General features: G+C 44.2%; 3 protein-coding genes across 6 annotated transcripts; 1 reads left to right on the top strand and 2 right to left on the bottom strand.

Moving 5' to 3' along the window:
• Nucleotides 1-26034: 26034 nt before the first annotated feature.
• GUCA2A (guanylate cyclase activator 2A) lies at nucleotides 26035-33406 on the bottom strand. The gene is made up of 3 exons (XM_037379272.1): nucleotides 31529-33406; nucleotides 27856-28045; nucleotides 26035-26946 (listed from the first exon to the last, which is right to left on the bottom strand). The coding sequence occupies exons 1-3, from the start codon at nucleotides 31601-31603 to the stop codon at nucleotides 26879-26881; spliced, it is 333 nt and encodes a 110-aa protein (XP_037235169.1). The 5' UTR covers nucleotides 31604-33406; the 3' UTR covers nucleotides 26035-26878.
• Nucleotides 33407-34955: 1549 nt separating this feature from the next.
• Nucleotides 34956-51896, bottom strand: LOC119144232 (45 kDa calcium-binding protein). Of its 4 annotated transcripts, none has more exons than XM_037379269.1 (8): nucleotides 51610-51896; nucleotides 50831-50884; nucleotides 50081-50441; nucleotides 43484-43620; nucleotides 42877-42990; nucleotides 39126-39284; nucleotides 37807-37982; nucleotides 34956-36287 (listed from the first exon to the last, which is right to left on the bottom strand). In XM_037379269.1, exons 3-8 carry the CDS (start codon nucleotides 50386-50388, stop codon nucleotides 36111-36113), a joined length of 1071 nt encoding a protein of 356 aa, XP_037235166.1. In that variant the 5' UTR covers nucleotides 50389-50441; nucleotides 50831-50884; nucleotides 51610-51896; the 3' UTR covers nucleotides 34956-36110. The 4 variants fall into 4 exon arrangements, with proteins under 4 accessions (XP_037235166.1, XP_037235163.1, XP_037235167.1 ...); XM_037379266.1 differs by lacking the exon at nucleotides 51610-51896 and adding an exon at nucleotides 51216-51406; XM_037379270.1 differs by lacking the exon at nucleotides 50831-50884.
• Nucleotides 51897-52099: 203 nt separating this feature from the next.
• On the top strand, nucleotides 52100-58565 carry B3GALT6 (beta-1,3-galactosyltransferase 6). The gene has a single exon (XM_037379271.1). It carries the CDS (start codon nucleotides 52419-52421, stop codon nucleotides 53460-53462), a length of 1044 nt encoding a protein of 347 aa, XP_037235168.1. The 5' UTR covers nucleotides 52100-52418; the 3' UTR covers nucleotides 53463-58565.
• Nucleotides 58566-71171: the final 12606 nt, after the last annotated feature.

The raw sequence follows: 71171 nt of genomic DNA, 5'->3' as shown, positions 1-71171 counted from the left end.
GAAAAATGTGAGGAACCGGAGGACAGTGCCTGACCCTGAATTTCTCGCCTCCCCACCTACCACCACCAGCAGAAGCCAAGTGGATCTGGTCTATGCCACAGGCTGGGCCGGTGATCAGCTTTGGTATGGCTTGCTGGTACAAAAATTCCCAAAGGGGGATCTGCTGCTGCTGGAAGGGGGATCTCCTGCTGCAGCTCTGGGCTGTAGGAAAAGCCCCGGCTCTGTAGCCAGGGTCTCTGGTCAGCACTCCCTGCTTGGCAGCGGTGTGGAGTCCCAGCATCTTCCCTGCTTGGTGTCCTGCTCCGCACACGGCTGGCCGGGGCTCAGGTGGATGTTGGTGCTGTGAGGCGGGCAGGGGGGCATCAGCAGATGAGATCTGGCAGCTTTGCACCGGAGAGCCTGCGTGCTGCACACTGAGGTTGGGCATGTGGAGCGCAAGGTCTTCATTGATAGCACATGGCTAATGAAGAAGATGAGTGGGATGCATGGAAAGAGTACATTCCATTAGCTAGATCAGGGGAAGACTTAACAGCCGTTTGAGTTTGGTGGGTCATTATTTCATTGCTTTTGCAGGACACGCTTTGAAATGTTTTCTTTACATCCATTTCCTTGATGAGAAGTGACCACTAACTGCAAAAGGGTTTGTGTTCGTGTGTTTCACTTCCAGCAGGTGACAAAATGCTTTTGGCACAGGTCTACTGAAAAGCAAATGCATAATTTGTTAAGGGAGGGGGGGAAAAGGCATTGTTTATATTGTGCAAGAAGGTTTGTGGAGGTAACTTCACAACCCATTCACCCTCAGATGCAAGTAATGTCGAATTCCTAAATGCTTTAAGAAATTCCTGGACAGAGCTAATGTGTAACAACAAAAATCCTTCACTACAGCATTTCAGGGTCATAGACAGATTAATGTTGGTTTTAAGTATTAATTCCGTTTCAATGGTAATCTTGGAAACAGTTAAACAGTTTAGATTCTTGATCCAGTAAGTGACATTTCTTCATACATGATCTTCACTTGCAATAGTGCCATACTTCTCTATGGAAAATGAGGTTGAAGGTCTTTGTTAAAAAGAAAGAGCAGCTATTTATATACCTTGCAAGAAAAGAAAGAAGATTTTTGTATTATTCAGTATGTGCCTTTTGCCTCTGATGTTCTGGAAAACTCTTGAATTAATCAGATTTCTTCTACAAGCTGAGTGAGGTGCACAGCAGCAAATGCAAAGACCTTACAGAGAAAACAAAAATAACACCTTAAAAAAATACAGCATGACTAAGTAACCTAGTTAAACTTTAACTCTTTTGTACAAAGAAACCACAGCACAACTACTGCTATGGCTGCAGATTTTATAGTTTCAGATAAAGTGGTTTTGAAAACATACAGAAGGTTGGGTTTACTCATCCTTGCTATCATTAGGTGGCAGAATTAAGGCAATTGCTGCCTTATGAACTCTGCGCTTGCCTAAAACATGCCGTTAGTATTTAATTTCCTTATTTTTATGGGGTAGATCTGTAAGATCTGTAAAATCAGTCTTAGCGTCTTTTTGAAACTATAGATTTCAAAAGCTGATTGATAGCTAAGAGCAGAATACAATTAAGCAGTTCAGAATCGTTCTTTGCTCCCCTGTGTGAAAAACCTTGAACAGTAGATCTAAGATATCTTCCAATAAGGCTTTCCTCTCCTGCCTGGTAAAGATATCCAGCTTCCTATGAAGCAGTTAAATATTCATGGAACTAAAGAGAAACTGTTCGGTCTGGTAGATCAAGAGCATCTCACTGGAAACCAGCCTATAACCTGCTGATGAGGGCACGTTACCAGGAGGTGGGACATCCAGCTGGGATGGAGAGGGGATTGAACCAGGACACTTGTGCAGCAGAAAAGCCCTCCAGCTAGAAAACCCCTCGGGTGAGGTCCATGCCCTTTGTGTTGGCCATCTAAACACACCCTTTGGCTTGTTGGCTCTGTCACGGCTGTTCCCCTCGCACCTCCATGGGCTGGGTGCATCTGACACGCTGCACTGCCACTGTTGCTTGGGGGTTGACCAGGCAGCCCGATGCCTGCAAAATACTTCAGCATCACATCGTGGGTGGCATGTTCATCACATGTTCATCACATGTTCGTGGGTGGCAGTCCTGACCTGGAGCCGCTCTGACTTGCTCTCAGCCAGCCCCACACTCTTGGTGCTGGTGCTGCTGCCTGGAAGCCCTGTGCCTGATGTACGCTGGCCCACTTCACGTGCCATTAGGGGCAGGAGCTCGGGCTGAGCGGTGCAGCACTGGGGCTCCCTCAGTCCCACTTTCTTCCCCTTCCCACCCCCAGATTTGCAAAATGTGATTCTGGTGACCTCCTTTTGAGGAATTCAGCCCTGCAGACTGAGGTCTAACCTAAAACCTGGCACTGTCACCCCATCACTGCTGACCCAGGATCTCCCTGCCAGCCCTTTACAACCTCATTGGCTCCCAGCTAAAGCGTTGGAACTGACTTTTCACTTTGCCTTAGCTGGAGGGACTGTTGTGGTTTGACCCCAGCCTGCAACTTTGTACCACACAGCTGCTTCATCGTCACCCCCTCTGCCCCCCAGAGGGATGGAGAGGAGAACTGGGAAAAGGTAAAACCCATAAGAAAAGTTCAATAATTGAAATAAAGTAAAATATAATACTACTACTAATAATAGTAATGAGAAGGGAGATAACAAAAAGAGAGAGAGGAATAAACCCCAAGAAAAACAAGTGATGCACAATACAGTTGCTCACCACCCACTGACCGATGCCCAGACAGTCCCCCAGCAGCGATCGGTGCCTCCCAGCTGACTCCCCCCCAGTTTATATACTGGGCATGCTGGTGTATGGTATGGAATATCCCTTTGGCTAGTTCAGGTCAGCTGTCCTGGCTCTGCGTCCTCCTGGATTCTTGTGCCCCTGCTCACTGGCAGAAAAGAAACTGAAAAGTCCTTGATTTAGGGTAAGAACTATTCAGCTACAACTAAAACATCAGTGTGTTATCAGCGTTATTCTCATACTAAACCCAAACCACAGCACTGTACCAGCTCCTAGGAAGAGAATGAATCCTATCCCAGCCAAAACCAGGACAGGGATGTGTGACATGAAATCAGGCCATAAAACGTCACCATATATATAGCATGAGGACATAAATTTAGAGAGAGCACGAAAAGCCTTGCTTGTAATCTGTAAGCTTTTGATCGTTTGTGTCGTCCCTCGACAGCTCCCTGATTTTTCCCACTGCTTAGGCAGCAGTCACCCCGCAAAATGATGGTTTAGGATGACTATTCCCATCATCAGGATTCTTCTGCCATCTCCCGGGTGAGAGGTGCAAACACCCTCTGGATGGATTTTTACAAGAGGTATTAGCAAACCCACAGTTACAGAAGGGAATTTCCATGTTCATTTCTGCCCTTCTCTTAAAACAAAGCAAACAAAAAAACAGGCAAAGTGCTCCTCAGTCTTTATTCAAAGGGGCTCTGATGCTTAAAAAATTTATTTGTACTTCTTGGTCTCAGAAAAATAGGCTATTAATGGTTAAGCTACGGTTGTAGAAAGACTCTTCAACCACAAGTAAAACTCATCTATGCGGGAAGCCTGGTCCAAACGAGGCACCCATTCAACAAGGCAAGTACCTAAAATATGGTGGAAATATTGAAAGCGGTGTATTTTCCTCTTTAACTCCAACCCTGCGGTGGCAGCATGCTGTACACAGTGACTACAAGGATACTTTGAAGAAAGTGAGTGAATTTCTTCCAAACCGTTTCAATCAATCTGGACTGCAATTTTGCTAGTTATTTGGGTTCTTGCCTCTTAGTTCTCAGCTGGGCATCCCCTTAACCTGTTCTAATGCAGAAGTAAGGTTTGAAAGCTATTAAAAACACCCTAAGTGGGCTTGTTCCTAGCCAGTCCCTCTAGTTCTTGCTCTAGCAATACTGGCAAGCACTTTGATAGATTTGTGGCTGAGATGGACTCTGACACTTGTGATGTAACTCCTGATGTACCCCCCCATGTCTTTGCAACGGTAGGAAAACACAAATATTTCTCATACACCTCAGCCTTAGCCTATCTGGGAACAAAGGGTAAGGTTTGGAGAACCTTCAAAATTTTTTTCTATTACACCAGTTACAAAATAGAACATTCATAAGTAAATATATTAAATCTCTGTCCAGCTCAGAACCTGCTATAAAGGTAGCCCCCTTCCCTCTTTCCTGCCCCTGTGTGGGACCCTCTCCTGAAGTCTTTTCTTGCCTCTGCCTTTCTGGCCAAGCCATCAGTGTGCAAAGCACACATGCAAAAGATCATGAATTTACACCTCTTTTCCTGAACTTGCATTAGCTCTGTGGTACCCAAAAAGACTTTCTTGTGTGTGGGGGGATGTTCAATACAGATGCCTCCCTTCCCACCCTCTGCTTTGGGCAAGGAAAGGTGCAAAAAAGCTTCCTGATCCAGTGCAGGAGAGACAGATCCTAATTCTATCTACAGATCATCGGGTAAAAATTTGGTGACCATGGCAGGGTGGTACTGGCACCCTGGGAAACACACAGATTTTTTGGGATACGTGCTTCTGTGTTTGTGAAGTGCATACAAGGCTGACTGTGCATGGAAAACAGAAAGGCTGACAGAAGCTGAATTTGTTTAAGCTGAAGACCTATGACCAGAGATATCCCAGGTTGTGAGTTTGTGAGTTCAGGGGTTACCATGAAGGAAAACTCCATCCCACCCAGTCCACAAACTTTAGACAGTCTCATAAGCAAACAGAGGTGCAAATATTCCTGAGATAGCAGGGACACAGGCAGACGACCAAATGCAGGGGCCATCCCAAGCACAGGTCATCGCTGTTAATTTTTAACAGTTGTAAATTGTATTTGCTTTATTAATTTTAGTTGATACACTGTCCATCTGGACTTGCCTATCAGTCTGGAGTTACTGTGATCTGGGCGCACATGGCTTGCATCACCCAGCTATAAATGTTACTAGCCACTGAGTAAGGTTACACTGAGGTGGTTTCAGTCAGCTGCAGGTTACCAGCTGGAGTTCATTGCCCTCAGATTTTACAACCCTGGTAAATTCAGAACTTTCAAGCGGGGACTGGAGAGTTTCACAGTTAATAAGGCTACTCACAACCACCCCAGGCAGTACTTGTCAAAAGTTTTTTAAAGAGTTATGGAATTCAACATTTAACCACCTTCCCATTAGACGTGGGAAGAAGTCGTTAAAATGTCTAAATAGATCTTCCCATCTTTTTCCGTCTTTCCTTTGTATGACAAAATACCTGATGTGTGGAAAGCCACTTAGTGAATGGATTCGTGGGCAGTAAAGCATCTCCTAGCAAGGCCAGCACCCCTGTGAGCCCCAGAAAGGCTTCTGGAGTCCAGGATGGGTCCAGCACGGCTGCCAGGAGCACTGATGCTGCCAAGGTGCCACATCTTTGTATCCCAGCCCAGTGTTTGTGATTACACTGATTACTCCAGGGGCCACAGAAGGAATTCTCTCTCACCAGTGTCTCAAGGACTGCCCGGGATGCTCTGTCTTTCCTGCAGAATGAGACGTGGTTCAGTACCTGGAGCCATCTGGGAACCGCGCATACCTGGCCATGGCACCTGCACATGACACTGAATCATCTTTTCTCGTGTCATGTGTGACGACCTCCTGTTAAAATTGTATGGTTTAATGAGAGAGAAGTTCTTCAGGTCTTCTTATTCAGGGCTCCTTTTCTTAAAGCGAATTAGTCTTGGGCAATTAGCCACTTTTGAGTAGGGCAATAGGTCACAACTTTGGACAAAAGCCAGATGATTTTTTTTTTTTTTTGAAGGAGTTAGGAAAGTGTGTTTGACGACCGTGGATACACCTTTGTGCCATGCGCAGCCTTGATGTAGCAAAACACATCAGCAACCAGGAGCTAGAGGGGTGAGCAGGAGCACCAGGTGAGCCCGCACTGCGCAATACCAGCCGGCACATGCACAGGACCTTCTTTCCAGCAGGATCCACATCGGACTTCAGGAAAAGAAGTTCCCTGAAGAACAGAAGGTGCAGTTTACCCTGCCTCATGCAGCTGTGCGGAGCAGCTCCACGTTGGCAGCTCCTACCGGACCCATATGACCACAGAGTGACAAGCAGCGCATTTGTGTATGATGGGGAAGAGACCGTGGTACCATGGTTAGACCCCAACTTTGGTACCCGTGCTCTGTCCCTCCGGCAAGCTCAGGAAAAAAACTCACAAGCTGAAAGATCTCAGCCAGCTCTTTTAGGTTAGAAGTTAGCAATTCTTGCTCAGCTAGAAAATAAGTGAATCCCAGTAAAGCTGCTGCGGTCCATATGGCCCCTGACATACAGCTGGCATACAGTTCCTGCTAGAACATGTCACCTGTGTACAGAAAAGGCAGCCTGACACACCAGCGATGTCAGCCAGATCGGCTGTGAACTATCGCGAGCTTCAGTATACAGCTAAGCACCCCAGAGGACCCTTTGATAGCCTTACAGCTTTCTTCCAAAACAAACGAGACAAAGACGACGTGTTCAACAAATACCTGCCGGGATGGTCCAATTTAAAGCATGTTTCTTACCACAACCCCTGCTCCCACAAGGGAAAATCATGGTGGTGCTGCAACAGCCTCACAGCAGAAGATGACTCGTGCTCCCCAGCACCTGTGCCAGCTTCTGTTCCCATTCCCCCAGCTTTATGTGACATCCTTGGGCTTGTACTCCCCCAACCACCTCTTGAATTGAACCAGAAGCTCTTCCTAAGATATTTAGGCAAGGCCTCTAGAGGTATTTCTGGGACACCAAGCAATCTCTAACACGGACAGAGCCCTGGAGGCCCCATGCCCACCACATACCGTCGCTTCTGAGACTTCTTCACCACCTTGTTCAGGCTAACAAGAGTCGTTGGCCTGATTCAAACTGGTTTTAGTGCCATCTATCTTTGTTAGCAAAGGAGTAAGAAAAAACAAGGTACTCTAACGCCTTGGGCCACCTTGTCTCACAGAAACCTCTCCCAGGCACAACATTTTGTTCAGCTGGTGAACTGTGGTCTTGTACCAATAGACCTGACAACCTAGCCTGGAGGAAAAGAGCTTTTCTTCTCACAATTAACGCCACCTTGCTCCCTAATTCACTTAAGAATGTTAGTCACATTTAGGATTTAATGTAATTCTGTATTTCATAAACAAAAGCCTGTTAGGCAGAACCTGAGAAATGTAGATTCCTCCTGTGTCTTTGGGGATAAGCAGATATTTTGTTACTCGTGCCTTTACACATTAATCTTCCACTCGGTTTCCCTTTGTAATCCTGGAGAATTCATTGTTATTTTTTTGTTCTGGCTCCTTTCCTAATTGAAGCTAGGATGAAGGGACTTCTAGAGCCCCTGGTCCAGCCTCAGGCTTGGGGCAGGACAATCGCTGGCAGGAGATCAGGGAAGTCACAGCTTTGCCTGGGTCCATCAGGGACAAATCTGAAGTCCCCCGATTCACCACCACCCCGTCAATGTATCCCAGGGCTGCATCACCTTGCTGACACACTTGTGTTGTTATTTTTCATTTAAAAAGTCAGCAAGCGTGGATGCTCCCTAAGACTTATTGCTTGCTCTAAAGCTTATCTTCTATCTAGACCACAGTGTCATCTCTTGCAAAGATTAATTTTGATTAATTCTGATTAATTCTGAAGGCAATGCTAGAAATATCTCCTTGCATCATCAATTTCTTCACCAGTCACCCCTGTATCAGCTGTCATATCTCTAGAGCATGCAGGGGTTCCTCTCTATATAGCTCTCCAGCTGTTTTATCCCATTTATTAGGTATATTGATCGTGTTCACCTAGCAAAACAAAAAGAAAGGTGGATTATGGGGAAAGTGTTCTAAGAACTTGAAGTCTGAACACCTTACCTGAAGAATCTGTCTTTCATTTACTCGGGAGAATATTATGGTGTCAAGAGTTTTTATGGGGATGTGCTTCTGATAGGTGGGATTTCTTCAGAGCAGCAGGAAAAAAAAGGTAAACATTGGGTGAATGGCCAAAAATGAATCTAAGTTCATTTATTCTATAACCAATAGGAACAGAGGCAGGCAACTCACTGCACTTAGGACACCGAGAGACACTTTTGCATTCTTACAATATTTCGTATTGGAACCACTGATCAGGGATCAGGGAATGCTGCTGGCTTAAATCAGAGTGAAGCATCTGTTTTTAAGCAGCACCTCAATTCAGGCAGAAGTTTTTACTGGGGAGGGCATTGCCTGAGAAATGCTCCTTCTTTACCTTTGTCTAAGACAAGCCTTATGTAGAGCCCACGCCGTCCTAGGCACTGGGCAGACTGGGCATGGGAAAGCCCTGCATAAGAAGCTCCAGGGGAAGCATCAGCCAGAGCCCTACTTTCACGGTGTAGCACGCCTCATATTCTGGCTTTTAGACCCAAGATTGTGTTTTCTGTTTGTGTTTGGAGATGTACCCACAGGCAACATCTCCTGTTCCCACTTTTATTTCTATGCAGCCTGAAGGACAAAAGAAAAACACAGGGGTCCAGCAGGTTCCAAATAACTGCATGCAAAAATGTCATATATGTCTATTTCAACTTAGCAACTTTTAGTGGGCAATCTCCTCCCCCACAGAGAAGACCCTAGCTTATTAGCAGAGGTATTTCTATAATTCCCAGTCCGTTTTCTGTATTGCATTATTGCAACCATCAGCATCTAGTGGAATGGTTATTGGGTGAATCAACAGGTGATGGGCTGTTTAGTTTCTTTCTTCCCAGCCTGTTTATGTTACAAGATGTGCCCGAGATGCCCAGTTCACCAGCTCCCCAGCACCCCCCAAGCAGCTGCCACCTTCATTCTTTGAGGCACTGGGGAGTTTGCAAGTTCTTTGAATTTTACATCAACAGAACTACATGTTCCAGGCCTGGGTAGCTGCAAGTCTGCTACTCTCAGAGAAGCTGATGCTGTAAACCTGACCTTTCCCAAAGGATGTTGGATGAAATCTGTATTTTTAATTCATATAGAAGGAAGTAAGAAGGCAGTGAAAAGCAAAAACCTACAATGAGAGCATGAAGTCTTCCTCCTCCGGACATCCCTATGGTACAAAAATGGCAGTTGCTTCTTCCTCCTGGTATCTCTACATGCCAGTTTGCCCTCAGATGCCCACTTGCTGTGCCTGCCTCTACAACAGATGGGAGCTCGCTGTGCCCGTGCACAAAGCAGATTAAAAATCTCATTAACATGCTGAGCAAGACACAGAGCCTGAGCTAATTCACTTTTCTGGGAGGCAGAATAGATTAGTTCGATATTCTCTAGTCATGGTTTCCAGCTGTTTGTGGCAGAGTGAGTTTGTGTCTGCCCAAAGTACCACACAAAAATGTGATCTCAGCACCGGGGACTTCACTGGTATCAACGTTTGCATCTCCTGCCTGTTTTGTGATTGCTTCTTCCTCTTTGTTCTTCCTGAACCATTATTTAAAATGCATTAATAGCCACGCAGCTCAAGATTTAATCTCTAAATGCAAATTTTTATTCGTATCTGCCACTCCTGAAGACATGAAGGATACTTGGGAAGCAAGTCCCCTGGATCATCTGATGGCAGCCAGAGCATCACTGCAATGCAGAGGAGAGCAACTAAGGGAAGGATAAAGAAAACCAGGTCCTGCGGTGGGCATGGCTACCTCGTGCTCAGGAGCCCAGGGAGTAGAGGCAAAATTCAACTCTAACCACTGCCCAACTGAAGTTTTCTTCCTCCTCTAGAGGTGTTTCTCTTTCTTATCCTACCCAAACTAGGGTTCAGCATGTTTTCCACCCTTTTGAAGCGACTCTGGATCAGAGGCAGGATGGGTGGTTCCTCACTGAACTGAACCTCTCCCTGGGACCAGAGACCTGACAGAACATTTCTTTAACAGCTTTGAGACTGTCTCCAACAGCACAGATCCTTCTCTCTGCAGGCTCTCTCACACAAATCGTGTCCTGCAGAAAGCACCCTGAGCCTGCCACTCCCTCACGGAGGAGCTGAGCCTCCCTGCTGCTCTAGTGATGGAGTGGGGCAACGTTAGTCTTTGTAATAAAAATCATTAGAACAGTTAAGGATGTCAGGGTATCAAACCAGATGCTCCAGGGCTGCTCTAGATCCCCTGTGAACAGCGTTCAGGTCACCTGCTTTAAAACCAGTGGTCTGCCTGCCCGAGCTGCTTCCCCAGCTGGGAAATCATCAACCCCCCGTGCCCCCAGACCTTACTTTGTTCACACAGGTAGACATCACACTGTTTACTTTTGACTGAAGCTGAAGAAATCCTTTCCCAGGAGGTGAGTTCTGCTAGTTCTCTGCGTTTGCTGCTCACGGTGAGAAGCATATATTGCTCAGCTCGGTGCTTACACCTGAAAAGATTTGTTCAGTTGGACCTTTGTGAGGTTTATTATAAAAAAGTGCATTTGCTTGCTGGCGATGGGATGTTACGGGGTGCACTTGCTGTCACGGGGGCTGGGAGTTATCATGTGTTAAATCTCTGTGGCACAGCAGGTTTGCTTACCCCTTATACTCTGCCTTCTCTTGCGAAGAGGTTTGATCCCTGTGAAGGACTTGCTGAGGAATCAGGCAAGCAGAACAGTAAAATTTCTGGATACGTAACCAGCTCTGAAGTTGGGATGCTTTGTACTCAGGTCTCGGACGATCTGAACAAACCTGACACTTTCCTCTAGGTCAGAAATCATTGTGCTTCATCATTCGTTGGCTTCTGAAAAGAAAATGAGCCTGTGTATGATTTCTTTTATTGATTTCATAGTGTCAAGGACATGGAAAAGGTGGAGATACTCAATGTTTTCATGCCTCCCTCAGTTTTCCCTGCTGAAGTCCGCCCTGAAACGCTCCCGGCAGAGCCTGTGGGAGCACAGCATTTCCCACAGCAGTGGGAGATGCTGTCAGGGATCTCTTCTGCCTGTTGGACACACACAGGTCCACGGGATGGGAAGGGATGTGCCCAAAGGTGCACAGCAAGCTGCCTGACATTATTGCAGGACTGGTTTCTATCATCCCTGAAAGGTCATGGTGAAGAAGGAGGCTCCTGATTCCTGGGGAAAAAAAAAACAAACCCACAACCAGACATCTCACCCATCTTCCAGAAGAAAAAGAAGGAGCATGTGGGGAACTACACACCAGCCAGCTTCACCTCGTTCTCTGGGAAGGTCATGGGAAAAAATCCCCATAGAAGCTATTTCCAGCCAGGTGAAGGAAAAGAAGGTGACTGGGCACAGGCAGCACGGATTTATTGAAGGCACATCGTGCCTGGGTCACCCAGTTGCCTCCTGTGGTGAGGTGGCTGGTTCTGTGGACTGGGGGGGAGTGGTGGGCATCGTATACCTTACATTTAGCAAAGTCTTTGACATCGTGTCCCATTATTTATATATATATAAAAATTAGACATAATAGAGCAGTGGGCATTGTATACCTTAAATTTTGCAAAGTCTTTGACATGGTGTCCCATTATATATGTATATAGATATATATATAAAGTATACATAATCGAGCAGTGGGCATCATATACCTTACATTTAGCAAAGTCTTTGACATCGTGTCCCATTATTTATATATATATATAAAATATACATAATAGAGCAGTGGGCATCGTATACCTCAAATTTAGCAAAGTCTTTGACATGGTGTTCCATTAATTATATATATATATATAAAACATATACATAATAGAGCAGCGGGCATCGCATACCTTAAATTTAGCAAAGTCTTTGACATGGTATGCCATTATATATATATATGTATGTATAAAGTATACATAATAGAGCAGTGGGCATCGCATACCTTAAATTTAGCAAAGTCTTTGACATGGTGTCCCATTAAATATATATATATATATAAAGTATACATAATAGAGCTACATTAATGGTATCTGAACTGCATGGAAAGACTAAGGGAGGCAGAAAATTCTGGCCCATGGGACTCTCCATGTGTTGATGAGTGGTCCAAAATCCAGCTGATCAGCCAGTCCCCAGGGTGTCCCTTAGGGGAACTATCGAGGCCAACACCATCCAACGCCTGTTACAATAATCTGGATGATGGGATAGAACGCACTTGCAGTAAATTTGCAGATTATTCCAAAGCTGTCAGGGATTCAATAGGCTAGAGTTAAGAGTTTGGAGGGATGGGAACAGACTGGGAAAAGGGGCTGGCAGGAACCTCATGACGTTGAGCAAAGGCAAAAGCAAAGCGCTGCGTCTGATGGCACGGCGTGATACTGAGCGGCTGGCTGGCGAGGGGGGAAGCTCCGCAGAAAAGGAGCTTGGGCTCGGGGGCAACGGGCACAATCCAGGAGATGAAAATTCCAACTCTACTTCAGGAATATTTTGTGTGTGTGTGCAGTGAGCATGGTCAGTTACTGGAAGAGGGATGCAGAGAGGTGGCGGGAGAGGCGGCAGGATTTGTGCCCTTGCGGATAATCAGTGCCTGTCTAGGCACCCTGCTTTAGCTGGGTTTGCTGGGATTGGGAGACTGGAGCACACAGGGACCTTCTGTCATCTTCCCTACGTGATTTTGTGGTTCACACAGCAGTATCCAGAGAACTACTGCAAGGGTGGAGCACCAGCAAGCGCTAACCATGATGAGAGGAGGAATGGAGAAATAAATTTAAAAGGCAAGAAACTCCATTACCGATGGGAATTGATCATCACGATAACACCAGCAGAAACAAGTATACTGGTACTGCACTTCATCCGTTGGGGCTGAAATGTGCGTGAGAGAGGACAGTCAAATAAAAATAAATCAAATACAAATCAAATAAAAAAGGGGGAAATGGAAGCCTGTTGGCATACAGTGTATGACACATTAAGTAAAATATCTTGGAAGCATCGGTTACACCAAAGAGACCCAGTCTGGGGGCTCCATGCTGAAATATCAACATCTGAGGCACAGAAGGAAAAAAGTTAAACCAACTTTTAGGCCTGTGATTGTCAGCCCTCATGCTGTTATCAGCCCTCAAGACTTTTTTCCTGTTAGGTTTATTAGATGACCCTGGCTCGCCTTGGTCGTGGGCACCGACTGCAGCTCCTGGTTGCTTGCTGCTAATGACGGGGCAAGCCCGCGTGCTGTCAGTGTATTTCTGATGCAAGGAAAAGTATAATAAACAGCTTTTGTTCATATTTTCTTTCCAACTTTGAGTTAAGTTCTGTCTTTGAATACATTTCTAATCGAAGGGGAATGTTTCCCTCTGCGCTCTCTGCTAGGACATAGCTGCTGGGAGGTTCTGGAACCTTTGGCAGAGGATTTGAGCCCCTTTCCCACAAAGGATGGGATAAGGTTGCCCTCGTGTGGATACGGAAAGAGATAAAGGCGGGGCGTGGTGGGGGTGGGGAGCTGAAATAGATTGGCAAAGGAAGGTTCCTGCTGGCCTCCCCAGAGCCATTGCTCCTTCCTTCAGCTCTCCAGCCCTTCTCCGAAGGTGCAAAGCAAGCAGGTTCTCAAGGGTACGTCCACCTGCCTCACTGCGGCATGCTGTATCGCCACCCAAACACGTGGAGAGTCACCAGCTCCCCCTCGATGGCTCCTGTCCACAGCACGTGGCCACCAGGACCAGCAGGCATGGAGCAGGGCAGGAGCAGGAGGCATCAGCCAGGTCACTGCGTAGGGAAAACCAGGGATGCGAAGAACCAGGGCCTTAACCTTTTCCATTCCCTTAGGCACGACATCCTCACAGGCACTTCAGAGAAGATGCGGGACAGCCAATATGCCTCCAGAGGGGACCGCAAGCATCCCTGGGGGGACAGACCACTGAGGAGGACAGAAAAAATCAGCAGAAAATAGATAAGAGGGGGGTGAGGATGAAAATTGCATTTGTAGGCGGTTGGTAAAAAAGACCAAGGTTGGTCTGATCATTTCCATGAACAGAACTGGGAACAGTGGATTTAAACTGCAGCAGAGGGTTAATTCAAAACCAAAATATTTAAATAACAGGTATAGTGAAGCTTTGGGTTTTACTGGGGAAGCTGTGGCGCTTCCTTTTCTTGTTGGTCCTTAAAAGTTAGTTGGACGTGCATCTCCCAGGGATGACAGAAAGCATCACTTCTGCTCTAGGAAGAAAATGTAAATCCACAGCTCACTATAAACTGGGTGCATCAATAGATCTGTAGCTCGCTATAAATCCGGGTGGGTCGGTAGTCGTGGGAACTATTCTGCTCTCACATGGGCTCAACCTCGTCAGCTCCAGGGGGGCAGCCCGATGGTACTTGCATCTCTCCGTTCCTCCCCTTTAATTCCTAATGCCCTAAACAATTAATTAAACCACAGCCATACAGCTGCACCCTTCCAGAGCCAGACCCATCTATCTGGTTCCACACGCTGATCTTTAACCTCGCTGTGTAAGTCCTCTCCTTCGGTTATCTTTTGCCTCAGGCGATACTGTTGCACAGCCCACGGACTTTCTTACCTGTCTTACTTTCTCCAGGCTCATGTGTGGAACCGTGCTAGCTGGGGGCTTGCTGGGTTTTACTGACCAGCCCCTGGCTGGTGTCCTGGAGAGACCCTGAGGAGGTGTGACCCGGGCAGGGGAACAGCCCCTTCCTGAGGAGGGGTGATCTCCGTGGGCTGCCGACCACGGGGACCTGCCACAGGCATTTCTGGATGCATCTTCTGGTACACCCAGGCCACAGGGCTGGTGTGTGTTTGGAAGGTGAGGTCAGTTACGTGCGGAGCTTTATCAGGCAATAAATGTTAATATTGCTCAGCCCCGAGTGCCAGAGTGTTACTGCAACAGGTTTGTTGTTTTTATTAAGAAGATGAAAGGCTGGTGGGAGAGAAAGCAAATAGCTTTACAAAGGCCCCGATGACTTGGATACCAGCTGGCTGCATGCAGCAGCCTTCGCCCACATCCTCCCATAAATCGTCACCGCAAAGGAGAGTGTTTTGGTACCCAGCTGTACCTGGTCATTTGCCAGTTTTGACCTTCAGAGTCAGCAGCCCGGCTCAGGAAACAGGATCTGCAATTGCCTCTAATTTATACCAAGCAAACATTATTCCTGCCATAAATTCCTACCTATCTTCTGGATTTTATTTAATCCTAAGCATGTTGATGCTTAATAAACAAACACTGTCACAACTGTGTTTAAGCATTAATTTATCCAGTCTCTTTTCAAACCCAGCTACCTCCTGACACCCTGCACTCACAAACCCATGCTGGGTGCCTCCTCACAGACACTCTGGTCCCTCACTGATTTAACAGCTGCAGCTCTTTCCTTATGTTTGGGCTCGTGGGGAGCTGCAGAACCTGGTACCCCAAGAGGCAAAGCTGCCCCAGGTCCAGCCAGCAGCAAGATCAAGGATGTATTTGCAGCAGCTGCACATCACATTCCATAGCTGCTCCCGCATCTTTGTCTCCCATGCGTGGGCACGTTGAACCCCCCAGACCTCATGGTCACTCCAGTAGTTTGCCTGGACCCCCCCAGTGCCTCTGGCAGCCAAATCCTCCAGGTGTTTCACCCTCAGGGACTCCTGGCTTGCAAACCTCTCTAGCTGCTTGCCCCCTGGTCGCACGCTCACATAGCCACACGGCTCCGGCTGCTGCCACACCAGCTCCCCCAGCCACAGGGCCACTTTGGCCGCTGGAACACAGACCTTCTTCCAGACAGAATAAACAATACCTGGAAAAGGTACCAGGAAAAAGAGTTAGAAATGGAGTTTAATGAGAAGACAGGACAGAGCGTGCTGATCGGGAGGAGGGCAAGCACACCATAAACCAACCTTCTCTCACTGTTATGGCCAGCCTTCCACTTTTACTATATTTAGTGTAAAACACTACAACATTGAGCTGAACATATAAAAAAAAATAAATGCTTGCCTTGCTGCAGGGCCTGGCCTTGCCTGACAATTGTTTTACCTCGACTGTGACTCAGAGGCATGTTTGCAGTTTTCCAAACAAGCACTTCTGGCGAGCAAAGTCAAACCACTATCAGGTCACATGCGTGGCCCCTGCAAGAGGCAAGGAATGGAGCCCAGAGGGTGTGGCAGATGCTGGGAGTTTAAAAAAATATTATCTGAAAGGCAAGATCATAATTTAAAAGTTTTAAACAGAAAGTCTCAGTCTATTCTCACGCAGCTCTTGCAATTACAAGCAGATTCCCAGACAAGCCCCATAAAGGATAAAATTCAAAGCTGAATCCTCAACAAGACAAAGCAATGTATAAAATGTTTCTTGAGCAAAAGTGGCTCCATCATGACTAAAAAAGGGAAAAAAAAGAAAAAAGGCATGGAAGGCTAAATGAAAATTAAGGGAAACTGGGTATGCAGCTACCTTAGGAAACATGGAAGATCTCAGCCATGTCATTCTGCTGGGGATTATAATTTATGGGGCACATTCAGATTTGCACAACTGCTTTCATCCAGGTGCAAAACACAACGGCTGTGGTGGTGAGAGCCGGGCGCTGAGGACAGTGGCCGGGATCTGAAGTGTCAGAACGGGGCACAGAGGAAACAAGCAACACTTATTGCACCCATTTTACTCTTTACAGTGGACGTGTGTCTTTATGGCTTCTGTTTGACTCTTGACTCTCGCTCCTTCCTGCATCCCTCATCCTTCACCCTCCCTCCCAGGCACAGTCACCGCCAGCTCACCTTGGTGGCCCATGGAACTGAAGAGCTGCCTCTGCTCACCGCACAGGGCATCACGGCCCCTGCGCGGTTCCTTGTCTGCACAAATAGGCAAAAGTTTGATCCCTCGGGATCTCTGTCTAGTCCAATATTTCTCTGTGAGGGATCCCAAGTTAAAAAGGTACCTGACGTGGATAAATGGTCCAAGAGAGACAGTATGGATGCAGCAGTTACGGGAATGCTGCAGTCTGGCAGAACTCTGTGCAGTTGCCGAGAGGGTTTTCTCCATGCAGCTACTCTGTCCTCACGTATACCCTCTTGCTTCTACTGCTCTTCAGTGCTTTAGCTACTCAGTGAGCTGCACTTGCAAACTAATTCCACAGAAAGCAACTAATAATTTGTCACTGGGTCAACTTCCCAGCATATCCAGTCCCCTGCAGAGTTCCACAGGTGGGATGGGATGGGATCCTGCTGTATTGGGGCAATCCCCAAAGATCGAGTGTACACAAAGTTTGTTCTACTGGCACCTTTTCTTACACCACCATAAGCGATAGACTTCACAACCACAGGTGTGCTGGTGTCTACTCTCATGTCTTCGTTTGAAAGTGAACTTGGAGATGCAAGTGCCCCCAGGTAATATCTCCTTGGTGAGACGTGGGAAACAGCCGATGCAGAAAAAACTGCTCATTATTCACTTGAATGAGGGTTCCACATAAATCTGATGGAGGTGACCAGGGAAACACACGCACACACAGAGCTGCTATCTTGTACTCTCCAGAATCCCTGCTGGAGGTGTATTTCATCTGACCGACATTCATTTGTCATCAATGAGACACAAGAACGTGTATTAGAGAAAGCTAATTGTATAACAGGGGAAAAAGGACAAAGCATATCTGCGATCAGCTAGAATAATTAAAATGTGATTGCACCGATATTCATGTTATGTTACTCTTCTAAAGAACTCTGGTCTGCAGATGACTAGGCATTTCTGCTGGTGAATATATTTACCTTTGAATTCTATTTCTCTCCTCCGCGATGTTCTTTGAGCTTACTGTTCTGATGTAACGGCTATTGATTTAGTGACATGGGCAATAAAGTGTGATTTATAGCTAAACCATGGGTCCTTCTGATTCACTGCCTTTCATCATAATACTGATTAAACTCCGCCAACTTTTCCCAAGCAGCGCTGGTAAACAGGGAAACATTCTGGGCTTTAGAAGAGTTTAGCACTGTGGGGAGGACCCCAGTGACCCAGCCTGTACGGGGGTGAGAGGCAGGCAGTGTGAAACAGCCTGGAAATACTGGATAGATTCTTTGCAGGGTCCGTTCACAGTGCTCCTACACGATTTCTTGCCTTATTCTGCCCTTTGCCCCCTTGGTAGATGTTGTGCGTACTTACTACGTACAGCAATTAGAGAAATATCATATCAAACAGGTTTTTGTCTAACAGGAGCCCTGAGCCAAGAGTTGATTGTCTGTAAAACTCATATGAGGAGGAGAGAAAGATATCAGCAACAGGCTGACGTCTGTACTGTCATTAGTGATTAAACATTAATAGGAAATGTTTAATTCCATTCTTTCATCCAGAAGAGCCTGGGAACAGCAGGGATAGCCATGCTGCAGTGCAAAGGGGAGAGGTATCCTGAGAATTTGCTCCCTCAGCTGCCTGGGGTCATTAAATGGTCCTGTAAGGAATATGCTGGGTTCCAAGATTTATCCAAAATCCCTATTACTGAACCACAAGAAGGGAAAATGGAGATGGGAGCACATTCCTGTACACATGTGATGCTGTAAAGAAAGAGATGGGGACAATTCCAAATTGCATTTATCAGCTGCAGACTTTGAAACACATTTTTAATCTTCCTGTATGACTTCTTGGCCTTGAAGCCAAAGCTCGTGCAAAAGTGTGACAGGACACCCCTATTGCATCACCTAGAAAGGTGTCATTGCCTGTTAGCTTTCAAAATGCCTCTGTTGCTGCTGGCTTTACTAGATTCCTTCACACCTCTCATAATTCCTTCATTGAGGAGCTGCCATTTGTTTCTGCAGTTTCAGTATTTTACTCAGCAACAGTGTGAGAAGATGGTTGATGTAGAGGAATGGAAGCAGTGGGCTGATGGGCATTGATATCCCCTTCCGTGAGTGCTTGCTCCCGCATCTTTTTCCAGAATTTGGCAGGATCTGGTCCTGATGCTGTAATTTGGACTGGTTGTTGAACATGACCCGAGGGCTCCTCCGATAAACTTATCGCAGGTGGCTCAGGATCACAGTCAGGCAACAGGACAATGAGCAGATCTCCCTGCCACCCCAAAGGGGACCGGCTCTGCTCCTCCTGCCAGCCCCGACTGTGTGAATCAGGCGGTGGCAGAGAATCTGATGGCATCAAAGGTACCTTATTGGGCATCATCTCTGCAACTGGGGATGTGGCTATTTCAACTGCAGCCTTTGTCTCCTTGTCCGCTTCTGATTGTTCTAGTAAATCTAAGACCAATCTCCATGTTGTCAAAGACATAGCAATTTTGTCCCCTCTCATGGCAGCCCCCAAAAGTAACAATCCAGCACTTTGCCATATCTGAATGTTGGAGACATTTTTTACCATGATGGGCACATTATTCCTTTTACGCCACCCTAGCAGAGTTCTTATTGCCACCTCATCGTACTTTATGCGACTTTTTTCAAATGTATCTATAAGCATTGTTAACATAGAATTTTCTTCTGCACCCCTATCAATTAGTCCCCATCTACTCTGGGTACCAAAAGTTGCAGTTTGAGTTAAGATGGACAACAAATATTGCAATACACCCATACCAATTAGTTGCAAGGGCTCACCTCTCACCATGTCTGTTACGGGGCACAGGTTCTCCCACTTGTCTCAGCTGCATTGGGCACCAGTTGTGGTCAGAGCCCAACTCAGGCAGCCTCACACCGGGCACCCCTTGCTGCAGCACATCAGTCCGATTCTACTGTCCATACTGTATCTCCTTCCTCCCAAAGTGAGACCACACCACTCCTCCTCCACCCAACCCCCCTCTCCCACAATCCTCAGGGCTATTTAACTCCTTAGTGGGAACAAGCTACAGCTGCACACCATCCATGTCAATCAACCCACTGCCTCCGAGGCATGGCCACAGCTACATGTTATCAATGCCCATCAACCCACCGCCTCCATTCCTCTACATCAACCCACTGCCTTCATTCCTCTACAAGAAGCCACTGGTTCAGTGAGAGAAAAGGAATGGCACAGGGTTCCCAGCTCCCATGGGAAAAGGTTTTACATTCTGGTAGTTTCTATATGTTTACCCCCTCAGGTCACCTATTCCTCAAGGCTAGGTAGGAGAAAAATCATGAACTTAATCACAATTACGATCATTAACTTCAGACCACAGCCTCCCAAGATCACATCCATCCTCTGCCCATGGGCTCAGGGATGACCAGGAGGAACATAGTGTGAGGACTAACTAGGGAAGCTCTTTGGAGTAAGTTTCCATGTTGCCCAGGACAGCAGCAAGGGGTAATATTATATTCTACTCTTCTGCCACCCCTTTGGCACTTTATTGCAGGTTTATTGCCGTATGCAGCCCATGCTGTCCATGGTGCAAAACTCCTGTATTGTGGCCTTGCATGTGAAATGAGCAGAACACGAAACACAAGCATGGACAGTTAGAAGTATTTTTCACACTGATTTAGAAGTATTTTTCACATTGATTTATTGCTTTACTCTCTTCTGAATCCACACAAGAGGAAGTCTTTTCATTGTTGCTTTATTGCTGTTTGCTCGTTATAGGAATTTATATGTTTACCGAGCAACAACTTCATGACCTTGCTTGCATCTTCCTGGAAAAATACTAATACAGACAAAGGAAATAGTCTGGATACAAAACACGCTGAATGTTTTGAGAAGGGACCTTGTGAGAAGTAATTAACATTTTCTTGTTTAATATGCTGCCCATTGGGAACACGGCATTGAGTTGCCCTGTTTTTCCTGGATGCCTCTGAACTCTTTCCGTTGGGACCACATCACTGTGTACCTCAGCGATACGAGGCACTCAAGATGTTTTACACAGCAAAGGGAGTTTCTGTTCCCCAGGCAAGGAGAGGCTTTCAAAGGTCAGAAAGCGCCTCAAACCGATATGAGAGTCCATATCTGACAACGCACCGTTTAGAAGGATGTTTAGCTCAAAGCACAGCCTGCAGTCCAAATTTCCAAAGGTTAAAATACCAGGTTCACCATTTTTTGGATGCAGAAGAAGTGGCTGGTTTTCTTAGGCAATGTGTGGTCAGGGGAGCCACCAGCTGAATCTCTGTAGTCAAACAGTCCCTCGAGAACCTTCCCAGGAGAAAATTGTACTGGACCATTTCAGTATTAATTTCTACTTCACGTTGGTGACTGTTGGGCTTGCTCGCATCCAGCACCCTGGGCTCTTCCCAAAGCAGATACAGTTTGGGACACTGTAAAAGCAGCGTGCCCCCTCGCCAGCGCCAGCAGCGCACATCCTCCGGGCAACATGCTCGTCCCCACGCATCCCTCACCACAGCACGAGTAGACCTGGTCCCTCTCCTAGACCTAGCGCATGCATTTAAAAGAAAAAGTAAAAGTTACATAAGATTAGAAGCCACTGGAAAATTATTATTGTAATGAGAACATGAATGCAATCTTAACTACAGATGTTGCTGCTGATCCTGTATAGGAAATCGCATGGAACTGATGAATCGGGGGAAAAAAAAGAAACCACCCAAAATTGCTCCTTGTCAATGAAAACAGATCCAGGGTGGTTTGGGTAAGGACCAGTAACATCTGGTTAAGTTCATGAAGCTGCGGTATGGCTGCTCAGCTTCCAGCTTCAGTCTGTCACATGCTGGAATGTAACATCTGGTTTTGGGAGAAGGGTAGGTCTGTCTGATATCCCTATGCTCCTTTTCTAGCCCCCCTCGCCGCCTTCAGAGGCTGCTCAGTGAAGGCAGGCAGCTCAGAAGATGATCCACATAAAAGTCCTCTTCCCAATTCACTGGTTCCCCATTTTTAGCTCCTAGATGTATTTGGACGGCGGGTCCTTTCAGCACTGAACATAGTTCCATAACTCCAATCCTGGATGACTACCCAAAATGATGTGAAGCATTTACGATGCCGTGGAAAGGATATGGTGAACCTCAGCTTCACCTGTGAGGCTCAGTGTCAGAAGTGCTAACTGGAGCCAGAAACACTCCAGAAACTTCTCTCAGTTGAATGAAAGGCAGAAGCAATTGGAAAGAAAAGATACCGTGTGTCATGACAAGGTAAATCATTATTTTTATCTTCAGAAGAACATTAGTCTATCATTCATGCAGAAGAAAACTCAATGAATGAGACAAGACAATTTTTTGGTATCATAACCCAGTAGCTTTTATGACATTGTAAATAGGAGGCAGGAAAGGAAGGAAACACGCAGGCAGTAAATGATAGCAAGTGGAATTCTCGACTTCTCCCGGAGAATGATGTGTTATAAAGCTCCATCTAACTTGTTTCTTAGGAAAACATGGGACTTTATGAGAAAAAACGGACAACGTAGAGATGCTTCTGACTCCCCGTAGCAGGCAGGGCTGGCTTCAGGTCCCGGATCTCCCTTGCGAGCTCTTCAACAAATAAATAACTGGAGGATGAGCACAAGGTACCTTCTGAGAAGGAAACGGTCGGAAGGCACGTGGCATAATGGATGCTCGATACAGGAGCTGGTCAAGCAGGTGAAGACTGTTATGAACCTCCTCAAGCTATCTGAGATGTTAGAACTGGTGATTAACAAGCTCTCCAGCTCACAACGTAGCGTTGCGTGCCCTTGACTATGAAGAGGTTCCAGTCATTTGAGGAGCAAAAGCAAAAGGCTGAGTGAATTTTCTTGAGATTTCTTGTAATCCAAGCCTGTCCCTCCACTGTGGCTCTGAGGCGTCACATTCTCCAGGTGCTGTTATTAGAATAAAAAGTGTAATTTGTGCATTAAAGTATTTCTTAATGTGACGAGAAGCAGCTGCATGATGCCATTTGTATGAGAAATGGCTGCATGATGCCCTTGGTGAGGAACGGGCTTTCGAATCATTTTTTTTGCAATGCTGACCTTTTTTGTACGAAAAAATCAGGTATGCTTGAACTATGGAAGGGTGAGAAGAAGTTGAAGAGCTGTTTCTCCCCTGCGAGTGGGAGAGCGCTCAGCCTCCGGAATCTGTGAAAAGGTTGAAGAGCCTTTTAGATCAAGACAGTAGCAGGGCCCTGAGGGCACCTGCAGGCTTTAACGGTGCTGACCAGTTTCATGGGGTCTCCATCCATGTCCATGGCTCCCTGCCTGATCTTTGTTTCCAGCACAGCCACACCTGTGGCCACAAAACCCATTCCAAGGGACCTCAGCCCACGATCTGATTTCCAAGGCTGACTTTGGACCTGTCTTTTCATTAGGGACCTGCCTGGCAGTCATGGAGCAGCTCCTGGTGACCATCATTGGACCTGAACCTGACCTGCACATTGACCTTCCAGGCTGACCTCAGCCCTGCCTCGTGACTCTCTATCTTTGTGGGACACTTGCATGGAAGTGCCCACTACAATATTTTCTGAAAGTCAAGAGCTATTAAATTAGGGGGGGAGAAAGTACTAAAACTCAAGGCTGAATTTGTGTAATAAACTTGCATTGAAGGGGATCCGCTCAACTCAGTTATGGAAGGAAAAAAGCTGGACAGCATTTGAAAACAGTCCCGACTCTGGTCTTGAATTCATCTGACACTCCTTAACCAGGGACAGCTTCCCTTACTCATTACCTGAGTATTTTTTAATAATACTTACTGAGTATTTTTAATTCTTCTGTGTTCGTTCTGTTGTAGGTCTCACATTTCACATTGGTATGAGGTTATGGCAACGATCCTTGAAAGGGCGTGTAGGGCTCTGTTGTGGCTGTTGCTGTTACAAGTCTATTTATTTCTTTAGTATGGGTGAGGATAACGGAACCAGTTCACAGCATCAGTCTCTACAACATGTGGTTCTACTTCTCATATAAATAGAACACAAGGGGGGTGGGGGTGGTTTTTTTTAAATCCCTTGCAGTGTCAGGGTCCTGGATCACAAAGCTCCTCAGACACTCATGCTCTAAAATTTACATTTCTGTCCCTTGATAATTGTAAATGAAAATGGAGAAGAACAAAGACAATTAGTGTGTAATTGCCTGACCTTTCCCAAGTGGCGTCAGTGTGTTTATGCTGCAGTTGCGTTACACCCTTACCTCGAAACATGGTTTTCCAAAGCAGAATTAATCATTTGTTTAGCATTTATGTGGACCAACAAAATTAGACTAAACTTAAATGAGAATAAACTTAAAAATGAGAATAAATTTAAAATTAGAATAAACTTAAATAAAACGTTTGCTTAACGCTTGTTATTTTCCCAGGCTTCAGCCCAAGCAATCACGTTCAAAGCCCATGGACAGAGCTGCCAGCCTGGTCCCTGGGCTGCCTCTGTGCTTTCACCCAGGCACGGGTGCAAGGTCGCGCTCCTGGCCAGCCCCTCCTGCTGCTGAGGATGTTCCCGAGGGTCCGTCGGGCTCGGGATGAGCGGTGGAGCTGCCCGGGGAAGCGGAGTGTTTGCAGACACCCGCGGGCTGGGCATCGGCAGGGCTGCGCACACACGCGTCAGCCAACAGCCCCCGTCTGCTTGCCCTTGAACACACCTTGAGGCGAGGCTGTGGGAGGAAAAACAGACTGAAAATAGGTTGTTTGTCTCAGGGTACCTGACATTCGCCTGAAGGTTACAATTTAGGATGGCGCTCCCCTCTCCCCTTGAAAGGTGCAATTAGGTGAGATAACCGAGCTGAGCCAGCAGTTCACCGCTGCTGAGGAAAAGGCTGTGATTAGCTGAAGAATTTGTCTTATCTCTGTCAATAAAGGCAATGAAAACTAGAGGATATTTCTTTGAAATCTGTTTTTCCTTCTCCCTCTCATTTAGTATGCCGGCCTTGGAGGTGATGCTGCTGAGTCCAGAGGAATAGATCGCAGCTTTCCTGCGCGGAGAAGCACTTTTAACATTTGCCATGGGGGTTACTTCTTAAAACAAAAAAATCTCCTCCATTAAAGCAACACCCCCCCACTGGTTAATACACAGACCCCCCCGGTGGCTAGTAGGTCTCTTAGCAGAGCCGCAGCAGGTCAGCTCGGGGTCGCTGCGCACCCACGGAGCCCGCAGGATGCTCCCCACAGACTGTGGTGCCGCTGCCAAATGGCTGGTGGCCCAGCTGGTGGTGGCCCAGCCCAAGGAAGCCCAGTTCTGCTCTGAGCACGCCGTGCCCACCGTTCCAGTTCCCACCCGTGGGGAAACGCCGTCCTCAAAATGCGGTTTCTCTCATGGGTTTTCCGCAGCCTGCTACGGACTGGAACGCTGCTCCCGCCTGTGGGCTCTTGGCTTGCTCGGTTTGCTGCTTTTCTACCCAGGGCCACAACCCTCCCGCTGTAAAATCCCCAATTACTAGAAACCTCATCCAGCAAGTGCAAACCAGAGGTCTGATACCCTCTTTGAACCCTGTTTTTCTGTGCATCAGGATGATGCTCTACCCACATTGGTCTGCGGCACTCCTGCCGACAGCAGAGCTCTGCAGACCAAAGGGCAGGGGATTTGCAGAAGAACACACACGGGGGGCTCCAGGCCAGCCCCCTCATCGCACATGAACGCTGGCAGTGTATCAGCAGGGAGACTTTGGCTTTTGTCACGTTGCCACCGAGTTTTCTTTGCAAAATGCATAACCTGTCCTCTCCGTGTGAGCCCCTCCAAGCTGCTTGTGCTAAGGCTTGATAATGTCTCAAGTTAGCTTTAAGAGAAAATAATAAGCCGCATTTCTGTATGCAGAGAAAGAACTTTAGGGTTAAAATAAGCCCAGGTGGGGTTTTGAGTGAGGAAATCCCATTTCCCAGAGGTGCCGATTTCAAGGCAGCAGGAAGAGCCTTAGTGTGCGGCTCTCTTTGGCATTTGCTGCTGGATGCTTTTTGTCCTGGAGCAGTCAACACACTGGATGTAAGGAATTCTATTCTACACCCATATAACTTTTCTGTCAAATGAAACAGGAATTTATACACCTAATTTTGTTGTTGTTGTTTTTGGTTTTTAACATCAGTTCTGGATTTAGGCACCTAGATCCTGGGATAAGTGCTGAACTTTATAGCATTGATGGTCTTTTGAGAACTCAGTTGCTGAGTTGAGGGCCCCATATATACAAAATGGAGATAATAATTCAACAGTTAAAAGTAAAAGGAAATAATTTAAAAGCTATGATGTAGTCTTATACTACTATGATCCATATAAGGACCACAAATGGTTTTAAGTTCAGGACAATATTAACAAGATACCTTTTATTCCAGTGAAGACCCAGACGTGAAAGACCTTATACAGGAGAAAACCAAGTAGGCAAGCAGGCTATCGCAAAAGAATGCCCGCCCCAAACCCCAGCAAAAACATAAACCAATAACCCCCAAATCATTACTAGCTTTTATTTCATATATAGCATATAAACATGGGCAGATCCTTTCTTCACAATCTTGACACCAATAAATAAATACATAAAGTAATGTTTTAATTTCAAAGTGATTCCAGCATTGTGGTTTGGACTTCCCTTTCTCCTAAACAAAGCTTAATGAACATTAATATCTGCCAACACAAAGGAGCTTCCATACAACTACGTAGTAAGCATTCCTGTGCTCCTCTGTGTCCATTCCCTAAATTGGCAACAATCAGTACAAGTAACAGAATAAGAATTTTCTGGCTATGAAAGTGTTGCTAAACACCAATAACTTGCCCTAAGTTACTCGCTGCAGTCCTGTTACAAACACACGCATCTCACGTGCAGACCTGCAGGTAGAGAGGTAAGTATTCCAACACGCTGGAGAGCATGGGCTGGAAAAGCCGATAACCCAGTGCTGCTGGGCGGTTTATGTCGGGGAGGCCAAATTACAGGCAGATTTAATATTATAAAGGCTGCAGGAGGCTGCTCAGTTTCACCCATCACGTTCCAATCTAGATGTGATTGTGGAAAATTAAATTGTGCCCAGGATATTTTCGTTCCCGTGTGACACAACTCGGGCAGAACTGAAACCTGGCAGATGAGCTTTTAGAGGCTCCTGATTGCCAGAACTGCACTGCTGGTGGCACCTGAGGTGGCTACTTCAGGGCTACCCCGGGATCTCTCCCTGAGCTAGCAGCTCCGGGCTGACTGCAGTGGAGATGGAGGCCAAATATCTATTTGGGAAAGTATGTGATTTTTGCAATATGAATGCACAGACTTCCTAGCTCAATGCTTTCTTCTTTGGATTGTTTAAACTTTATTCAAAAGCAACCTGCACAGGCAGCATTGGCGCAGATTTCACACAAATCAGCATCTCGGACAGCCAGGTCTGTTAGAAAAAAAAAAAAAAAAAAAAAAGAGGGTTTCAATGAGATGGCAAGAGAATTTCTTGGAGAGCAAGGCCACACATGAAGGGATCTGGAGACCCCTTTCCATTACTGCTTTATGAGCTTTAATGTTCCTTGAAGTTATTACTGGTAGAAGTAAAACAGTCCTTGAAAACAATGGGCTTAATGAATGAAATCAAACCTGAATTCATTGGGGAAGCAATGGGAACCGGGGAGGTAAGAGAACAGGACATCTTGTGGGAAGGGGGGTGGGGGGAATGTGGCTTGTAGGAGGACCACAACATTCATTATACTGGTAGTATTTCTTCCTAAAGTATCCACTGTGTTGGACAGTAGATAAATGCGACATATTAAAATAAAAAAGGAGACACTAGCAGCCAGTTCAAGAATCAGTATGTGTACGTTGAAGACAGACCACACCGAAGGCTGACTCACCTCATTTACATCTCACACACCTCTTCTAGGCTACCTGGAAAACCCCCTTTTTTCTACACCGATTAGAGGAAGCAATTAGACCTGCTCACAACTTGCAATTAGCTAGAACCGAGCGATACAGCCCTGCTTTTTCTGTAAGCCGAAGATCACGGGGTTTCTCACTTGAAGTCACGTAAGCTAGCGTGCAACCACTAGGAGGAAGCGTTTTCACGGCTACAACAGCCTGGTCTGTACAGGCTACAACTAAGCTGGGCACAGCAGGGATGCTCCTGCAGGGTGCTCACAGCTGGTGTACTCCAGCCCTTGTAGGAGGGCTAGCAGAAAGGCAGCATGGACTCTCTCAGCTGCTTTAGAAGCCACAGAACAGTAATTACATTTCTTTGCCTGCTGCTATTGGGATGTTTAAGGTTGAAAAGTGCAATAAAAATGGCAACTATGCAACAGGAGCTACATACTCAGCCTCTCAAAAACCATGGATGCATCTTCTCTTTTGCACACAGGTTGGAACTCCTCAGGGAGATCTTTTTCATCACATGGAGAATAGCTAGTCTTTGAAACCGCCATGCGAGGATTGGCGCGTCTGGTCTCATCCATCAGCTCCTTTAGCTTCTTCACAGACTCAAGGGAGAATTTCAAGTCTCCATCCTATGTAGGAAAAACCAGAAAAAAAAAAAAAATGTGTCAGGAAGCCAGTCCTTAGGCAAAGCCATTCCAACCATAAGCTCTCCTAAAAACTATACTATATGGAAAAGACAGTTTTTGAAACAAAGCCTAGATAAAAATCGGTGCTGGCTGAAGGCAAAAGGAGCAGCTCTTCCAGGCAAAGACCTTCCAGAGCAGCTGTGAGACCCAGCTGGCCCATCAGGGCTTCACTGTGTCCCAGGGGGCAGAGGCAGGATTAGTGCATTTCTCGCTCCCGTGACACAGCACCATAAAATCCAGAGTCAAAAGATACAGGCTGGGAATCTTCAGCCTAGAAAAGAGATGACTGGGTGGGTAATAGGTAGCAGAGACTTACAAAATAACGAGTTGAACGGGGTAAATGGGAATTTATTTTGTTCACCCTTTCTTCTAACACAGCAGTGGAGAACTTCAAGCGTTGGCAGCTCTAACCACGCCAAAGGGGCTCTTCCCTCACCCCGCACGGTGCCTGAGAGCTGAAATCCTCACCCCAAGGCACTGGATTAATTTCCTTTACATTAAACTCGTCCACACATCAGTGGAACACAGGTTATTAGCAGCATAAACATGACACTTCTGACTCAAAGCCGATACCAAAAGCTTCAGGAGGCTGCGATAGTATCCTGGGAAGTATTACTCCACGTTTTCCGATTGCTAGACCCTGCGCATCAGTTCATGGTCATTCCCTCAGCTTCAAGTGAGTCGCTGTGGAGGTTGTAAACTTAAATTGCAGGTGTTGCAACTGCTAAGCTAGGCACAGAAAGCCTGTGAACGTCTGCTGATAATCAGAGTTTGGCCCAGAAGAGAAATAAACATTTTCAAATTGATCTTTAGCACGTGTTTTAACCTGGTTTAATGACCAGCATCTTTAGCATGTGATTTAACCTGGTTTAACGACCAACAGGTGCTGAGAACACCCACTCCTTCAAAGAAATAAAGTGACTGATACAGCATGAGACCAAATATTGCCACTTGTTTCACAGTCTCATGATCCCAGTGTTAAATAGCGTGAGGTGGCAAGGGAGGGCAGTTTGCTTTGGTTCGTTGGGTGGTTTGTTGTTTTTTTTTTGTTGTTGTTGTTTGTTTTCTGTGGGGTTTTTTTGGTTTTTGTTTTTGTTTTTTACAGAATCACAGAATTTTGGTGCTAAAGAATTAAAAAGACCCCAACCAGATAAACTCTGGACACACATTTACTTAAAGTCAAAATCTTTTCTATGTGCAATCAGTATATGATTTTAGTCAGGGTAATTTATCAGTTATGATTGTCTATGACAAAGGAACTTTTCCTGTATAAATGCAGCTGTCAGTCACAGATCTCAAAGCATAAACAGACAACTAAAAAAGGATGGATTTCCACAGGTACAGTTTCAGAGAAATCAGAAAGTAGGAACAAACCCCGAAATGCATATGTCTTGGTGACAAAAAGCAACAAAGGAACAGCAAAAAAATTAAACACCCCCACCACCACCTCAGATAAGATGTATCACAGAGAGCTCAATCTGAGCAGCATCTTCCCTCGAGGTGAAAGTGCAGGCTGTGTTACTAAACTAAGAGATTTTTATCACAGAAATAGTGCAGGCCAGAACAATCCATCTCCATAGTTTTTCTGGTTTTACTCCACACCTAATAAACCACCTTCCTCCAATTTCCATCATATTCATTCAAGATCTGCGATGGCAAGTTCAAGACAGCAGTACTCAGTCTTCAAAAACACAATATGAAGTTCACATGAATTTCACTTCTGCTTCGCAAAACGTTTTGTTAAATGAAAGACTTCTGAAATATTATGGGAGAGGGAAGGGATATCTTGGGAAGAATTTCAGAAAACAAGAACGTAACAAACTGAACCCAGGGTCTGAGGTGCAGCCTCACCACTGCCCAGTACAGGGAGACGGTCACTGCCCTGGTCCTGCTGGCCACACTGCTTCAGGTACAAGCCAGGGTGCTGCTGGCCTCCTTGGCCACACCGCTGGCTCACTGAACAGCCAGCTCAGCCTCAAGTTGCACCAAGCGGGGTTTAGATTTTATGTTAGGGAAAATGTCTTCACCAAACGGGTGGTGAAGCCCCGGCGCAGGCTGCCCAGGGAGGTTGGTGGTGGAGTCACCATCCCTGGAGGTGTCTAAAAACCACATGGATGCGGCGCTCAGGGACATGGTTTGGAGGTGGGCTTGGCAGTGCTGGGGTAACGGGTGGACTTGGTGAGCTTAAAGGTCTTTTCCAACCTGAATGGTTCTGTGATTTTATAACCCAGTTGTGTGCACAGAGTCAGACCTTAGGGTTCTCAAGTAGTCCAAGTGAAAAGAGTGCAACACACAGGCAGAGTACATTGCACATATATTGGGGGGGTGGGGGAATACAGATGTAATGATTAATTTAATAACATTCAAACTATAAAGAGGAGCTAAAACCCCAGAGCTGTATTTTCTACACCCGACCTAGAAACAGCTATTCTCATATCGTTATTTTTTTATGCTTCCAAGTGGAAAACTGTGACTTTTTCCATTAAGTAGGAAGCTATCTATCTGTTCCCCTGGAGTCTCTAAGCATTAAAAAATTGTTTGGAAGAAAGGCACAGCTTAAACCTGCTATCTCTGGATATCTCTGACATCTACAGGAGAAAAAGTATATTTCAAAGCACAAAGATAATACCTTATCCCTGGAAACCTACTGCACATATATAAAGAGAGTCAATAATTGTTTAAAAAATATTCATTCTCTTGGTACTCTGAGGAAGTTTTTTTTTGCATTGCAACCAAACTGAAATCTCCCAAACTGTTTCTAAGGATGACTGCAGCCAGATCCAACACACTTCCAAGTACAGAGGCACTGAAGTACCTTCTTAACTGCTTCCATGTTGCATGTAATACCTAAAAAATAGGTGCTGTTTTAGAAAATTTGATACAGCCTCCTCTAATAGCTTGTTTGCCTATTAGTATTTCAGTGGATCCAGCTAAGCATTTCTTTAGCTTTTTTTTTTTTTTTTTTTAATATGTGATATGTGTGTGGGCTCCATCAAACAACCTTGGAGATCATTTTCATAAAGAACTTTCTGCCTAGAAGCAGGCGAGACAATTTCTCTTTCGTCACACCTGGTTTACATCATTCTATGAAGTTAGAGGTGTCCTCAGTTCTTGCAGCTTCACAGCGCATGGGGTTATGTGCAAGAGAAAACCCTGGAAACACAATGCCTCAGTCAGCAAGGGATTTCAGAGCAGTGATTGGGGTGGTGAAGTTAATTAAACTGCAGCAGCACATTAGCAATACCTGAAGCATTTTACAGAAAGAAAACTGAACCATAGGGAGATGAAGTTGGTTATCAAGCCAGAGCAAAGCAAAAGTTCAGGTCTGTTAGTTTAGTTCAAGATTCCTGTTGCAGCCACAACACTTCAGGTATCAGTATTTTATCGAACTTGTAATTCCAATAAATTAAAAAGCAGAAAACTCACCTGAACGTAGACTGCCTGGGAGCCATGTACCAGTAAAAGGACTGCAAGAACTGTAAAGCAAAGAAAGCCTTTCATAGTGGCTGCAAGGTACAGCCTTTCCTAAGCTGAGTTATTTTAGTTTCTCTAGTTTGGGTCTTTGTCTGTCTCTGGTCTCTCAGACTTTCTTCTTCTTAGCACTCAGGCTGCCCAGCAGAATTCTATGCTCCCAATGCAAAGCTGGAGCTTTATAAAGACTTCACATAGCATTTGCTTGGTAATCCATTAATCTAAACTCTTTATTGACACATAATAAACCCTCAGCGGCCTCTCAGTTATCTACTGGTTAGCAGAGTAGGGCGGTCACACCCACAGAGATCCTGGGGGATGTATGTCTCTCCTGCTTTAAGAAACTGGCCATGACACAGGCAGGCAAAACATTCGACCCTACAACAAACAGAGGGGAGAAACTGATCTAAGACAACATCTGAAACTCGGTCTCCATGTGGGGTATGAAAGCAGGTTTCTGGCCAGTTGCTGCAGAGCTGTGAGAAAGAAAGATTTGGAAGGAGACAGAAAAGAATTGATCTCTTGCACTGACCACTGGCCAGTCAGTTCCCTCTTCTGGGGATTCCAGGTACTAAGAAGGAATCAGCAGATGAGGGCAGATAAACACAGGCTGCACCTGTATATAACCAGCTACAAAATGTCATTTTGCTCCTGCTTTTTGCAGCACCTAGTTACAATGCACACATTAAAAGCCACAGGATAAAGGCTGCCATGTATCAAAACTATTTCTCTGTGACTTTCAGTCTTATCCAGAAACACGGCAAAGTCACACAGACAGACAAGCATCAACATGCCTTACTCAGCTCAGTTCTGTCCATCAGGCTCAGGTCCTTTAATTTGTAAATGATTTCTGGCATGGTGTGGCTTTGGAGTAACAACAGACATCATGCCGAACAATCTTCCTGATACCAGCAGAACAGAGGGCGGCAACAGTCAGCCACTAAGCAACTTTCTCCAGTCTCAGCAATATTTTATGCCGACAAAGGCTCTAGTTCTTACTGGATTCCAATCTATTGCTAAGATTACAGCCTGCCTCCACATCGAGTCCATCTCTCCATCTCCAGCCCATCTCAGGGTGGTGGAAAGGCCCCTGCACAGCCACAGCCCAGCCCATCTCCACGTCCCCAGCCCATCTCAGGGTGGTGAGAAGGCCCTTAGGAAAGACCTAAAACCAGTTGCCCTTGGTCCTGGCAGCCCTGGTGGGAGCTGAGCTGAGGCTGTGACAAAAAGCAGTGGCATCTCCCTCCCAGGGAGGCCAAGTTGCCCTTTCATAAGATATTGCACATTGGAGAGATGGGAAGAGGAGGCCAGAGCAGCCCCCAAGGCTACACCTCTCCCGAGGGGGGAGGCACGCTAAGGCAGCGCACTGACCCCCACCAGCAAGGCAAGGCCTCCGATGGTGCACGGGCAGTCACCAGTTTGGTTTTACAAAGGAGGAAAAAAGGGAGACAGCGCAGGTCCTCAGCCAGCCTGGTTTTCTTCATTTCTCCTTTTTTTTAATAAATAAAATAAATAAATCCAGGCAGCTGGTTTCTTCCCCCCTCTTTCACAGCGCACCCAGTGGGGTTACTCGAGTGTCAGGTCAGTCTGGCACCCTGAGCACTCCTCACAGGCCTCGCCATCGCCTTCTGTCGCTCTGGGCTGCCGTGATTCCTTATCAATATATTTATAATCCAGTAAACATTATTACAAGTTTATTAGATTTTGGATCTAAACGTGTTTGTTCCGAGTATCGACAGCAGCCGCACCGCCGGCAGCCACCAACGCAGCGAACGGTACCACAGGCGGCGGCGGCCGGTACCGCAGGCGCCCGCCCGAAGCGCGGAGGACGCAGAGTCCTGCGCCCACCGGCACCTCCCGGCGCAGCGGCGCTGCCCCGCCGCTCCCCACGGCCCCGAGCGCGGCCCCCCCCCCCCCCCGCCGGAAGCCGCTATGGGCCGGCAGTCCTGCAGGCCGCGCCGCTCCGCCCTGCGCCCGCTCGCCGCTGCCCCCTGGCGGCCGGAGCGCGGCGCTGCAGCCCGGCGTGCCCGCCCGAGGGAAGCGGGGCGCACCCCCAGGAGCCCCCCGCACCTCCCGGCCCTGCCGAGCGGGCGGCAGCCGGGCCCCAAAAGTGCCTCCGGAGCCCCGGGGGGGCGCTGGGCTCCCTCCCCGGCCTGTGGGCAGGGGCGGCTGCGGCCAGGCCTGAGGGAGGGGATGCAGCAGGGCAGCCTGCCCCTCTGAGCGAGGAAGGGGCCGCCCTCGTGGGCAACCGGTAGCCCACAGCGTGGTCCGGCCCCGCAGGGCACAGCGAGGGTACGTGTGGAGCCCATGTCACACCGGCTGCGAGGCACCCAGGGGCCAGCCCCGGCGGAGGGCAGCCGAGCCGCTGGCGGTACGGGAGGGAGAGAAGGAAGCACCGAGCACTTGGCTACCTGCTCCGAGGGCCGGGCGAAGCGCCCCGGCACGCTCTCAGCTCTGCCGGAGGCGCTCGGCCGCAAGCTCCTCAGCCCACCGGCCCGACAGCAGAACGGCGAGCGGGGCCATTCCCTCGGCTCACAGAGCCGGTAGCCCAGGCACCCACGGGCCGGCAGCGTCACTCCTACCTGGCACCTTCCCTGCCGGAGCAGGCCACCCGCCTCCATCAGAGCTGGTCCCTCGGCTCACAGAGCTGGTAGCCCGAGCTCTGCCGCGGCGGCTGCCTGGCTGACTTGTCTGCTCAAGTTGTATCTTAATAATTGGATTGTGCAAACAACTAGAGTATAATACAAACGTGCAGTCAGGACATTTATACAATTATGAACTAATAATGCTAAAACCTTTGCCTTAACTAGCCTGCGAACAACCAAACTGTTTACACACAATTTTGTGTTAGTTAAGTGCAGGACATTACATATTTATGAAGCCTCAGTGAGAACAGCAGCACAGCAAAACCTAGACCTTTTGTCAATCAATCTAAACCAACCACCTATGACTTCTGCTAAGCACCCTATTTTTAGAGAGAGGATTTTGTTTTGAACATCTCCAGATTCTAGCCATATTAAAATTTCACTAGCCTGCCGTCTTGGGGTGTTTGTACAGGGGCTGACAAATGTGGCAGACATTCTAAGCTCATTTAAACACAAGATTATTAACTGAATTTATCCCTCTCCGAGTCCTTTCAAAATTGCATTTTTATCAACTGAATTTATCCCTCTCCGAGTCCTTTCAAAATTGCATTTTAGTTTGTCTCCCCTCTGAAAAGCACTCACTGACAAACCTAAAACCAGCAACATTTCCAAAGCATGGAGAAAAATATTTAATGAAAAAGGGTATGTATATAAAAAGACTCTTGATACAAGGCATTTTACAAGAAAAAAAAAAGGGGGGGAGGGAGGGGAATACTGAAACAGAAACAAGACAGCAATACTTATATTTACATTATATTAAGAGAATAAATTTAATCAAATATAACATCTCACTTGGATTTTCAAGCAACTGTTCAGAAAGAGGGGTTTTTACAGTAAAGATGGAAGCAGAGTAAAAATAAATTTTCTATTTTAGACTGTAGTGGATATGACCCTTGTGTTGCAAGATGCTTTCAAAGATTACCCAAAAGCAAACTGATCATAAGGCCTCCCAAGTGTTGACTGTACATCGCTCTGGCAAAAGCAGTTTGAAAGCAAAGCCTGTATATTTCCCCCCGCTTCATCATTCATGTGTTTGCCAGCATCACTGACTTGCAGAGGCAAGTAATTATACTAGTTTTAACAATGAATTTTTGTTAAGTAGTAATCATATACCTAGGTGAATCCTATTGCTCTGTCCAGCATCTTTGAGTCCACAAAGAAACCTTCCCCATTGTTTCATTTTAGGAGGAAATTTGATTTTTTTAAGACCTAAGCAATCTCCAGTCTCTCATGCTCCCAGTGCAGCTGCAAACAAAACCCCTGTCACACTATAACCCTTTTTCTTTTTAAAGTAGATGCAGAAGTTTTAGGTTGTTACCACAGCTCCTAAAGATGAAGGGAGAACTCAGGTTAAATTCTCAACAATACATAAGTAGGTTGAGATGCACTGAGAAAAATACTAGAAGATTAGCCAATCTGTCTACGTACAGATATTCTCATGAGGTCAGAACACACGTATCTGAACGACAATCCCCTTTACAAAAGCCAACATCTTTCAGTGTCGTTTGTGATTTCCATGGATCAGCAGCTATGAGGGCAAAGAGAAGAGTTAAGTATTTAAGAAGCCTCCACCAAATATGATTACCAAAAGCAACTGAATCTTCAGCTGGATTAACCGTACAAACCAGGGCGAACTGATGTAGTCCAGTATCTGCCTCGTTACTTTATGAGCCTTTTTCCCCCTCATACCGAAGGCAACAGAGCTGTAGATCCTGTGTATGGACGGAAGTTTTTTTTAAGTCTAGGACAACACACTGTAGGCATGTAACACAGATAGCAGCAAAATAACTTTCTGTCTGTTTGGGGATTGGGGTTTTCTTTTGCTTTGTGGCTTTTTTTTTTTTTTTTTGAAAGCAAGAAAGTGCTTCAGAGCTCTGGAAAAGCGAGCAGGATCAGAACTCCTCATGGACATTACGTGCGTAGTCCATAAGCTTGCTGCCCGTGAAGTATTCACTATATTTCAGGATCTCCTCCAGCTCTAAGTGATGGTTTTGATTTTCATCTGCTACTGCTATCATTTGCTTTGCTTCATTTAGGGCATTGTATTCATTCATAGGATCCATATATTCCTAAAACGAGTAAGAAAATTATTTTCAATCACTAAGCACACATTTCCACACATCAGAATTATGAGCCTTAGCTCTATGTAAGCATCAGCAATTATGAGAGCAACATAAGCCACCCCAGAAGGAACATAAGTCATCTGCTAACACCTTCTTCCATCTTTTTAACAGGCTTACATCTATCTCCTAACTATTTTTCCATTCGCTGCTTCCCTGGCTGTTCTAACAGAAATCCAGATTTTCCCAGCGTATGCCAGTGTCTACAATAAAAATATTTTTTGACATTTTGGTTGAAAACTAAACTCACTATCAAATCTTGTGAAGATGTATCAATTCAAAAGTGGGCCACTATCGATCTACATGACCTGAATTTTCTGGTTTCTGGAGATAACCTTTTAGAACATGTTCAATTCAGAACTTTCTTGTTCCATTTTAAACCACCAAGCAGACATTACAGAGGTCAGAAGTCTCAGAAACGAAGCATTTTGCTCTTTTACCTAACCTGAAACAGATTAAAAGCTTTCAAGCTTTTCTAGCTTTCATCTCAGTAAAAAGGCTATTAACGTTATCTATGTAACAGTACAATTGTTTATCCATACTACCGCTATCGTTCGTACCCACGTATTTGCATATTGAAGTTGGGAAATTCAACATTCCCCCTATGTCAGGGAAAAGGCCAACGTTTTATAAGTTCCCCTTTCACACTGCCTATGCTGCAGTTTGAATTCTGTTAGTCAAAAGTATATTCTTGCATCCAGAAAGGAAAAAAACAAAGCTCAAAGTGAGCCATGAGCCTCCTCCGCTGGCTGCAAAACTGCCACAACTATAGGGTAAAAGTACTTCGTATTGTTTGGTAGACTATTCTGCAGACAGAATTACTGAAAGAAAGCAACTTCTTCTAGTTTACTAGAAAGAAGTGAACTAGAAAGTTTACTTCTGCTAACCAAATTCTAAAAAGGCCACAAACTAGAATCCACACTTGAAAAAAATAATTGGGTTTTGGAAAAAAAAAAAAAGAAAAAAAAAAAAGAGAAACACACCGAAAGACAAGAGATCTCTGCTATTTTCTAGGCTACTGGGGCCCCAGGGTTTGTGGGTTCTCGTGGGTTTTGGTTCATTTTGGGGTGGTTTTGTTATTTTGTTTTGTTGTGGTGTTGTTTTTTTTTAATGAATATAGGTTGCCAGTTACTCCATTTGCAACTAAGTATGACTCATTCTCCCAATAATCTGTGCACCTAATGAAGTCTGTGACACGCTTTCAAGCACTCCATATCCATACATTTATGTGACAAAACCCTAAAAGAACACCTGTGAATACGCCTCCTCCTCTTTAACAAAACACCTAACAACACTATCTGTAAACACTATTGAGCAATACTATAACCCACAGTTTTGTAAAGTAGACCCACACACCGTACTGTTAATTCAAATATTTTTGGACTTCATTGTGCCTAAAGCAATTTCAATCCTGTGTTTAAAAGTCAACTACCAGTTTTAAAATCACTAGAACTATCTGAAGACTTACCTCCAGCTCTTCCATTGTGACAATACCATCATGGTTAGCATCAATGACCTCCTCAAATTCCTTCCTTCTGTCTTTTACCCAGTCGTCATCAATATCTTGAGCTTGCTGGTTCTCTACAGTACCAACAGGTAATGAAATGAACTCTGAAAGGGTAAGTTTCTTATCTCCGTCTTGATCTACAACAGAAGCACACAGTACCTGAAGATTATCTGCTTAATGCCCATTAAAAATGAGAAATTCCTTCAAGTCAGAGATGTCACTGGTACAGTCTGCCTGGTTTCAGCAGTCTACATGACTCCAGCAGAAAATAATTGTTACTGTTTATATCTTTCGTTAGCCAAAAACTCTGTATTCAGGTATACACACAATGTTTTAGAAGGCTAAAAAACATCACTTATCAATATGCTAAAAAAAAAAGTTTTTCTGGACCTGAAGGACAGACCAGATGGCAAGTTGGGCCTTTTTTTTCCTGATTGTTTCTTTTTTCAATCTACTGCAACAGCCATTTTCCTACATCTGTATCCAGTCTCCGCTTGTATTAGCGATGAGGTAAATTATCTCTCATAAAAGACTGCATGCTGGAGTTGTCTGCATGCATCATGTACTCAAGTATCACTGGAAACTCTTCATATTTATTAAGCTAACAACCAGCAAGTCACAGTTTGTTTTGTTTGTTTTTTTTTAAACCAGGTGTTCTAGCAGTTTTCAATATGCATCATTATTGACTCACAGAAGAAAAAACATGTGTGCCAATACATATGAAATTTTTTTTAAAAAAATAATTATTTAGAAACCTCAACCATTTACTTCCACTTTCATGACTGTACGTCATGACTCCCACATGGTTGCTGTACTGGGGAAGTACAAAGCAATTAATGTCCTCCTCATGGAACATTCACATCAATATATTTTATAGTATTTGAATATTCATCAAACCTTTCCTACTTTTGCTACAGTAACCCTACAATGCAGTAGCACTTCAGTGAGCTACTTCACTGTCAGCTGATCTTCTTCATATGAAGTACTGAGAATATCCTTCTAACATAATGTCATGCTGTTCTTTAACAGCCAGAGACTAAATATAGTTTTGAGACACACAGACAACTCCACAGAGACGCCAGCATTTGTGCTAAATTTCTTTTTCCTGCTCATCACATTAGAATATGTGTAGAACAGAGCAAATAAGATGTGCCAAAATTCTGTATTGACCCGTGACAGGGCAACAACGTAAGTTTACCCAATAAAATGGGTAAGCATGTTTACCCAATAAAATGGGACAAGCAAACAACTCCCAAGAAATGTGTTTTACAATTGCATACCCAAATCTCGGATGATTTCTTTCACCATGAACTTCAGCATTCCTCTACTATGCTCTGGATGAAGAAAAGACAAGAATTCTTCTTCATTCAACAACAGATCAGGAGGTGGGTTGTCAGCTTGGTACCACCGATCCTTCAGGTTATCTAAAACTTCCTGTGCTAGAAATTTAAGAAAAAGATGTAAGCTATCATGTTCAAACTATTTAAAGTTCTTAAAAAATATGTACCTTCCCCTGTTACTCAACTGTTTAAACAAGGATGACCTATGGAACAATTAATTTTACAGTTCAACTCTTGGGGAAAGTGAGTGCTGAGGGAAAACAAAGTGCAATTAGTTTTGTCTAGTCTATGCTGAAACACTAGGAAAGATCCTTTAAACAAACAACGGAAACTGAAATTAGGAGATGAAAATAAAGACTTTGCTACACCTGCATTGAAACTTCAACATCTCAAGTGAAAACTATTGTCCTACCAGTATTGTTAGCTGGTTCTGGTAGGTGGTATGAATAATCCAGCTTTGTTCAGTGCTAGTTCACCTTTCTTATTTTCGTATTTTGAAGCCCACTACCAACAGCTCTTTCACCTGCCTGAATACCAGCAGTACCTTCTGAAAAAAAAATATTCTTTGTTTTCTACTTTGCCAGCCCTGTGCATTGAAAGAACCAAAACACTCTTCAACTTCAAAATATTCTTCAGATTCACTATCTCTGTGTATTGCAGTTGTGACACCACACACCTAATTAATATCTACAAGAATGGAAGAGGTCAACCAATTCTTTTCCTACCCAAATAATAACCATAGAACAAACCCCTTAACATTTAGCATGTTTTCTTCTAAGACCAGATAACATGACTACCATTAAATCTAGAAAGATGCTTTTTATCTGTGAAGCACCGCTGCACCAGTGCTTTGGCTAACAGCACCACAGAGGTTTACTCTACTCCACAGGACCTGTAAAGCCCACTTTGCCGATACAGTGGTTCCAAGCATGGATCAAAAGGGGCACATTTTACTACCCCATTGTTACAATATTCAGCTTTTCTTATTTCAACTTGGCATTTCTTAACACAACATTATCTAAACCAAAGCCAGCTGTACTATCGTTTGGAAATCTTTTTAGGTACTTCAAGCTCACAGGTTTTAAATTAGCAAAATGATACAAGGATCTACCACAATTTTGAGTTATGTATACCACACAATTTCAAATGTAGGTTTTTTTCTCCAGCCACACCACAATTCCAGATAGCACCCTCACCCTTCAGAAAACTACATATGAATTAAGCTTAAGAACTGTATTAAAACAAGATTATAAAAAAGAAAAATCAAAGCCTACTTTTTACAGCAGTCAATAAAACATTTCAAAGTATCTAACTGAAAAAACAGTATAAGCGAAGTCATAAAGTAGAGGACTAAACTATGAAGAGTCTTGTGCCCTGCCTCTGCTCTTCCCTTCTTCCATCACCCTATCAAAGGCTCAGAATTCAAAAGAATCACCTACCCAGAGAGAACTTATACCCTTAGACTCAGATACATCACCTGGTATTTCAGCCTAAAAATGTGATTTATTGAAACTACGAGAGATTTAAGACTATAACTCCACAAAAGAAAGTTTGGAAACATCCAGAACAGATGCTAAGCTAAGCACCAAGAAACATATTTAGTTTTCAGTTACTTAAGGATACAAGTACTTCGTACTCTTTTTAGCTACTTTGTCTATTCTAAATGAGAAAGCATTCCAACTTCAGACCTAAGCCCTGAATTACGTTTTAGTTATCATTATAATTCAATAAAGGGAAATATTTTTACTGCAAGGAGAAAACACAAGTTGAAGTACATGTGTACTAACAAATACATCAGCTCCAAAGTCACTTTACATTTCCACTTCTTTCACTTCATCTTATACCATGTAGACAAACACTTCTGAAGTGCTGAATTTTTCCTAAATTTAATGGAGAATCATAATTTGTGCATGAGTTTCCACTAAAACCATGCATCTGATTTGAAGAAAAAACTATCCTGCAACACACAACGTGAATACTGCATACTTAATGGTCCTGAACATAACCAAGAAGGAAAAATACAGAGTATTCTTTTTCTGGTGTGGGTGTTTTCTACATGACACACTGGAAAAACTACTGTCTGTAGCACACCCTGCTATCTGCAAAACACACTAACACACACAAATCTGAAGCATTGGCTTTTCACAAGTTTTAAAAACATTCTGAAAGTCTATAAAGTCTTTAGATAAACTTTTTTTAAAATTTAAATTTAATAAACTGTCTTAAACAGCTCCTGCATGCTTTGGTTGCCGAGTTACAAGGGGGGGTGGGGGCAGAAAAAAACCTCAGTCACATCTACATTTTTTAACTGCAGCTAGCAGTTAAGATTTAAGTCTTCGGTGAATGTTTTTTTTATGAAGGGTAAAGAAATTCTTCAGAGTTTTAATATGAATCTTAGGGCAGTTTGTAAATAGCAAGTTTTACTCATATCAAGGACACAAGTATTAACACAGAATAATCAAATCACTTGCTTAGTCTTCCAGTGTAGCCAACCCCAAATGTTAGAAGTCACAAGTCTATCTCCCTTTGCCTACTATTATTAGTCTTAAATGAAACTCAGCTGTCAGCAATCAGTATGAAACTTATCTGCATAAATTAAGTCATGTCTCTAGTTTTGGCCAAACTGTAGTGTGCTGCACAAAACTCAGAACATGCCTTAAGATCCAAACATTCCATTATTATTATATGGACTGAAAGAGAGTATTTTTACACTGCACTACAGAATGAAAATAAGTTTTGCTTATCGTCCTCAGGAAGCTGTAGATAACTAATCTGATTTTCCCAAACAAGGCTTGTTACCTAGGTAGAAAAATGACTATGTACACACTTCCCTTATTCAGCAAATCTTTTATCTGATGAGCATTCCTGTAAACCGTAGTTGACCACACTGCCATAGAACATGCAACACAGGTGTTTTCCCTGCCATAAAATTCAAAAGGTCATTTGCATTTTAGATGCTTTTTGATAAACGGAGAATATAACATAACTCACTTTTAAATTACTAATTCCTGCAAGGAAAGGCTAAGGCTTCTTGTTTTACTTAACAGTAAATTTTAACACTTCTAGATGGGGGGAGTGGGGAGATTACCTTTGAGAAGAGTTCCCATGTTTATACCAAGCCAGATTCAAACGGAAGTTTCAAAAGTAATAAGGAAGAAACGATCAATCTCTTTCTAGAGAACTCAGATGAAACATGAAACGATCCTTAGGCAACCTTCTGCTATCAACTGCTCTGCAGTGCCTAAGCACGTACCTACCTATAAACACAGCGCTGCTCAGTAGCGCATACACTCCTCCACAATTTTAGTAACAGGAACTGTACGTAGCAGCTCCCTTTCACATGGAGCACCAGGGACCTGGTTATTAGGGGACCCCTATTAACAATGCAACGGTCCACAGCACAACACAGGTCTGACAAATTTTAGCAGACTGTTAAACATAAATAACTGAAAACTACTCAAATAGTAACAAACAACCAAGTTTTTTCAGTGTTAAATATTTACATCAGGAGTGTTGGGAAGGCAGATTTGAGTTGGAAAGAAATCTAGTATTTGTTTTATGACTTACATTCTACATTTGTGTAGAAGCAGAAAAACATCTAAAACATTCATCTTTCATTAAGTACAGTTTTGGTACTCTGGTTTTAAGAAAGTAAAAGAAAAGCTGACACACATCAATGGGCCGCACTTACTTTCTTCATCTATTTTCAACTCTTCGTTGTTTTTTATCTTCTCTGCAATCTCTTTTTCATTAAATCCCTTACTTGCCAAAAATTTAATTCTATATTCATCCCAGGACACATGGCCTGTAAGAAAGAACCATATCTCAGACACCACATAGTATGCTTAAATGACAAATTTTGGTTTCATTACTTAAAACAATCTGTGGTAAAACCTTTTGGTTCACCAGCATAGCCATCACACTAAGCTTTATGAATCGCAACATGAAAGCTATCACCTGATTCACTTTTATGTTTCTTTAGACCAGACAGGCCCTGTGAAAATAACCTGTTTATGTCACCATCCTCACCCCATCCCTGGCTCAGCCACTTAACTTCTTATCATTTCCTATGACCGCAAGTGAAATAACACAGCGGTCAACACGGGACTACAACGCTGACTGGAGCACCTTATTTCCTTGCTCTATTGTCTTCTGTACAGATCAAAACAGTTGTGATTACACGCAGTCCAAAGGAAGTTAGATTTCTGTCACAGCACATCTGAAGAGCAGTCAGCAGGTCTGGCTACTAGCAACTGACACATGACATCACCAGGAGATGAAAGAATCATTCATCTTACCATCACCATCAGGGTCCACAGCTCGGAAGTGCATTTTATTCTCTTCCACAGCTTCCTGGAAATGTTCATCTGTCTTTTCCATGATCCAGCGTTGCATCTCTTTTGCACCTATCTTTTTATCGTTATTTATATCCACTCTATGGATGAATAGCAAACAAGATTTAGATTTGGAGATTAGGGGGAGGTGGTATATATTTTATTCTAATTACTTTAATCAACAATAACAAACAGACTGCTACAGAAAAGAGTGTATTTATAACCCCTTCTCAGAAGTTGTACATTCTTTCAATTACAAGAGTAAACAAGTAGGAATTTAGCACTTATTTCATAATTTAATTTAACTAAAACATCTAGGTGAAAATCCAGCCATACTTCATTTTGCTGTAAGTTAACCCATTTCAGTATTATGCTTTTGAGTAAAATTTTGAAGTAGAGGAAACCACAAACAGATCACTCATGGCATATTAGCTCATTCCCTATTGGTTCAGAGTTGTCAACTGCCAGCTGCTGCAGACTGTCACTGCTTTAAAAAATTTCTTCTCTCACATTCTCTCAAGCCACTAACTCCCTCTCAATGTATCTTCTCAAGTTTTTTACCTTTATCTTCCAAGATCTCTAAAGTTTACTGATGAGCTGCCTCCCTGTGTCTGCTTAGATCACATCACAACTGTCGTGACCATTAAAAACAATGAAAATATAACGTGAATAACCTTGGTGCAAGGACTGTCAAACTACTTGATACTCTGACTATAGTACTTGTAAGTGGGAAAAAACCCCAAACAAACCAAGTTTCCTTTATTGTACCTAGATCTCCAGTAACACATCACAGCTGATAGTTTTTAATTCTTAACACATTTGAAATTTCTGCCCATACATTTGTTCACCATTAGGTTTCTGAGTTATCAGGCTCACTTTGCTTTGTCAAAGGATACGCTTGTGCTCAGTGCTATTGAGCTACAGAACTAAACTTTTTTCTACCTAAATTTATCAGTAAACATCCAATCTGACAATCCACAATTCTCCTTAATGTATTACCAATACTGCTTTATCATATTAAGATACACTGCCATACCGCCTATTTCATTAAGAAGAAGTTAATGTAGAAGTTACAGTTGAAGAACAAATACAAAAACAGTAACATGCCACTTTAAGGCTTTTTTGAGCATATCATTAAGTATTTCTTCAAAAAAGATGTAACTATTTAAAACTGAAAAGACTTAACTAACATTCAGGAGGCAGGATGTTATTTAAAGCATACCAAAACCACTCTTGTTCAGATAAAAAAAAACCAACAAAAAACAAACAAAAAAACCCAACACAACAACAACAACAAAAAAAACCCAACAGCTAAACTCTGGCTTTTTTATCAGTTTGTTATCACCATCTTAACAGTACTGAAGTGTCATCATTGAAACTCAAGTTATTAGATACGTGATTTGCCTTTAAATGTCAACTAAATATTAAAAGCTTAAGCCAAATAGCAACCCTAGCACCTATCTTCTGCAACACTTAGCTCTATTAATAAATGTACTATTAGTAATTTTAAAAATTGTATCACGTCTCTCCACATCTATATGCACAGGCTCAGTATTAGCGACTTTTCAGTAGCAATGAAGAGACCAGCAAAATGGTCGCATTCTGCTCGCGCCACTTTGCACTTACTAGGTGAACAAATGTGGGTTTTGATCCGGAATAGGTACTACCAGAAGTGAGACAGGAAACCAAAGCATCTTCCCCTCAACATTTAACATGCTAGTTTCCTCACATCAAAGCTATAATATAACTTACTTCTTCCAAGCTGTACTTGCCATTTAAATCACACTGTAGCCAGGGAGAAAGGTAACAAATCCCATTTACTGGTGTTCTAACTCAGGAGTAGCCCTTTGTTCTATTACCATAGTGCACAAGAAGCCTCCAACGACTCAGATTTTCATGAACTAGCAGACACTGACTGTACAAGGTGAGCCGAAATCCTTTCAGGGTCCATAAACAGCACTTCTGCTTTTGAGGAGTATTTACAACTGCATGAAGCATCAGATACGATCCTGCTGTGAGGCTACCATCTAAGGCAATAAAAAACAAGAGACTATCCATGCTTCCTTCGGTAACTACCTCACTCAGAATGGACTGCTTGAAAACATTCCTGCTAATACTGACAAGATTAGATCATTACCTCCATTGCTGAACAACTTAATACTGGTAAGTCAGGGATAACTGATTCTATAACATGGTGATGGGCAACCAGTTTTCTGAGGCAGACAGGTCAGAACACTCAAAAGATATTAGGGAAGAGCAGTACATTCTAATGAACCCTTTAAAAAAAATACTGAAGAACAAGTACTGCCAAGGAAGAATTTAAATTCAAGAAAACAAGACGAATCCAAGGAAGAACATCATCCCAGATTACAACTTTGCTCAAACCTTCCTTGGCAATCTGTACAGAAATCTCATGACAATTTCTCAAACTTCATGTCTTCAGCTCCAAATAAAAACCCGAATGAAAAGCAAAAGAACTTGATTGCTCTTTTCCTACAAGAGAGCGCTATCTCAAATTTGTAAAAACATAGGTATATGATGTACTACTTCCCGAATTGACAGCAAAGAAAGTTTTTGTAAAAGCAGGGACTACTGTTACCATAAACTTGAATTAAAAAACAGACTACAGAGAGCAATTTATCTCATTACTTGTCTCATTCCAAAGACAATTATAGATAAACCACAGCCCAGACAGTGGCTGATGCAACACGATAAATACCATTAGTATTAATACATTTCAGTAATGGGCAGCATCAGACGTAACAGCTCCTTATAATGCCTAAGTACAGGGTTAACACTTCACTGACTAGTCAAACTATATTTCATTATTTATTCACAGCCAGAATGTTAATACTAACTTTGAGTAAGAAAAAAGCAAGTATGCTACTCCGTAGGATAATTCTAAACCTGTCCTTAACAAAACCCTATAGTAAGGGCTGCATTGAATATCGAAGTCAAGCCTGTAAGAACAGGTTTTAAATACTTCAGCCCAGTTTCTGAACCACAAGCCATTAAAAATCAGTTTTTTGTGGCCAGCTCTCAAAAGGTCCACATATGAAAGCATTATCAATTAATATTGGCCATTCAGGTTTTCCGGTTCCTAAATGCCAACACCAAAATTCTGCCTGAGGGACTGGGGGGGGAGCAGGAAGGCAGTGTTCTTACCTAAAGGTCTAAAGATAATAATTTCCTTGAGCACCTAATGCATACCACTTTAAAGTTGGTTTCTGTTTCATCCAAATAATGAAAAGCAGATCCAGAAAATGATTTTTAATAACAGAAACCAAAGCAAAGCTCTACTTTACATGGTAGAGGATATGCAAAATTTATCAACATATATTTAAATGTACCGGTTTGGAAAAAACACAAATCAAGGTGCACACACTACTAAAAACCTTCCAGTAGCATACAGCATAAATACTTTTTTCACTGAATAACAGAGATCTGTACTCTAAACCAAAGATATAAAAATGGGAAAGCTTAAAATGTCCCCTCTCCTCATTCTTTATTCTACCTGCTATTGTCCAACATTGGCTGTTGTTGCTGGCACCTTCCCACTATAGATACAACGCATACCAGTAGAAATTAATACTGTTTTAGGCTACGAGACAAACCTCAAATTAAGAAAGGCTGCACGGATCCTGCCAAAACCGCTCCCTCTGCGCAGTCTGAACACAGAACACAGTCACAGCTGCAAAGTCTGAGAGCACTACCCTTGCAAGCACTGTGGGATTCAGAACAAGTTCTGCTTTGGGAAAGGGCAAGTTCATGACTTTTAAACAATGGGAAAAAAGGAAACCAAAAAGCTCGGCACGTGGTAGTATTTAACATAAGGTGTATTTAAACCTGTAACCTGACGAACAACCATCAAGGTAAGGCACTCGGCTAACACAAAGATTTTAATTTTTAAATCACAACTAGGGCTGTGGCTAAGTAGCTGAAAACATCAGCAAAATGCAAATGCTAGAAGAATTTCAAACTCACAGAGGTTAAGTCCACCATAAAAGCACTCTGACAGAAAGCCACACATATTACATTCTTTCGTACCTGAATTTAAGTTTTGTTCAGTACATGTAATTTTAGAAGACAACTGACCCTTAGAAGCAAAGCTCACCAAACTGAATTCTAGTACCCAATGCTACTGATTAGTGAAATCAGCGTCACCGCAAACACACTTGATTGCTTTCAATACCCCTTCTCCTTCCCTCCTATGAACACCCACCTACACAAGCTGAACTACACCACACAGAAAAATAACAGAAAATCTATAATTCCAGGCTAATTTAAACTATTTAAATGGAGACTACAGCAAATATAAGCTTTTGACAATTATGAGAAGAACGGATGTCAAGTAAGCCCCTCTCACAGACTTTCTTGACCTGAAGGTACCTGGAACACTTACCCTTGGCAGGGAATGAAGGCTGGAAAGATGAACAGGATTTTCTGCACCATGCCCCAGTTTTACAGGGCAAAGTAGAAGTATTGGTTAACTTGTAAAAAAACACTTCTGTCGACAAGTAAGGCATATCCTCCCCATGAAGAGTGACTTTGAAAACTAAAACATAGAATTATGAAATGTTCTTTCAGACACATATAGCTTGCCTGCCTAGAAAACCACAGTTTGGGAAGCTTTGCTTCTGTGGTTCAACTTTATTTTTAATAATTCTCTTAGCCAATAATATATGCTTTGAATTGACTATATCACACTAGCATGCTGTAGAATCTCAGCTTTCATAAGCTAAAAAACATGTGTTTTCTTTATGTCTTCAAAGAAAATATTTCCAAAACATCTGGAAGCCTGCGACTTACTAGGTTTTCACAGAAGTTCACAGTAATTCTCTTTTCACTCGGCCTTTACGAGTACATCTAGAAAGCAAAGCCCTCCGAATGCTGTCCTACATTTCTAATCTGATCATCTGATGAAATGTAATTTTAAGTATCTGAGTGAAGCTGATCTTGAATCCAATTGCTTTAAGTTTCTTTCCCGAGAGAACCACTTTCATAACAAATAGGCAGAAATGAACAGAGCCTGCAGCTTGTGAATGACAATTCACTAACCAACAGTCAAATGTTTCCAATACGTACATAGCAACGAAGATGAAACCTTCTAAGCACCATCTTAATACTTGTATACATCCTACCAATGACGCAAGTGGTCTGACCAGCAGACAGTAATAAAGGATTCTACTCTAAATGAAAAAGGCACACTTGCCTATTTGCTTTAGCTACCTTTACTCAAGAGAACACCAGAAAAAAAAATAATAAAAGCCAATATTATTATTGATATTCCTTCCCTGTTAATGAAGTTTGCAGAAAAAAAAAAAAGCAGCTCTGTTAAGCATTCTCACTTTATCTCAGGTATATGAGCATCCCCACACTATCATCAGCATTAAAAGCACCAATGTAATTTAAGTTTCTGTTCTAATAAAATTAATCCTCTATTGCAAAAATGCAAATAAAGCAAATTCTACCACCTAGCTTCTAAAAGTTGGCACTGATACTGAGTTCCATTTCCATTACGTTCACTGATTTCCAAACATCTGACAGTTTGTTAGCTGACATAAAACATATCTAGCACAAGTGCTTCATAAAAGGAAAAATGCTTTAATGTCTATAAGTAAAGTTAGAATTTTTATACCAAGCTAGATGAAATTTTCAAAAAGGCTACAAAAGAAAAATTTAATGTTTCTGTTCTCGTGTTTCATTCTCCCTCTTTTCTTTTTCTAAATTCTGAGGAACTAAATGCTTTGTTAATGGCACAGCTAACTTAATGAAGAAAGCTGACAAGTTCTGAATTCTTGGTATGCATAGTGAGGCATAGCTATTTTTAAGCTTGACGCATTTCATGCAAAACATATTTTAGACACCTCACATCTACTAGCAAGTTTTATGAACAGAAAACAACTGTTAGTTTGTTTACCACAATCTCATCCCGTTGTTTGTCTGTCCCTTTTCTTCCTTTCTACTTTTACTACTGTCTTTTCAGTGGTTTTCCTCTGCAGTTATTTGCAGAAGTCGCAACAGAAACAAAACCAAGATCCATAGGAATATGAGACCAAGCAATAAATAAGATGCTTACATTGCAAATTGAAACCAAACTTACAGTAAAGCCATAGAGCATATTACTGCTTGAACAAAACTGCAACAAACTCCCACCCTCCCAATTCATTGATTGCATGGGCATCCTACAACCAAGGACTAATTCCTTGATCTAAAATGCAAGTGTAATTGATTATTCATTGAGCCAGGAAACCAGGAAAAAGTATTATTTCCTTATTTGAGGAGGTTACATAGGGTTTTTTACATAGAAACAGTATATTTTGTCAGAAATGTTACCAGACCACAGCATCAATCCTGTATACTGATCATGACTACCTTCTCACTCCTGAGAATGGTTTACACAAGTATGTTCATACCTCATTAACACAAACACAGCACTTAAGAGTACGATGCTTTCCCCCTCATCCCTGCAATTTTTAAGTATTACAGAAAAATTTGCAAAATTCACTCTGATGATCAGAGAAGGAGGCTGCAGTGTTCTTGGCAATGTATGCAACTTACTTTGAAAAGATGACCATGAGCTTCTTCCTATTTTTTCTGGGTTCTGAATCTTCCTCAAACTCCTCCATCTCTTTTCCTAGAAAAACTTCTTGATGAAATTCTTTGTTAAGATGTCCATCCATCTCCATTTTGACCCCATTCAAGTGATCAGGGGGCAAGATCTCATTCTCATCTTTGCTGTCAGCTGGCTTTTCTTTGAGGGCTGAATTATTTGCAGGCCTTGCATAAACATCCATTAGAAGAAATACAAACAGAAGGGACAAATACAGAGATCCCAAGCTGCAGAGAAAGGCCTGTCTTGACATCATCTTTTCCTTTTTGTTCAAAATATTGGCTAATTACTGGGAATGGATTAAGTGATCTAAAAAGGAAAAAACACATGCAAATTAAACTCTAGAACATAGCCACCTGAAACTTAGAAGAAGCTACGCACATGCATTTGCTGTGAAAGAATAAAAAGGCCTATTAAATGGTAAATATATGACAGGAAATAATCTCCAATTTGTTTTCGCTCTGCACAACTGTAACCTCCTCTGACTGTGGAAGGTAACAGCCTTGAAATGGCCTAGTTCTGCTCAGAAAACTGTCCTCAGGCGTTATGGCATGAGCAGACCTGACAAGTGGAACCCAACCATTTACTGAGAAGTCAAGGCAGCACACAAAGCACCTGCTGGCTGCTGGTGCAGCCCAGGTGCAGCATCCCTGCACTTCCCAATCTGCAGGAACAACCGCCACAGCACAAGAGTTTACCTGAGATCTCAACGCGCCACCTCTTTAGGAAGGCTGAAAGACGTGAAGGTCCTTCTGGAAAGAGGTGACGGAGGGAAAATACGGTTACAAAGGCCACCCCAGAGAGCGGAGCTGCGAGCACACAGGGAGCAGCCGGCGGGAAAAGCAGCCCCCGGGTGGACCCTCAGGACCTGCCCGCTGGTGCCTGGAAAACGGTGCCACACAGGAGCCGGCAGGCCGCAGGGGCCAGGGCAAAGGAGCCCAGCCCCACAGACGGAGCCCAGCGGGCACGCACCGAGCGGCGAACCCTCCGCCGGAGGGCGGCAGCGCGGCCCGGGCTGCCCTGCCCGCCTCCAAGGGCGGCGCCGGTGCCCACCCCGCTGCCGGAGGAGCCACACGCACTCACCGAGAGCTCCGGGACGCTGCCCGGTAGGAGCGGGGGGCGCAGCCTCCGAGCACGGAGGCAGCCCGCGGGGAGGCCGCTCTCCCCCTCGCCCCGCTGCCTGGGCGGGCGGCGGCGGCACCTCACGGAAGGACGTCACCCGGCGCGCGGCCCCGCCGCCCGTTCCTCCCGGGCCCGACGCTGGGGCGGAGGCAGCGGAGCGCGCGCGCGCTACGTACAAGCGTCGTCAACGTGCGTGAGGGGCGGGCAGCGGCCATCTTGGAGTAGGGCAGCGGCCATTTTCCCCTCACAGCGGGACCCCCCCCCGGTCCGGGCGAGCTGCCACGGCCTGAAAACGGAAGGCGGAACTCCCCGGTGCTAAAAATTTGAATGGGGTCGCTCACGTGCTCATTCTTACCTCAGTTAGTAATAAAGCAGACCTCCTCCAAGCGTGACGGAACTGTCAGGAAACCTGCTTATAGGTACATCTCCAGTTTTGTGCTTATCGCTTACCTATTTTTCTTAGGAGCCCTTAAAATACAGCCTTTTGTACGGAACACACCGCTAGCAATCCTTAAACTGGCTAGCTAACACCACTACTTTCACAAGACTACGTGCTCCGCTGGGCCACAACGCAGCAGCACCGCCACGCACCAAAGCTGCCATCAGGGCTGGCAGCACAGCCAGACGAGGCGCAAACCTCCCCTGAGCCTGAGCCCCCGCCTCGCCTTGCCGTGACCCAAAACAGCTGCCGGCAGGGCGCGCCCGGATCCAAAATGGCACCGCCTCGGCCTCGCTGCCCTGTTGCAAGATGGCTGCCGCCCGCCGCCGCCGTGCGCGGTCAGGTGGTGCGGGGCGCGGCCACTCCTCCTGCCCCTTCCCCACAAGGCAGGCGGCGAGCGAAGCGGCGGCCGCTACGCGCACCGGGTCCGCGCTGGAGGCCCGGCGGGTGGGCAGGAGCCGCTCCTCCTCCCGGCCTGAGCTGGTGCTTCCCTGAGGAGAAGCGGGGAGAAGACATGAAACCGCCTCTGAGGGACGGCGAAGCACGGTGAGGGTTCCTGCAAGAAGCTTGTCCCCTCTCGGCGGCCGTAAGCCGCTCCAGCCCCTCCCCCCCCTTCGGGGCGGGGTTCCTGCCGTTCCCGCCTAAATCTCGGGGGGGCGGGGCCTGGCGGGGCCTGGCGGGGGGGAGGAACTTCGGCCTGTTCGCCCTGTCGAGGCCTGGCGGCCATGAAGCTGTTGCGCCTGCTGTGCCGCCACAAGACGGCCCTGGGCCTGGGTGGCCTCTCGCTCTTTGCCGTGGTCCTGCTTTACCTCGCCAAGTGCACCTCCGAGGGCCTCCGGCCTCTGCCAGCCCCCCGTGGGCTCCCGCACAACCAGCCTGCGGTCCTGCCGCCGCGGGGTGCCAGGGGGCCACAGCCACCGCCGGCCCCGCCGCCCTCCCCTGAGGAGACCGCCTTCGTGGCCGTGCTCATCACGAGCGGCCCCAAGTACAGCGAGCGGCGCAGCATTATCCGCAGCACGTGGCTCTCAGCTGCCGGCCGCCCCCCTCACGATGACATCTGGAGCCGCTTTGTCATAGGCACGGGTGGGCTGGGGGCTGAGGAGCTGCGTAGCCTGGAGCTGGAGCAGAGCCGGCACAGAGACCTCCTCCTCCTGCCAGAGCTGCGGGATTCCTATGAGAACTTGACTGCTAAAGTCCTGGCCACCTACGTCTGGCTGGATCAACACCTGGACTTCCAGTTTGCCCTGAAGGCTGACGATGACACCTTTGTACGCTTGGATGTGCTCGTGGAAGAGCTGAGAGCCAAGGAGCCACGTCGCCTCTACTGGGGCTTCTTTTCTGGCCGTGGTCGAGTGAAATCTGGTGGCAAATGGAAAGAGAGTGCCTGGGTGCTCTGTGACTACTACCTACCGTATGCTCTGGGCGGTGGTTATGTGATTTCAGCAGATCTGGTGCACTATTTGCGTCTTAGCAGAGACTACCTGAACATGTGGCAGAGTGAAGACGTCTCCCTGGGGGTATGGCTGGCTCCCATTGATGTGAAGAGAGTGCACGACCCTCGTTTTGACACTGAGTATAAGTCACGAGGTTGCAACAATAAGTACATAGTAACTCATAAGCAAAGCATCGAGGACATGCTGGAAAAGCACCAGACCCTGGCTAAGGAAGGAAAGCTCTGTAAGGAGGAGGTTAAGCTCAGGCTTTCCTACATGTATGACTGGGGAGTGCCTCCTTCACAGTGTTGCCAAAGGAAGGATGGCATCCCGTGAAAGTCTGAGGAAGGAAAAGGCTGAATGTTGACAGACTCTCTGAGCTTGGTTACTGTTACTTGGGGAGAATCCTGGTAACTAGGGCTTAAAAAGTACTCAAAAAGATGTTGCACGATTCATTATGTCACGATTAGTGAAATCCTGAAACTCCTAAGAGCTACTGATGTGGCATGATGTAAAGATGTTAAAAAAAAAATAGACAAAAAGCATGGAAAGGCTCATATGACAGGATTGAAGGCAAATAATGGGTTGCAAAATATGGATAGTATAAAAAATTGGGGAAGGTAACTTGAACGAAATGTTGCTGGAAGATTTTTAACAGATTCTAAGAATTATTTGCTACAGATCATGACAGGCCTTTATGCTATCTATAAGATTGTGAAACTAGCATCTGCTGTTTATTTCTTGGCAAGGAAGATGTGTCAGTTTGGCAAGATTTGAAGATTCTAATAGGGCCGCAAATCAGCTGCTGTTGCCAGTGGGAACAGGTGGCTGGGTATTGACACAAGCAGTCAAGTAAAGGGAACAATTTTACCTAGGATATTTGCATTAGGGGAGGGAGAGGTCTGGTCTTTGGCAAGTGCTTCGATTTACAAGAATGGAATTATTAGACCTTCTGTGTAACTTGTCTCTTAAGCTTTTTGTTGTTTTAAAGACATCATGTACATAAATTATCTGGCAGCTACAGAGTAAGTATATATTTAGAAAGATGGGTTAGTTATGGTATTTTGCAGATGCGGAATACATTATCTTATTTGGGGGGCAAGTAGTTATGCTACAAAGCTAACCTTCAGTTGTTAGGCGTAGGTGTTGTTCTTGGCTTATCCTCCAAACACACTGTGCATGAAGAAACATTATCCCCCCCCAACAGTAAGTAATCTCACTGACTACTACTCAGATGTTGTGGGTTTCAGATTTATATTGTTCAGGACTACTTCTGTAAAATGTAAATTAGCAGGATTAGGTCAGTGGAAGCTATTCAGAGGTCAAATGAGATTGTACTAATGTGGGTACCTCAGCTAAGAAAGTAAACTCTGTATGCAGTCAAGAGAAATAGGTTCCCCCAGCCCCCAAATTCCTGTTTGAGGAGAACCGTGTCTCTTTTCAGGAGATACATTGCAATCTAAGGAGACTAGTTCCCCAACAGTCACATTTATATGCCTAAAGCTAGACTATGTGAATTCCCTCCTTCTCTCCAATAGCACCTTTTAGTGCAACTAAAAATAATTTTACAGGAGGTTTAAATTAATTGCTCAAGTAATATGTCAGTAAATGGGATTATGTCCCTTAGTCCTGTCTACACTGAAAATAATTCTAGTACTGACAAAGCTTGTCAGCATCATGTGCAGTATTGAACAGTAAATGCAGACAGGACATTCTTGACTGTAGAACAGATCACTTAGACAATTTCTTCATGTTCTTTATGTTCAAACCTTTAAGTACGTCTGTAATTCAAACATTTATGAATGGCAGGTGCTCTAATATACAGAAATACTTTTTTCCCAGTACTAGAACAGAGCTACTGACTATTGGTAGCCTTTGACAGCCCCAGATCTTTCAGTATAAGCAGAGTTTTTCCTTTTATGCCTGAAGGGCATTCTTAATTATCAGTTTTACTGTTTGTTGCACGCTGCACTTTCATACAATTTCACTTCCTCATCTCCCTAGGTCAGTGTCTGTTCCCACCTGTAGGAAGAGACAGATTCCAAAGGAGAGGAAAAAAAAAAAAAAAAAAAAGGAAAGATGCCAATATATCTGCATTTTTGCATCTTAAATTAGCAAATTAGAAATTTGTATCAAAAGACTCAAGGATGGGTTTTTTTGTTATCTTGTTTTGATTAAATTGTTGAGGATTAAGGAAAGTCTTCTGCAGAGGATGGTAATTATTTTGAAAATTTGAACAAATCTTTGACTTCTTTCTGAAACAAAGTTAAATTAAGGTACTGAAAAAAATAAGTTCTTTTAGCATGTGTCCATTCTAATGCATGCTTATGTATTGACAGATAGGCAGATGTGCTTTTCAGCAAGGTATACTATTCCAAAACAAGAATTTTAACAAGATTACAGGAAACTTAAATTGGTTTTAGCCTTTTAAAAAATACCTATTTGCCATTTGGGGTTCACTAGTGTTGTGTGTATATATATGTGATTAAATGCTTGTAATGTGAGTATTTATTTATAATTATTGAAAATGTATTATGTGTAGGAAAAATAAGATAGTTAAATGTCATTTTAAATTCGTTTAAGGAGGTACTGTAACGTCCATGAGAATTACATATCAAGCAGCGCTTGAATTTATTGGCGTAGAAGCCATTATTTAAAGTACTGGGATCTGAACCGCAGATCAAAAAAGTCTGCTGCATGTCTCTCAAGCTAGTAAGAATGTACTGTTTATCCATTTCTATCAATAATTGTGTTCATGGAAGTTGTTTACATTGTTGACTTTGACTCTCCCTACCCAAAACTCCCATCTTCACCCCCGCAAAAAAAAAAAGAAGTTTTTTTTCATTGCTAGCAAAAAGAATGACGAAGAAATGCTGGATCTCCATCTGATAGTTGACCCCGTGGAAAACATGATGCATACAAGTACTTAATAGCTGAGAAATTCTCTTGAAGAGTTTTGTACGCGAGTGTCGGGAATAGTGTGCGCCCTGCAGCACTTAGCACAGCAGGTCTGGCAGCAGCACAGCCCGTTGCCTGCCTCAGTGCACTCTGCCTGCACATCTACAGGATGAAGCTCAGAAATGATGGTGACCACTCTTGCGTACTTGATGTCTGGATTTTGGTTTGACACAGCTTTGTTATACCCTTTTCTGTTTAAATTTAATCCTGTTTTGCTCTAGGTGCAAAACAAATTAATGTGGAAGGCTTGACAGATTCCTATCCTTTGGTAAGTGGCTTTAGTTTTCTGAGTAGACAGCCCCTTGCTGCAAATACACATTTCAATCCCAGTTAACTGGGAAATTCCCCAAAAGTAAAAGATGGAGTTTTTTAGAGGGTTTTTGGCATTTTTAAAAGCAAATTGAATCACTTGGGAGAGAGCAGGCATCCCACATGCTGTGTGGAAAAACCCAGAAAAACATTTAACTAGTACTGGGTTATTATTTTTTTATATATATTTTACTAGAAAGAATTTGCATGTGAAAGACCTATTAATGTCATTTTGAGTAATCAGAAACATCTGTGTATTGGATGAGTCAGTCACTCAAAGTTTTAAAACTTGAATTTCAGTCCAAAATTCAGTTTTAGTCCATTTTTTCTAAAGCAAAATGTGAAGCACATTTTGAACATATGAATTGCATATTTTAAAAGTGCTAATTAAAGACTGTCTTTCATACCTTCTCAGGATTAGGTTCCATATTTCCCGACATCATCTCAGACGTCTAGTATATGATGTTTTTATACTTAAAAAAACTATGATGTAATCTTTGTCTCACTTGAAGTCAGAGGGAGGAGTCTTGACTTCAGTGGGTCCAGCATTTGGGAGGATGTTTAAGGGCTGCTGAGAAATAAGCAGGTTTTGGTCTTTAGAGCAGCTACATTAGAGTGGAAAGTTTTGTTGTGGGCCTTAGTGAAAACAAAATTAACCAGGAACAGATATATCTTCTTTTTTTGTAACTGTTCTTGGTGGCAATAGGTTAGTGATGTGTTGGGCTTTTTATTTTTTTGACTAGCATTTCTGCTGGTTTCCAAGTTTTCTCTTCATAAATACATTTTTAATGCTATTGTTAGTATGGAGGAAAATAATCGCCTTAGCTTTTCTAGATACCAGTGTGATGTGCAGTATAAGTTAGGCAGCTGTGTCAAGTCTTTAAGCTTATGTTGGCATCCATTCAGGACTGCCCAGTACCAAGTTGATCTGTAACACTGTTGAGCTTTTTTTTTATTATTTACACATTATTTAATTATTTTTTAAATCAGGCATTTAGCATTCTACCAGAGCTAATAGATAGAGAAGTTAATTGATCATGACGTCCTCTCTCCGTGATCATATCTAAGACTTGATACTGAAATACTTAATGCTGACAATGGCATAAACTCAGCTAGAAAGCTGATTTTATTTCCCAGTGATTTTTTTAACGTGCAACATGACTTAATTACTTTAGCGTGTAAAACTAAGCAGCTAAAACATTAACTGCCATACTAAAACTAACAGTTCCACTTTAAAAACCCTCAAGGTTCCAAGAATTCCCATAGTCAGTTCAAGATTTTAAAAAAAGAAATCCAGCATAGAAGTTAGTATTCCTGTAGCTGAATACTTTCTTTTCTGAATGTCTAACCTTATTCGTGTGAAGTTTGCTCAAATAAAGCTTCTACGTGTCATCTTTTTGACAAATGTCAGGTTTTCTGTAGTTGAAATGCCTCATTTTTGAGTGTTTAAATTTGTATTTCTTACCTGTTAATGCTGATATTTTGGGGGCCAAGGTGTTAGCTTTGCAGATTTGATTAAAAGCCCAGCAGCATGGGAAGGGGATTGAGAACTGCATTTCTGTTAATTTCTGTTCAGCTCAGCTCCAGCATCAGACTTGAAATACGTTTTTGGTATTGTTGTATGCCTGACAAACTGTCAACACCTACACTACTGTATATTTTATTTAGAACACGCTGCCTGCAAGACTCAAATCTGTTGCTACACGTACCTGTGTAAGATATGCTTTTACCTTGGAACTGGAACTTTATAGCAACATATGATGCCAGTTACCACTTCCTAGTACAGACTATTGAAGTAACGTCTAATACAACTTGGAAGCGGATCAGTCTGTTACTTGTAGCTTATCTGAAGCTGAAGGATACTACATGTGTGCCTTTATGAAACAGAATTAGCGTGGGGTGCTGTGCTGAGTACGTTTTCAACAATTGAATGAAATTGCACATTGTTTGCAGCCACATAACTGTACCGTTGGGGGTGGGGTGTGGCACACGGTTTATTTGCTCAGCATTTATATACGGAATAAACTGCTAGAAATCTGAAGCTATCTGTGATGATCAAAACTCTTGGCAATTGCTTAAGCGTATTGTATATGTATTTATGTCCTTTCATGTATGCCTTTATTGGCCAAAGCATCTGTGTGCTGTGATTTTTAATAAAAGACTTTTGCTGTATAGGTGGTGGCTTGTTCTACGTAAGAAAAGCTGCAAGCATGGTTATTTTCATTGTATTATGCCACTGAGGGGCAGAGAGGATTGGCTCAGTCTTGAGCAATGGCACAAAAATGCTTCAGTTAATGTCAGTAATAACGACTGATCAGCAGCCTAGGAGGAATGGCACTGGGTCACACGTGTATACGTAAATACATGTACCTGTTCATCCTAATTTGATGCTTGTAGCAGTATAGGGGCAGGACTTAAACCACAATGCAGTCAGAAAAAGGGCTTCTTGGACTAAAAAGTCTATTGATTCTGGGTTTAGCCAAGTAGTATTTTAAGCAGTTAGGCATCCATAAATACCATTGGCTACAGGCCTGTTTTATGTTAAAAAAAAGAACAAACAACAAAATACCAGTGATATTCTGAAGAAGAACTGAAAATACTTCCAGAATAATCTGTTCAAATCGTTTCAATGCTTCAAGCAGTTTAAATAGCACTAGCTTTCTGTTGATTAAATGGGTCGTCCATTCTCTTTAAAACGAGCATGTTCTTGCTGCTGCCAGAACCTGGGAAGCACATTCTGGGCTGTAGCCCAGAGAAACACCTCTGGTAAATAAACCAAACCCAGAAGCACAAGATGACTGAGTAGGACCGAGTTGTTGCTTTTGGTCAGAAGTGTTCTGGTTCTCACTAGCAGCTCTTGAATTACTTACTAAGACAGAAGTGTTCTGGTTCTCACTAGCAGCTCTTGAATTACTTACTAAGACTGTCATTGGAGGTGTTTGTAACAAAGTACAATCTCACCAGGAAACGAAGAGTAATTTTCCCTTTTAATACTGTGATCTCAAAGTGTCACAGTCACCTCTGACACGTGGAAATCTTTGGCAAGTTTTATACGTTGCTAGCCGTATCAATTAGGTCCTAAGTGGAGAGCAAAAGGTCCGCTTCTCACCGAGCCCACAGTGACATTTAACTCCTCTGCTCAGGGACGTTAGGTGTTTATATTGCCTTATTTGCTGAGGTAGAGGCATAGAGAAGTAATAACAAAAACACTTCTCCAGTGCATTAGTAACTTAGAAACACTGAGGTCTGAAGAAGATTGATTTAAAGTGGAATTAGGACTGCAACACAACATTTTTGCTGCTGTTGCATTGCAACCAAAACCATCTCAGGTCCTACATGCATCCTTCCTGTGAATTTCTAAGTATCTAACTTCTAAAATTAGCACATCTTCAGCAGCTTATGATTTGTATTTTGCCACTATGCAGAAGCCTATGAGGAACAGAAGCCTTTTTTGTGTCCAGCTGTCATACCTGATGTTCTGTCCGTGGAAGAGGAGATGGCATACCTGGAAAACTGTATCGAAGTCATTTAAGTGAGGCAAGGAAGCGCCCGGAGCATCGTTCCCCTGAAATAGCGTGTTGCAGTTGCAGGCAGTAAGGGCATTCTCAGAGCAACAGGTATGAGGCTGATGTATGTAGTATAATACAGAACGGTAGAAAGCCTAATAGTAAGATTTGTGTCTTGCAAGATATTTATAGATATGTTGCTAAGTAAAATTCATTTTAAGAGAAGTGCAAATCTGAAATTCCTCACCTACAAGGGCTGGAACAAGGAAGGATTCAATGCTCTGGAATACAAGCCAAGTGACCATACAGAGCAGGGGGCTGGGAATCTGTTCTTGCATCCTGGCCCATAGGTCGTAATTAAATTCAAAATTTCATCCTCACCTCATTCCAGCAGCAGTGGTATTGAGCTTTAATTAAATTCATAAAACACTACAATTGCCAAATACATGCAATTTCCTCTTTTACTGAGCTAGTAAGTCCAATGGTCAATCAAGTTAAAGAATTGTCAGTAAGTAATGCTGTAGTTAAAAACACACTTGAACAGAGTTCTAACCTGATGAGTCAAATCTACTAGTCCTCATTAGTAACCTTGGGGTTACTACAAGTAGACTTTGGGGCACACAGATATCAATCAGCAGATCCCTTATTACTTCTACTCACATAGGAACTTTATACTGAATTTGTTTCAACTATTTTTTGCAATTCCTTAGAGTATTTGAAAACCAAGACGTCACTAATGGCTTGTAAGAGATCATACCATGTAGCCTGTTACACTAGCAAGAAGAGTTATTTTCTTGTTCTATGCAAGATACTGAAAACACCAAAGGATTTAATGTCATTAATACTTCCATGTGCAGCCAGAGAAGCAATTTAAGCGCGTTGGTTCTGCTCTAGCTATGGCAGGGATATTGCTCTGCTGATTATCCGAGTACAGAGAAGAGAAGAATCTGTTTTAAACAAGTCAACAAGAGCTGTTTCAGTCTGGCTCATCATTTACCTCAGGGTTTTCCCTTTTTTTCCCTGGGTTAGCATAGTAAAATCATCCCACCAGATGTATCTAACCAGATGCAGAATCATTTTAAAGGCTCTGTCAGCAGTAGTGCTTCTGCTCCCCAGCAGGATCTAAGGTAGGACAAAACCAGAGCTGCAGAAGTGATGCTGGGTTCTCCTCCCACTTTTAATCTGTGCATGGGTTTGAATGTCTAGGTCACAACACAAACTCAGCTTTTATCTGCATTTGGACCAAAAGCAATTAATTCCTCTATCAGCAAGAGGGGATAAGGAAATTTGACTTCAGCAGTACTGCATGCTATTCGGAGTCTTTGCAACCACTGCACTCAGCTGAGCACTACGACCATGGAATACCCAGGCATACTCTTAGGTAAAATTAAAATATTCAATGGGAAACTCTTGTTCTTCCTCTACCGCAGCAGTTTCTCAATAAAAGATGGAGATTAGAGCACAGTACTGAGGAAGAGGTTCCTAGTGGGAGTAAAAGCGTGGTTTCAGCCAGCCCCAGGGAAAGAGGGCAGCACAGCACCCTTCGCCCTTGCTCTGCCACTGCGCTGAGGGGCAGGGGTGGTGTACCTCAGAAACAGAACCTGGGCTTCAAATACACCAGTATTCCTTCTGCCACTTGTGAAGTAGCAAGCAGACGGCCACAGCAGTGCTCTTGCACGGGGAAATGAGCTTTTGACCCCATCTCAAGGTCAGGATAAACATGCTTATTCTCTATTCTGAGGTATTTATTCAACCTGCTTGGTGCCTAGAGTCATAAAAAAAGAATGATCTTTGATTATCAGTCTTGATCAATTCCTACAAGGGTCTGAGGAAACCAGGGGCAAGTGGATGGGACCAGATTTGTTGGTTTTGTTCCTCCCCCCTGCCTCCAAGTCTGCTGGTGGGCACTATGAATTATGCATTATTGCTCCACCTCGGACCTCACCACCCTATGTCTTTAAACTGTCGTCTCAGGGACACAGCAAGTTTTCATTGCTCAAAGCTTGCTTCAAACTCAGCCATCCGATTCCAAAGAAAGCTAGCTCTGAAATTATTCCAAGGCTAAGCAATTTAAGGTAAATAAAGGCGCCAGTATAAAACCTTGAATCTTCAGAATAATTATTTTGCTACGAGATGTTAGATGTTTTGCTTCCAACACAAATGATCAAACTCCTGTGGAAGTGAACGTAAGGAGAAGACTGACAAATAAGTCAAGGGAGCTAATTCAAAAGAGGCTGCCCAGCTCATCAACCAGAGAAGATATATATATATTACTAACCAAGAAAGTTGCCTAAAAATAGACTTCATGGATTATTACATAAAAATACAGAGACAATCAGTGTCGAAGGGCACGCAGTGTTTCAGTTTTACAATGAAAACAAGTCAGCTCAGAGGTGAAGAAACTTGTCCGAGATCATGTAAGGAGCTGGCAACAGATCAAAAGCTACAAACTGGTCATCGGTGCTGTGTGGCTAGTGCCGGGAAGTTCACGATAGCATTCCTGATCTTACACATCAGCTGATCCCAAGTTCTTCCTGCTGAAAGATACGTGCCCGAACCCTGAAAATCCAACAGTTTTTCATCCTGTTTGCCACAACAGAACTAAGTCATCAAACTGGCGCCGGTTTTTAATAGTTGGGTTTGTTTCCATCGGTAATGTCCCCAGGTCAGGGGTCCGTAGGCACCCTTAGCAGATGGGCAGCGAGGTGTGGTGGTAGTTCTCAGTTTTTCAGCCCGAAGAGATCAGCCTTTCAGACAGCGTTTCATTTACTGACCCCAAAGCAAGTTCTCACATTAGCCAACAAGATAAGTTAAATTGGTCACATCAGCTGAAGGTTTCAGTTAATACACAACACCAGATATTCAATACAAGCTTTCAGAGAAATGCAAAACCTTTTTTTTTTAAAAAAATATCTTTCCCTAATAACTCCAAAATAGACAAGCAAAACATTACCTCTCCTCTAAACCCAAACCATTTGCAACAGGCAGCTGTTGCTAGAGGAGCACAGCCCAAGGACCATCTGCCCAAGAGCCAAAAGGAAGCCTTTTAGTTCACCTACCGTATCTTTTTATTCCGGGAAGATTGCAAATAAAAGCAACTGACCCGATGTGACTTCCACAAGATGATGCCTATTCTCACAGCCTAAACACTCCACACCAAAAAAAACCCCCAACCCCACAGACCTTTTCCTGCTGCTTTTCTAAGGACCAGTTAGTCCTCACCTTATGAATGATCCCAGGGAATCAGCTGGGAAACAACAGATTGGCTGCAGGTGAGGGTTCAGCCCAACTGTTTTGAAGGGGCATCCCCACACGGGTATCATCCATCTGTTTTCCCTGATACAATTACAAGGTGTATTCCAATTTTTTTAAAAAAACATTTTCCTCCAAATTAAAATATTTCGCGTACATATAATGAACTCACTAATTTTTGCATCCTTGCTACAGAGATATAAAAAAGAATTTTCTTTTTTTTTCTTTTTTTTTTTTTCATAAATAATTCAAAACAACTTTCAAATTTGTTATGGGGACAAGGTAATATATTTGGAATTCTCGTTTTCCTGTTTGCTTGCCCTATACCACGTAGTCACTAGATGTCACTATGTGCCCTTCAGAGCTCGTAAGGGGCTGAGTTCCTGGGTAAAAATAAAATAAAATAAAGTCAGAGCAGGAACCTAAGCAGTTGTTTATAACTAAAATCTAGCTGTGTTCTCTAATAAGTGTCTGCTGTTTAACACAGTCTCAAATGGATGATCAGGGGAAAAAAAAAGGAAAAAAAGTTTTCCAATTCAGAAATGGAATTCTGAAGGAATTACTGAGGATGGAGCCAATATGTTGTTCCATGTAATTAATGATTGATAATGCACCCAGTTTTATTGGCTTTAGATACCCAATTTTAAAGACAACTTTTGCAGAAGCCCACAAAGCCCCCCAAAACAGAGAAAGCAAATTAACAAAAAATGATGAGCCGCGTTTTGGTCAGTATGAGAGTGAAGTTTAGACACCATTTGGGAGCTACAATAACTTGGGATTATGGAAAAATAACGAACAGTGCCTGTTATGGAAAAAAAATGCAGCTGTGATTTGCCAAAATCTTCGGATGACTTTTTCTTGTCTATGTATGTTTGTGGTTAAACTGGCCAAAAATTTTACATCAAAGAACTTTGGGGGGGGGGGGGGGGGGCGGGTTGGCAGGTGGAAGAGAAATATCTTTTCAATGAAGTGGCAGGATTTTATAGAACAAGCCAAAACAACCGAAACCCCCAGTCCCTGTGCCCCCCACTCCCCACTTCAATCAAGTTTTTCCGTGGTTTCGTCAGCTGAAAATACGATTGATTTGAGTTGTTAAATTTAGCCTTCTTAAGGAAAGCCCTCCCCCAAAATATTTGAAGAAGAATTCAGTTCCAAAAAATGTCTGTGTGTGACTCCTTCTTGAACTTCTGGGTTGATTACAGAATATGTAGAAAGGAAACCTATTAAAAATTATCAACACGCTGATCAAAAAGGAGCTTCTCCAGCCAGCCTTTGCTGGGCTAGAGAGCTAATTAATTTTAATTATCTTTAGTGAAAACATTCACCTGGCATTTGACGCTGAAATTTAGGGAGTGTTTAAAGACATTTGTAAAAGCAGGGTTTTTTAAGGAAGGAGTTATCGATACGTGCTGTTGCAGGGGAGAGAAATATTTGCTCTGAGCCAGATTCCGAAGACTTTATTGATTCTGAACAGCACCCACTCAGTAAACCAATTCCCTGGTGAGTGCAACAGCGCTTCCAGGGAGATACGGAGCAGCTTGGAGCATCCCTGCACTTCTGGTGTAGATCTGTGAACTCCATGGGTTCCACACTGGTGTCCCAAGGTGGATCTAGCTCTGCCTAGTGTCCCGCTCGGATCAGCCGGGGCTTCTGTCCATGCAGGCTGTAATGCAGGAATATTTATTTATCCTCAGTGGGTATGGAGTGGTACAGCTCTGGCCTCGTTGCATCCCTGTTGTCAAGCTGTCACAGCCTTATGCTTTCATAGCCAGGTCACAAACATTGCCTAAAATCCCAGCTTCAGCCATACTGGTCACATCCTCTCCTCTGACATTTTTTTTTATTATCGGTTTCAATGAATACATGGGAAAAAATGTGGAAAAATCTAGACACTGATTCATGCTTTGATGAAAACTCAAAAAAGCCACAAGCCCACACCCCCACCCCCTGCTGCCCGGTATTTGATGGCCCCGATTTCTGGAGATGCCAAGGCAATCACCTCTGCCCGGCACAGCAGCGTGCTTTAGCAAGTTGGCAGGGAAGCTAAAGGACATCTAACCATCCAAGGCCACAAGACCCACCTTGTGGTGTGGTCCATCTCATTCCCTGCTTTGCCTGACAGCCAAGATCCAGGGAATGCGAGTCTGGTTACAGCATCTGTTTATTTTCCAGGCAGCAGGCTGATGTGCCGTATTGAAATCTGAAGTGTTGGACAAGTGGAGAAGTTCCACACGAAGAGCCTGTAGTGCAAAGTGCGCCACACATAAGCAACAGAAGGGACTGGAAAATTAATAATACTGCCTTTTTTAAATAAAGGAAAAGGTTGTTGTTGTTGCCAGTGATCAATTTATTTGGGATAATGCCAGATGGCTCCAGTTGGCTTTGAAGCATCATAGCGCAGGACACTACAAAAACATTTATCCAGAACAGATCCTAGCCACAAGAGTTACAAATATTTACTTTATATATTTACTTTAGGGAACGACTCAAGCCAGAGATAGTAGATCTTGATTGCAAACATACCAGCAATTGAGGTGCTAAGAACTGGAGTTTTGGGTCTAATCTTTCTGATCTTATCTTGTCTAATATATTTGTCTTTCTTTCCATGCCTTGACCTCAATTAAGCAGTGCTTCACATGCTGGAAAACCACCCCTATAAATGTGCTGTGCTGAGCTCCACGCTTGAATCTATGGCTCTGCTAAGATCAAGGGGGCCAGGAGCTAACCCAGACTTAGATTAATTTCAGTGTCTTTTGTAGTTCCCTAGATGTTTACACACTGCACGCTTGCCTGTACCATTTGCTCAGCTGTCTCTGCCCTAGTTTGCTAGGCTAGTCCCTAGCAAGTGGCTTCTCCATGAGTGCTACACTCTGTCCCTTCTGAAAACAAATCTGGCCGAGTTTGGCTGCGAAGAACGTTAGGGGAATCTTCAGCTGTACAGGGATTTTCCCAAGCATGAGGTGCTATGCGTAAGAAATTAGAAAAGTTGTAGGTATTCTGGCTTTCTTTATGATGAATGGTAATCCTGATTGCTGCCTTCATGGGGACCCCTGGCTAGTAAGATGTCTGGTGGGGTTTTATCCTTCTCTGACTTGCCTTCTAGCAAACTGTTCCGCAAAGTGTTGCAGGGTGGTGGGTCACTCCACTGCTGCCTCTTGCGCTCCGGCAGACAGCAATGGGTGGCACACCTTGGCAGCACCTGGGGGGGCACAGAGAGGAGAGATGTGACTGAACGGCAGAAGGGTGCCCTAGCAAGAGGCACGGGTGCTGAAGAAGGGAGAAGAGCTCCTACCGATGCACCGGAGAGGACAGCCTTCCCTCCACACCTTCAGCTTTACAGAGTCAGGGTAGCAGCTCCTTAACCAGGTGCTGAGGATGTGGTTACTCCCGGAACCCTCTCTCTCCTGCAAGTGCGAAGTAACATCAGCTTTTGAGTGCTGGAGCAGGAAGGTATTGGTGCTGAACATTGCTTAAAGCCACCTGCAAGGCTGGTTGCTTTTTTGTTATCAAAAGGAAGAACCGAGCAGTTAATTGCAATCAGGACTCCTGGAGCCCACCACCCCATTAGCCCATAGCCGTGGGCCAGCCTGCCAACCCATGGTCTGCGATGCCCTGATTCTTACTGGGCTCCGTACCCATCATTCCAACAGAATCCAGTGGAAATAGTTCTTATAATGAAACTGATAACTACTCCGTGCCTCAGTTTCTCCCTCCATAAATTGACAGCAACATTACCTCTTTGATGGCAAAGCTATCAAAGGCCTTTGGGATCCAGGCATGGCTGGATTTAGGGAAGTGCCCGATTACCTTACACTTTATAAAAGTCTGATCTGGCTCCTGAAAAGCTTCATCAAAGCAAAACCCATAGCTGGAAGGTTTATGAGGACAGGGAGAGGGGTAAGAAAACAATAACCAAGATCTAATTTCTTAGGAGTAGCAGATAGTCCCGGGAGGATATAATTGAAGTCTCTAATAGCTGCAGATAAGATCAGACTGAGTTACTATTTTCAGCCAGTCTCAGACATCAGGGCTGGAGTCACTGAAATAAATTCTAAAACCTGAGACAAATGAAATGCAGTGATCAGGAAGCTGCAGGGTCCCAAAGAGCAGGAGACAGCAAGAAATACATAAATATTGCAACTGGGTGGAAACAGCCACTAGGCAGGGATGTCCGTCCCAGTTGTGCGCATGCTGGGGTCACTACAGAAGAAACAGTTGCCTGTTTGGGGAAGGACTGAGATGAAAAGAAGGAACTTGAAGGGGGAAAATGACCTTGATTGTAATTCCAGCTGTGATAAGAGGAACTTTATTCTCATTACAGTGCACCAGCATCAGATCTCTGCTCCAGTTGCTTCTGGAAAAGCGCAGGGCAGAGCTGCAAAAGACCCAGAGCCTTGTTCAGCCCAGGGTGCTGCTCTGGGGGGTAGGTAGGAGCCTGTAGAAGGGGGCAATGCCTGGGTGCAGTCGGTGTCTCCCAGCTGGGGACCTGGCCACCAGGCAGTGCTTCCAAATGAGTTATACCAGTAACTTCAAAGGTCACCCCAGTGAAGACTTTTGAGCCTAGTAGGGGAAAAGATTGCATGATCGTAGCGGAGAGATGGTGGGCTGGGGAGTGGGGGAGAATTTGGTTGCTTTGGCTGGGGGGAGGTACTTACCCTGGAAATAAGAAGGAAGGCAACGTGATCCCAGAAGCCCACTTTCTGTTATGAGCTGGGCAATTCCTGGGTGCTACACAGCACCCAGCCACCTGTGGGTCACACAGATGGGTGCCCTGGTTTGAGATCTCCTTCCTCTACTTCTTGTTTGGTGTGTTGATCACATTTATCATTGCCTTAACCCACCCATAGGCCTGTAAATCCTTGTCTGAGGACCCCCGAGCACACTCCCTGCACCACCGAGGAAGTGGGGGGTGTCTTCAGCTGCCTTTTTCCACCCACAAGCTCCTGAGAAGTGATATGGTCAAGGGCCTGGGGAGCTGGGCTTGTTTAGCCTGGGAAAGAAGAGTTGCAGGGGGGGCTACTAGCAAGCTTACAATACCTGTGAAAAGTAAGCAAGAAGACAGAACCCGGTTCTTCACGGTGGTGTATGGCAGGAGGACAAGAGATGATGGGCACGTTGAAATAAGAGAGGTTCAACCTGGATTAAAAGACTATTTTTTTTTTGTCGTGCAGTCAGTTATCGGAACAGCTTGCCCAGAGAGGTTGTGCAGTCTCCAACTATGGAGGCTTTCAAAACCCAACTGGGTAAAGCCCTGAGTAACCCCAAAGCTGACCCCACTTTGAGCAGTAGGTTGGACCAGAGACCTCCAGAGGTCTCTTTCAATGTTAATTATCCTCGAATTGACAGCAAGTCTGCCTCCACTCATCCTTGGCATGTGTAGAGATCAGCCTTAGCCAGGGCACATGACAAATGAGAGATTACCTCACTGGCCAAGGGAACGCTTGGGAAACATCCCATCACTTGCCTTACATCAGTTCCACGCCGGCTCGTGCAGAGAGCACCCCACCCAATCCATGTGGATCTGTTCACTCCCTACCTCTGACAGCTTGTTTATTCAAAAGCATTTGGCTCTCAATGCCTTCCAGATGAAATCAGAGATCAAAGGCCCTAATTTCCTTTCCTCCCACTGCATTCCCCTTCCATGTTCAGGCTGGGGTTCACATTGACCAGGGATTGCTTCATGGCACGGGAAGCGCCGTTTTGAAGAACCCCTAGCACAAGAACCGGCACAAGCCAGGAGCAGGTTGGAAGCAGCTGCAGATTCCTTGCTTGGGGAATTGTAAGAGGCTGAGTTAGCAGCAGCTGGGAGTAGGTTTGTTAGAGTCAAGGAAAAAAAGACAGGTTCAGAGATGATGCTAAACAGGTACGGAGCTAGCTGGAAGGTTCTGTCCTTGCAGGCAGAATTAGAAGTGCTAGGTCAGTTCTATGAACACTAGGAGCTGGAGGGAGCTACTTCCATTTAGCTCAGTTACTCAATGGGGCTCCCGTTAGCAGAGAACCTCTCAGGCTTGACCTATCCTCACAGTATCTCTACTAAAGAGGTTGGTACTACCAAGTAATTTCAGAGGGGAGCTGAAGCACAGGGAGACCAAGATGACAACTATACATCATCCCCCTGATCCAAGCTCGGTCTCCTGCTCCACAGGCTTGACACAAGGCAGCTCAGGAAGATGTTACAACCGTATCAGCATGATGCTGAACTTGAGCTAATCAGCTCAGACTCCCAAAAGTGAACAGACCACAAGGAACTTGCCGACATTGCCCGTCAGGAGCAAAATCAAAGACTTGAGCCGTGTCTTTGTGGTCCTGCCCACCCCTCCGGCTGCTGACACCTCTCCGTAAGCTGCAGGCAGCACTGGGGTCTTCAAGTGCCTCAGTGTCCCCATTCCTGGAATTATTCAAAGTATGTTCTTTCTTCTCCTGCCTGAAAACAACCTGTGATTCACTGATTTCTTTCTAAGCAAACACGCAACCTCTCCCGTGTAATCAGAGTTTGTTTATTTCGCTGCTTCCCCTTTCATGTGAGGCTTACGGCTTTCCATTTCTTTTCAGGCATCAAACACTAATTTCACTTGGCTTTTGTCAGTGAAATGGGCTGGAACAGAGAGTCATAAACAACTGGATCAGTAACACTGATGTTTATTTAAAGGGTAGTTATGATGGTTTGGGTTTTGGTTGGGTTTTTTTTTTTTGTTACTGTCATTTTTTAACTCTTGAAATCCAGCATCTTTCTGCAGCTGTTTCCCTCTCTGGCTTTACAGAGCAAGAAACTGAAGGTGGAGAAAACAAACAACAAAAAAAATTACAGATAGGAATCCGGATAAAATGATCATTTAGCAATTGCTGCGTAAAAGTGGGAGTCAGTCTGGCAGGAGTCAGTCCTGCATCTCACTGGCAGCATGTCCATCCTCAGCGTTTGGGGGACCGTGCCCTTATTTGCAAATGGCATAGGGTGGCCAGGTCAGAGGAATTCTTTCTTCCCCTTTTTTTTCTGGGCAGATCTAGAACAAACTAGTGAGATGAGCTTGGGCAAACAGCATTTTGATGTAGCTGCATCGGGTAACAATCACGACCTGAAGATGGTAGCAGAGGTTGGGCAGGGACTAGGGTCCGTGAGAGCACAGCCAGAAACCCCCCTGCATTTACAGCCTGAACCAGAGAAACTGCTCTGGTATCATTGTGCTTTTCCCTGGAACATTTCCTGATGACAGAGACTACCTTTCAGAGCTTTCTTCTCCTCCTTCCCACAAAGCCGGTGGGAATGCAAAAGAAATTGTGTTTGTTTGGAGGTGTGTGCAGTGCTGAAGCGATACAGGCTTCTGCTGGGCAAACAGATTCCAGATCTACGGTCTCGTTTCTCACTGCTGCTGTTTGCAAGCAAGAGTCCAACAAATGCCACTGGCTGCAATGCCTGTTGCTACATGGATGCTCCTCTTAGATGGTGGATTAGGGCTACTGGGTCTGTTTGACCTGGGCTGCCTAAGGCTGATGCGGTACCTCTGCCCAGCCCCACATCGGGAGATCCAGATGTTCAAGCTGCAGCATCCTACTGAGGAACGCCACCTCTTTCTGAAGCTTTTGGATTCCCACAGAACATTTTCTTGTCCTTGGGGAATGTTGGAAAGAAAACAGTGTTGTCAATACCTGTGAATTGCACTAATTGTGATATTTAATACTTGGTTGCAATTGCACTGGTGCTGAAACCATCATACCCTGGCTATAAAAGACCCTAGTGTCACAAATACAGTAGAGTTTTTCATGCCAGCTGCTGTTCTGGGTTATGGCTCCAGTCTGGCTGCATTGCTCAGTGAAATATGTTATTAGAAAATTAAACCAACAAAGACAATGTTACAGCAATGTTCCATCTGAGCCCAACCCACAGAGGGCTGGGACATTCATCACAGAGCAGGGAATTGCATCCTAGGTCAGCCCAGATGCTGTGTGCTAGGTCTAATCCTGCAATGGGCTGAGCACTCTCCAAGCCTAAAGGCTTCAGTGAACGTGATGGTGCTTAGGATGT

The sequence above is a fragment of the Falco rusticolus genome, chromosome 3 (assembly GCF_015220075.1).
Source record: "Falco rusticolus isolate bFalRus1 chromosome 3, bFalRus1.pri, whole genome shotgun sequence".
NCBI lineage: Eukaryota > Metazoa > Chordata > Aves > Falconiformes > Falconidae > Falco > Falco rusticolus.
Note: the sequence above shows the minus strand (reverse complement) of the source record. Positions and strands in the feature narration are given on the sequence as shown.

Bases quoted from the DNA above. Each gene is read 5' to 3' on its own strand.
- LOC119144232 (XM_037379269.1), bottom strand. From the start codon at position 50,388: ATGATGTCAAGACAGGCCTTTCTCTGCAGCTTGGGATCTCTGTATTTG. The intron at 39,285-42,876 runs GTAAGTGCGGCC...TTAAATTTCTAG, and splicing joins GTTGAAAATAGATGAAGAAA to CACAGGAAGTTTTAGATAAC. The intron at 37,983-39,125 runs GTATGCAATTGT...CTTCTGTTGTAG, and splicing joins AGAAATCATCCGAGATTTGG to ATCAAGACGGAGATAAGAAA.
- GUCA2A (XM_037379272.1), bottom strand. From the start codon at position 31,603: ATGAAAGGCTTTCTTTGCTTTACAGTTCTTGCAGTCCTTTTACTGGTA. The intron at 28,046-31,528 runs GTGAGTTTTCTG...TTTCCTACATAG, and splicing joins CCCAGGCAGTCTACGTTCAG to GATGGAGACTTGAAATTCTC. The intron at 26,947-27,855 runs GTATGTAGCTCC...TTTTTCTAACAG, and splicing joins CATGGTTTTTGAGAGGCTGA to ACCTGGCTGTCCGAGATGCT.
- B3GALT6 (XM_037379271.1), top strand. From the start codon at position 52,419: ATGAAGCTGTTGCGCCTGCTGTGCCGCCACAAGACGGCCCTGGGCCTG.